This window comes from Lygodium microphyllum, chromosome 24 (genome assembly GCF_053477565.2).
Source record: "Lygodium microphyllum isolate KBCC chromosome 24, Lygodium_microphyllum_v1.1.10, whole genome shotgun sequence".
Taxonomy (NCBI): Eukaryota; Viridiplantae; Streptophyta; class Polypodiopsida; order Schizaeales; family Lygodiaceae; genus Lygodium; species Lygodium microphyllum.
In genome coordinates this window covers 95827842-95899930 of record NC_141158.1, presented here as the reverse complement: position 1 = coordinate 95899930, position 72089 = coordinate 95827842, and positions in this window count along the sequence as shown.

Genomic DNA, 72089 nt, shown 5'->3' with positions numbered 1-72089 from the left:
ACAGTGTGCATGGGACTGAGCTCGGCTCTCACAAAGTAATATAACCATGATCATGTGGTGATGTCCATAGTCCAAAATAATAGATGACACTTGCACTTTCTGTAGCCTTCTCAAAATACTGTTAACATTATTTACCCCTTATATGAGTGCCAGTCTCATGGCACTCATATCGTAGATAGCATGCTCTAGCTTGCACCGAAGACGCAGAATGATGGGAACAGTCAATGAAGGAGTATTGGTCCTCCTGATGGTGAATAAATGAATGCTGTGTTGATAAATATTATATTCTTTTTGTCGTGGTCAGTATCGGTCATATTATTGGTATTGGGATAGATGGTGACTGAGGTTGTTGCTGGTGACAAATCGTGTAAAAGTTGCGTGTAGAAGTTGATGTTGTTGAAGATAAGAGACTTTGGATCCTTGTGATGGAGATAGCTTGAATGGTCATTGGAGATGAATGGGAGATTGTATTGTATGGGTGATGTGGTGTTGATGTAGCAATGATGATGTTAGATCCTCATTAACTATTGTACCTACAAAGCAAAACCTCATGTGCAATCACTTCCTAGGGAAAAGTGCTAGTCTTTTTTTCTAGTGCACAAGACATATGAAGATGTTGGTTTGGGAGATGGGTCAAGCTTGAAGTGTTGTCCCACACTTGAGGACCCAAAACTGTGAATAGGTTATGGTGAAAATATATTGTGAGTGCATGTGCATACATAGTCTAATACATAGTTACAAGACTACTTCAACAGTGCATCTGATGATGCTGGCAGATGAAGTAAGGAACCTTGAAGTTGATAAGAATGGGAAGAATTTTCATTGCTAAGGGAAAAGTTTGATGTTGATGAAGATGAAGATGCGAGGAAGACACCAATGTGGGATGGAGAGGAGCTAGAAAATTCAGATTGTACTCCAATTTGGCAAAAGCATCCAAGTCAAGTGGTTTGGTAACCGGTCCACAAATGTAGGTAACGAGATCACCAAGCAAGGAGGGTCCTACAAAGTGACCAATATTGATCATAATCTTGTCAAGAAATGGGTGATATATTATTTTTTTGTGGCAAGGTGAGATTCTGAGCTAGGATGATGATAGAGCGCAATGAAGTGGTCTCATAGTAAGTTGGGACAGCTTGAACTGTAGTGACTATGTATGACGTTTCTCAGCTGTGGTCATAAGACAACTGCCATTGCAAGAAATCTCAATTCGATGAGAAAACCACTTCTACAAGAATGGACTTGAGGAATGACAATTCTGCTCAAGCTCATCAAGTACTGATTGGTCTTGGATTTTGGTCATAGAAGCATAAGAAGGAATAAATCGGCATGATAGCAAGTGCTCCTGAGGGAGAGTCCTAACATATTCCTCATGAATCAAGAGGATTTTATAGAAAATATGTTCATTGTCGTCCCAAGTAGAATGCCATGTAGAAGCAACTTGAACTGCCTCATCATGAGCAAAGCCTAGATCAATAATTGCAAACAACTTGACATAAGTAGTGCATATGGCCTCAAATTGGAGTAGGCATTTTGTTTTAGAGTAATTGAATTTCTTTGGCAATGAGGAGCCATGGTACTCAATGGTTGACATGCATAAAGTTTAGTAGGGCTAATCTAGAGGTGTCTCAGCAACCTCCTCTACAGCATCCCAGGGTTCAACATGCTCAATTGAGACTAACTGGTGGGGTGCATTAGTAGGGGCATTAGTGGCATTGGACCTAGGATCTAGAGTCACAAGCATACCTCTTCTAGCCATTGTATCTAGGTTAGTAGAAGGTTTATATACACCACTCTATGTCACAATATTTGATGAAGATTCAGTTATTGTAGTACTATAAGCAAAGGTAAGATTTGGTGTTGTGTCACACAGCGTTGGAATAAATCATTCATAGAAATTAGGATTGTATTCTAATGAAGCATGGTCATCAAGAAGTTGTGGGTCATGGGTGGGACAAAAGATATATCCAGTGACATCAATCATCATGTCTTGTTGTCCTAATCGACTTGCAATGTGTAAATCTTCCTTTGAAAGAAGTTTGTCACACAAGGGATCAAGTTAAGCCAATTTAGAAATGTTGACACCACGAACAAGTGCAAGCACTCAGAGAGATGTAGGAACAACATATGTAGGATCATGCATTGAAGTCCAATGTGCCTTTCTTTACTCAGTAACTATCATTAAGTGGCTACCATATTGTGCAGCTAACCCTCGACTGGAATACCATTTCTATTCAAAGTCACTTTGTCCTTTTTCTTTCTTGGCCAATGCTACAACATCTTCCCAACACTATGTCTGCTTCCCAATGTAGAACACAGGAATTAAGTGATTCTTCTCTTGCTCGACCTTTGTCATTTTCTTTATAACTTCCCCCACGATTCTTGGGCAAATCCAACAAATTTGTGATTGCTCTGACAATGTCAAAGGCTTTTCTAAGAGTTCCTGATACTCAACAGTTTGCATTTCAAGGTCGGCATGAACATATGTATGCACAAGTGAAGTCAAGAGTGTTTCATTTAGTTCCTGAGAACTCGTAGTTTTTTATTGATTTGTGTGTTGCTCCCTCTTTTCTAACATCTCCATGATCAATTGTTTAGTTGGTTTCAAGTGTATTAGAGCCTTTGTTCAAGAAGAACATGACTTGAGAATCAATGAGTTCATTATGCTCTTTGCACTAGATTCTATATCCTTGTGTGAGACTAAAGTACTAGAGGCTTTTTCTTCAATTGAAGTGATAGTCTTGGTCACGGCCAAGGGCTATGATTGTATGGGTTCCATCTCAAAATTGGAAATAGTAACTTTTGATTCAGTGGAGTGGTCAATCACGACAGTCAAAGATGACTGTGGACTTGGATACTCAAACTAAGTGGAAGTATTCAACGTCTTGGTATTTCTAGATTTGTTTATGAAAACACTAGTAGAGGGAGGTCATCGCTCTTTTGATGTTTTTGGACATGTCCCTTGTGGATCCTTTTTCTTAGATTGAGCAGCTACACTAGGATGATGCTACTAAATTTTCTATTTTGGTTTTGGTAACAAAGGTTCTTGGTTTTGAGGAGACTTTGGTTGTTTTGGAGAACCAACAACAACTTGGGGTTGTTGCTTATCAACACTTGAGGGCTTTATCCCATCTATCATTAGACTTTCCGTTTCAGCTTGAGCAGCCTCACATGGAAGTGGCTACTTTGGCTCTAGCTTTTCCTCCTTGCTCGATAACTTTTTAGAAACTACTAGTTCCTCTTATGGATGAGCAACATCTTCAAGTGGTTGATCTTTTGGAATTGTGGGCACAAGTGTCACAAAAACTAGCTCATCAGTCACTAACATATCTGGTGTTGTCTCCTCAAGTATCTTGGTCCATGACCTAGATCTATGTGTGGATCTCTATAGCTTTCTCTTGGATTTGGATGGGACTTGGTTTCTGGTCACTGGAGGTGTCTTTGTGGGTAGTTTTGGTTACCAAATTCTACAGTTTTCCACATAAAACCCTTGAGCACAGAGCAATGATTTGGGCACCCATCATCGCCTTGTGTTAGCTCTCTATCGATGCTTCTAATTACTTGCCCTAAATCTCTTTCCCCTTCTAAATGCAGTTCTATTCCCAATAGCTTGAGATGTTGTGGTAGTGTTTCTAGTAGCTCTAGTCTTTTCTTTAGTCCCAAGAGGCTTCATATTGAGGGGTTTTCTCTTATTCTCGTGTGCCTTGAGTAGTTCATTAAGAACTCTCTAGATGTTCTCTCTAGGCATTTGATCTGACTATGAGACATGCTTCTTGCCCTTCTCTAGAGAAGATACAAGGTCCCCTTTGTTGAAAATAGAGACTATTTCCATGTCTCGTAAGCTTAGGTGTATACAGTTTGCTTCTTAGTCCACAATACAGGTGGTTACACGCTTGAAAGGTCTTCCAAGCAAGACTTCCTTTCCCATATCTTCTCGATTTGGAAGTACATAAAACATTTTGGGCATGCTTTCAGTCTCAACAATCAAGAGAAGTCTGCATCATCCTAAGAGAGAATATTCTAGTCCTCCATATGGCTTGATAGCTGCATTAGTTGGGACAAGTTTAGGTTGTCTGATCTCAGATACCTCATAGGTCAAGATGTTGTAATACAAACCTTCATCTATGAGAGCATCAATGATGAGCTCTCACTTGACAGTTAGTTTGACCCTAAGATATGCAAGAGTGATTAGCTCTTCATCTTTTGGGTCAGTGTTTGTGGCTTGTACCTTTTGTATATTAGGCATGGTAGACCTAGTTAGGGTACTACATGAAACCTTGCTTGTTGGAAAGTCATGATACATGGGCGTAATGAAACACTCAATGCATTAAAGGTCAGCCCTTGGAAATTTATCTATCACCATCCGATCTGCTAGCTTTGGCCTAGGCTCTTGTGTTGTTAGCTTTGGCAACATGTGAATGGATATATATGGGAATATTCACTCATTTGTGTTGACTCATCAAGTTTTAGGACATTGAGACCTAAGGTCGAGTCCAATATGAGGTAGGTCAACACAGTGTGAGGCTCTTAATAGCCATATGAAATACTCTTCAACTCTCCTTGCAATGGTCTTGTGTGGTTCTTGGTGTGGTTGTTCTCTTTCAACTCTCTATGCTTGTTAGTTCTTCTTGGATTTTGTAACTTTGTTGCTTGGAGTTCTTATCCTTCAAATTTGTCTCTTGTTGATCAATTGGTCTTGTGATCTTGCACTAAGTGCAGGTGGTGAAATTATGGGCTCAGTGGTTGGCTTCTCCTCTCAATTGTTGGGGTCTTGGCACTTTCTTCGAATGGGGTTCAAAATGATTCAAAGGAGGCTTAGGACTTATGGTAGATTGGTTGACAATATTTTACTCATCGAGCCCTTGTAATGATTGGAAAGAAGCACATAATGATGGCACCTTGGTTGGACAACTTCCCCCCTAAATGACTTGCAGTGTGTCCTATATGTAGATGTGAAAGTGACTGTTGTGGTTGTGTAATATGATCCTAATTGACCTAAGGTAATGTCAGCCCAATGTGTGTTTCCAAGGTTGCCTAGGTGCTAAGGGCAATGTGTGCCAGGTCCTTGCAATATGATGAGGTGGGTACTTAGTTTAACAAGCTCATTGTCGAGTTATTAAGTCATTAAGATATTTACTTCAAATGCTTGACTTTAAAACCTACAAGTTATCAAGGCACTTTGCAACACTTTAATTCAAAAACTTGCAAGAGTGAGGTATGGAAAATCAGGCTTTTTTCCCTTCAAAATTCAAAGTGCACTTTTGTAAGCGATTCATAATTCAAAATGCACTTGTGCAAGCAATTCTACAAAGCCACACTTTCATGACAAAGAAGGAAAAATATCAAAACCAGCCTAATGTAAGAGGAAAAGACAAGATTCCTATAGGCAATTGTGCAAAGGTAGACAAAACAAGACGTCTAGATACGCCTAGATACAATGAGAAGGAATGGAGGTTGTGAGAGAGTAGACAAGTGTATGTATGGAATTGTGTGTATTTGGAGGAGCATTGTGCATGTGTGTGGAGGAGTGTGCAAGTAAACTCTGTGTGCGAGTGAACTCCTATGTGTGGGAGTGAACTAATGTGTGCGAGTGAACTATGTGTGTGAGTGATCTATGTGTGCAAGTGAACTAATGTGCACGAATGATCTATGTGTGAGAGTGATCTATGTGTGTGAGTGAACTATGTGTGCGAGTGATCTATGTGTGCAAGTGAACTTCTATGTGTGCGAGTGATCTATGTGTGTGAGTGAACTTATATGTGTAAGTGAACTATCTGTACAAGTGTGGTTTTAGGGTTTGATGTCTGGAAATGAGTGCTTGTGTGTGGGAGTGAGATGGATGGATGTGTGGAGTTAGGGTTTGGATGTGAAGGAAAAATAGGGGTGTGTGAGTTAGGTGGTGGGTGTGAGTGTCTGGGGTAGTGGGGATTGGGTGTGTTGAATGTGTGAATATGGTGTGCATGAGTGCTTGTGAATATGTGTTAGGTTTTTAAAAGATAATTTAAAATGTGTGTGTTTGTTGAGTTTAGGTTTTTGTGTTAGTGGTTTTATGCATTAATGCGTATGTGTGAGCGTGTTTCTATGTGTGTGTGTGTGTGTGTGCATGAAGAGTTGGGTGTTTTGTGTGGAAATAAATGGGTATAGGGGTTGTGTGTGGGTGTGTTAAGGTAAGTGACGTGTGAGAAGGGGGTGGGTAAAGAGGGTGATGGTTGTGTGTAGGGAAGATAGGGGTGTTTTGGGGGCTGGACGGAAAGTGCGTTAAAAGTGGGGTTTGTCAGGGGGTTGGGCATATAGAAAGTGGTATACAATAATGAGTGCAGGTGAGATAGAGGGTGTTTCTTGTGGGTGTTGTGTATGTAGGGGGGGTGTGTCTAGTGGTTGAAACACGACGCATGTGTGAGGTGAAGTGTGTTTATGTGGATGGGTAACAAGGCATTGTTGGGAGTATGTGGAGGAGACGCATTGGGTGGGTGAATAGTGGTCAATTGTGTGTATGATCTATGTATATGTGAAAGGAAGTGTGATTAAGTGTTAATGTGTGTGTATTGTGCGTGAATGTGCCTTAGTATGGATTAATGTGTATGAGAGAGAGAGAGAGAGAGAGAGAGAGAGAGAGAGAGAAACTCATGTGAGAAGCCAAGTGGAGAGGGAGAGAGAAGCGCCGCCGCAAGCTGCCGCCGCCACCAGCCTATGCCAATGTAGCCATCGCCAGGCTACTGCCAACCTCGTGCGCCAATGTAGTCGTCGGCAGGCTGCTGCTGCCACTATCTTGACTATGCCGACGCTAGGGTGAGTAGCCAGATGGAGAGGGAGAGAGAAATTCCCGTCGCCAGCCTCCTATGCTCTTGCGCCAACGTAGCCGTCGGTAGGCCGCCGCCCACCACCAGTCCTCTTGCACCGACGCAAAGAGAGAGAGAGAGAGAGAGAGAAATGCCAATGCATGTTTAAAAGTATATATATATATATATATAAAATCTCTGTGCCGACCCCCTCTTTTTTTAATTTTTAAAAAAATAAACTATTTAATTTTCTTCTTCTTGTCCTCTTTCACTTCTTCTTCTTCTTCATATCTTCTTCTTACTCTATCCCTTTGCCACTACTTTCTTCTCCTTAACATCTTCCTTCTTCCCCTTCACACTTTTTCTCCTCATTGACTTATCTTCTTCTTCCTCCTCTTTTCTTCTATCTCCTTATTCTTCTTCTTACCTTCCTTCTTCCTTCACTACCTCCTCTTGCCTCGGGTCTTGCCTACACCCTTTGTTCCTTCCCTCTTCTATGTTGCCTTCTTCGTTTGTCTCCTTTCTTTGCATATAGATGACACAAAAGCTTCAAGAGAGAACCCCAAGAGTGAGCTACGTGTTTGGTTAGTTGTTAATCATGAATACATATGTAACCGATCACAAGGGTAAGCAAAATAAACAATCATTCGCAATGTTGCCACATAGGTCGTCCAAGCAAGAAGGGTTTGAGTTTTTTGTTTTTTGTTTGAGATTTGAGTTTTAAGTTTTGTTGTGTTTTTGTTTTTTTTGTTTTTTTTTGTGCAGTTTGTATTTTGTGTTTCTTCCTACCCTAACAATGCCTATTTTCACAATCTCAATCCAACGAACAGGTTCCTTTTGATTCAGCCTTCCTAACCTAGCAGCATGGGTTTCGGAATGCTAGCCATAGCATGGACAATTTTGGAATCCCATCGATCCCATCCACACAAGCCTCCTATTTTTCCAAACAGTAGGAGTGTGAGAATCTCAGTGGTTGCACCATCCTACGTCCCGGCAACGAAACCAATATGTTGAGCCAAATGCACCAACAGTCCGGACTTTGGACAAACTTCTATTGTTTCACAAGTTGTAACTTGCTTCAATAGCAATATCTCACCTTGTCTCTTAACACTTCGCTCCAACTAACGAAGCATCCTCCTCTCCATCCTAAGAAATCAAGAACACAAGACTAGCTTTGAGTTGTAGCAAACTCACCTAACTTACCTTTCGAAGGCTCAAAGATGGTTCCACGACCACGATCAACACGATCCAATGTCGTCGCTATTTTGCATCCACTACCGAGCACACCAATGAGTCGAAGAGGTAGTAGAGACGATGAGAAAAGAAAGATAATGGAAACTAGCTTCATGTTCCCTCGGTCCCTCACTCAACACACCTCTCAGCACTCCCTCTCAGTCACTCTCAACACAATGGAAGCAAGATGATAGAATGGAAAGATAGAATAGAAAGCTTGAGTAGTCACATTGATAGAGCTTCCCCAGCATGGATGTGCCAAAAGGGTGAATACAACTGAGACCTCCCAACCTTATATAGACTAAGAACTAGGGTTAGGGTTAGGGTTTGCATTTTGCATTTAGGGTTTGCACCCCTTTTGCATTTTGTATTTAGGGTTTTCACAACTATGAATTAGGTTTTGCACTCTCTCTTGGGCATCCTACCCACATCCTACCCACTTAGTGGGCTTTAGGCCAGTCAATCCTTGAAGCATGCTTCAACCTTACCATAAATAGACCAAGTCTATGCTAATCTTATCACAAATCTATGTGTGCAACCCACGCAACATTTGTGAGTGTGACAAATACAACTACGGGAGATAAATGCAATGTGCACACCAACTCTCACAAAGTAATACAACCATGATAATGTGGTGATGTCCATAATCCAAAATAGTAGTTGACACTTGGACTTTCTATAGCCTTCTCCAAATATTGTTAACATCAACTCTTAGTCTCTTTTCTCTAGGTGTCTCAAATTAGTCTCTTTTTCTTATCTTTTCAATTCTTGACTTTTTCTGAAGAGTTATCCTTAGATCCTCCTCAAATATATCAAGTTCCTTGACTTTTAGTTTTGTGGTTACCTCTCCTTGAAGTTTATCCACAAAGTTTTTTACTTTCAATATAGTTGATACTCTCTCTCCATCTCTCAATGCACGTTTACAAGGATCCAAAGTCTCCCAAATTCAAAGAACTTGTGGTGTTTTAGTCTCTAGGATTTGATTAACAAAGAATTATTTAGTTGCTTCATATTCTAGTTGAACAAGAGGGCTTCTTTGATTTAGTTGTCTTTCCTAGGTCTTTATCTGGCTTCTATCCTCATCTAGGAGTTGACATTTCAAGATTTGAAGTTTGAACGTAGGTTCCATAATTATTAGATCATACAATCTATTTCAACATCTCAAGAAACATTGAAGGATTCGCTCACTTCTTTTAATGAAACTGGGGAATAGTGTTTCTTGTTTGACACTATAATCATCGTCAAACTCTTTACTGGGGCCAGGAGGAAGGATGACACACACTCAGTTGTTGCTAAGGAAATCCTTACTAGCATGCACTTCAAGGATACTAAGGAGTGCTAGTATGGTTTGGTGATTTAGTGATTAGCTCAACTATCTTGAGCTTGATATCAATTTCCTTGAGAGAAGTCTCACAATGAATTTAAAGGATCCAAGAGAAAGGACAAGCGTAGACTTAATACTAAGTTCCTTAGTTAGTCCTATCTTGCTCCTCTGATTGTCTTTCAGTGGTAGAGCTCTAATGATACTCCTTTTCTCTTATTAAGTTTCTTGATGGAAAGAGTATCTCTTGAAAAAAAGGCCATTCAAAACCTCAAGAGTGAAATCTTAGGCCTGTCTCTAGTATTTGTTAATAAATCTCTCCCTCTCTCTTTAGTGATGGTTTAGAGATTCCATGGTCATGGTTTTTGTACTAATGAAGGGAATGGATTGGAAACTCTAGGAGTCAACACAAGAACCACTACTCTAGGTTCTACCTAGAGTAGGCATATCACATTATTCACTTCTCTACCTTTTTCCAACCAAATCACAATTAACAAAACCCCAAAAGACTCCCCATTTTTCCTCTCAAATGATGTGTCCAATCCCCTCTATGCACAATAAGTATAATCCAATTTCTCTTTTTGGCTTGCTAATTTAAACTGAATGAGCTTAGGCTCTTGAAGACACTTTGCACCTCTCTCCAAAGTGTCAAGCTCATGGAGCTAATGAGGATACGCTTCCATATGTGAATTCTATTATAATTCACAAAGTTTACCACATGCGACTTGGAAAAACTATAAGCACCTTACTAAAATTCCAAAATGAAACAACCACATGCCACAAGGATGAGTTCTTTTGCTTGAAAATATACCTTCCAATAACTCTACGTAGGTTTTCTCTCTCTCTCATCCCATTCTCTATTAAGAAAGTAATCATGGTGATCACAAACAATGGCAATAGATAAGGTATCATCAAGAGCCTACAATAGAGTCAATTCCTAGCCACTCAAAAAGCGTAAAAAATTAAATGTGTCTAGAGAATCAATTGTGCCATCACATCAAAGTAGATCATCTTGTATATTGGTGAATTTACAAAGTGCAGTGAGCATATTCATATCGCACAATTGTAATTAAAGAGACCCAACTGTCCTAACTAAGGGAGAGAAGAGAGAGAAGGACTGCAAGAGAAGAGGGAGAGGAGAGAGAAAGACAGGAGGAAGCGAGAGAAAGAGGGGAAAGGGAAGAAGAAGAAGAGGAGGAAGAAGAAACCATGGAAGCTTGAGAAGGTGAAAAGAAAGTTTCTTGATAATTTCTATGATGCCTCAAAATACCCTCTTACACCTTATATAGCGTCAGTGTGACTGGTATGTTCCCATGCCATGTTCCCATGATCCCCGCTCATTACAAACCATCCCATGTCATAAAGTTTTTGTCCTAAAAGACAAGGGATGTGGTCTTGTCCTATAAGGGTGTGATGTAGGAAATCAGCCATAACTTTGTGTGAGAAACTCCGAATGGGACAATTGAGGTGTCATTACGGAGCCCATGAGATGTACTTTCAGCCCATGTGGGTGGGGCGGGGCTGCAATTAGGTCAGGACCAAAACTATTGCAAAATAGAGGGCTGTCTAGGAGTTACTAGTGTGCTGTCCCAGATGGTATGGTTGGAGAAAAACATCCATAACTTCCTCTAGGAAACTCCGATCGGGGGAAGTGAGGTGTTGGCGTGGAGCCCTCGAGGTTTACTTTCAGTCCATTTATTGGGAATGGGGCTAAAAATGGACCAGGACCAAAACTTGTACAAAACAAGTGGCTGTCCAAATGCAGACTGCAGCCCAAAACAGGTGTCATGGTTAAGTTCCAGCCGACACGGCCTCCTTGAGGTGTGGAAATTCATCCAAGATAGATGCTGGGCACCAAGAAGCTTCCTCTATTGGTAGGCCTCTGCATTTGATCAGGTATTCATGTATGGAATGGGTGCGGAGTTGCTTTTCACATTGCCCAATGTCCACTTTAGGAATATATTGGATAAGGCCTCCTCATCTATGGGGGGGTAGCTCCTCTACATGATCTTTGGGAGTGCCAATGAAAGGTTTCAATTGGCTCACATGGAAGACATTATGGATCTTAGTAGTGGGAGGGAGTTGGAGACGATAAGTCAAGTCCCTGACCTTCTTAATGATTGTGTAGGGCCCATAGCAACGGTGTGCCAACTTGTTGCAAGAACCGTCCTTTAGTGTAACATAACGGGACTTGGGGACATTGAGGAGTACCAATTCACCCTCTTGAAAGTCAAGGGGTCTTCTTTTTGCATCGTCATGGAGCTTCATGTGCTCTTGAGCCCTTTTGTTTACCTTGCATTCTTGAAGTAAAGCTTGCATGCAGTCCAACTCTTCTTTTCCAAGGGGGTTGAACTTTTCATTGAAGATCACGGTAGGAAGGGGCACTTGATAACCATACAATGCTTTGAAGGAAGAGACTCCAATGCTCGAATGAGTGGAGTTGTTGTAAGAAAATTTAGCCAAGTGCAGCTATACATCCCAAGAATTTTACACATCATGACAAAAATGTCGCAAATAAGTTTCAAGCCACTTATTGACTCGCTCGGTCTGCCTATCTGTTTGGGGATGATAGGGTGTAGACGGAGCCAAACTAGTCCCCATGGAGCTGAAAATTGTCTGCCAAAAGTGACTCATAAATTTGGTATCCCGGTCATCTACTATGACGTGGGGTAAGCCATGCAACTTAAAAACATGCTCCATAAACTGAGTGGCAACTTGAGATGCTGTAAACTGAGATTTTGTAGGGATGAAATGGGCTACTTTAGTGAGTTGGTCAACTACCATATAGATGATATCCCAACCCTTCTTGGTTGTAGGTAAATTCGTGATGAAATCCATGGTAATGTGGATCCATTTTCCTTCGGGGATAGGTAAGGGCTGCAACAATCCACCCGGTTTAAGAGTGCTATCTTTATTTTGCTGACAAGTCACACATCTAGACACAGAGTCTTTAACATCCGCCATAGGCCTTTCCAATGGAAGCTTTTTGAAACTTGATCATATGTTTTGAAGACCCCTAAGTGGCCAGCAATCTGTGAAGAATGCATCTCTTCAAGGATCCTTTGGGTGAAAGGAGAGGCATGGGGAATCACAATACGGCCATGGATCCAAATGAGGCCATTGTGGAGCTGATATTGAGAGTTGTTATCCAAGACACATTGTTGTAATTTTTGGAAAAGAGGGCTGAATTCAGCATCAAGCAAGTATGCCTCTTGGAGCTCTTCAATCCAATCATGGTGGAGTTCAGTGATGGATGAAACCTTGTATGCCCACATGCGAGAGAGTGCATCAGCCACTACATTGTCCTTGCCACGAGTGTGGGTAATCTCAAAGTCATAGTTTTGTAGGGTAGTCACCCATCTACATTGTTTGGGAGTGAGGTTGGGCTGAGTCAAGAAGTATTTGAGCACACGGTGGTCATTTTTCACCTTAAATCTACTGCCATACAAGTAATGATGCCACTTTTTGATAGCATGAATGACTGCCAACATCTCCTGATCATAGACATGCAACTCTCTCTCTTTATTGTCCAATTTTCGGCTCTTAAATGCTATTACCCTGTGTTCTTGCAGCAAGACTGCACTAATACCCCATCCACTAGCATCACACTGGATGGTAAAATCCTTTGAAAAGTTGGGGCATACGAGGATGGGGACTGAAGTGAGCAAGTCTTTCAGTTGTTGAAAATTGCGGTCAGCCAAATCATCCCATAGGAAAGCCTCATTTTTTAGCGTGTCTGTTAACGGGGCTACAATTGTGGCATAATGGCGAATAAATCTCCGATAAAAAGAGGAGAGGCCAAGAAAACCACGCAAGGAGGTAGTGGTAGTGGGGGTGGGCCACTCCCGGATGCATTGCACTTTCTTAGGATCAGCTTGGATGCCTTTTTCACTAACAATGTGTCCCAAGTACTCAGCCTCTGTTTGCATGTAGACACACGTGCTTTCTTTGGCAAATAACTCGTGCTCTCTTAGTACATCAAAATTTTGTCTGACATGCTTCAAATGCTCATGTAGTGACTTGTTGTAAATGAGTATATCATCAAAGAATACCAACAAAAACTGGAAAAGCCATGGTTGCAATATTTTGTTCATTAACTCTGAAACATGGCCGGTGCATTAGTGAGCCCAAATGGCATGACAAGGAAATGGTACAAACCACGGTCAGTCCGAAAAGCTGTTTTGACTTCATCACCCACCCTTATTCTGATTTGGTGGTAATCGGATCGCAAATCAATATTGGTGAAGTAGCGTGCTCCCTTGAGTTCATCAAGCAAGTCATCAATTCGAGGGATGGGGTATCTATTTTTTACGATGATCTTATTGAGATCACGGTAGTCAATGCACAACCAGAAGGACCCGTCCTTTTTCTTAACCAATAGAACCGGGGAGGCATAAGGGGAAGAGCTAGGCTCTATAAATCCCATTTCAGTGAGCTCCTTGACTTGCTTAGCTACTTCCTCTCTCTCACATGTAGAGAGTCGATATGGGGGTTTATTGATGGGCTTGGCATGGGGCTCCAAGTCAATCGGGTGATCCACTAATCTCTAAGGAGGGAGGGTGGTGGGGGGCTAAAACAGGTCCTCATATTCAGCCAAAAGTGCTTTTAGTGCTGCATTTTGCTTCCCCAAGGTGTGTTGGTCATCATTATCCTTATGCAAATGCAAGACAAAGATCTGGGAGCGTTTCTTGAATTCCTTTTTGAGTTGTCTTGCTGTTATAAGTTGAAAAACTTGATTTCCTCTAAATGTACAAGCTGCCCATGCATTACAAACTCCATATACAGCTGAGAGAAGTCCATAGAGATTTTTCCCAACTGCTGAAGCCAATCACATCCCAAAATAACATCCACGGGGCCCATATCAAGGGTAATTAAGTCCACCTTTGCTGTATAATTTTCGGCCAGCATAAGAGACACGTGTGTGCATACATGGGAGCTCACTTCCTCATTTCCATTGGCCACTTAAACCCTAAGAGGTTGCGGTAATTCAGTAGGAACACATGTCAAACGGGCAAGAGTGATTTATTCACAAAACTGTGCATGCTACCACTATCTATGAGGATGCATACACTCTTGCCATCAATGTTACCATGTACTCGTAGGGTGTTCGGGCTCCTAGAGCCGGTCCATGCATCCATGGAGATCGAGCAAGCTAATATAGTGGTGAATGAGGGGTGCCAAGGGTCATTCCCAAGCATGTCATCTATGGGGCAGCCACCACCGGGGTCAAAAGGGAACCCATCCGGTGAGTCATAAAACTGATCGATATTAAAATCCTCTTCATATTCAGCATTTTCAGCAAGTGTCATCATCGGAGAGTTGTCATGCAAGTCCTCTTCCAACTTGTCACTATCTTCTAGCACATACATGCTATTGAACTTGACAATGGCGTTCTTAAAGGGGCATTTGGATGCATGATCAGTCATGTACTTATCCCTGCATTTAAAGCACAGGCCTTTAGCCTTTTGATCCTTGACAACTTTGGGAGGAATGAAATTTTGACCATTAGGACTGAAGCCATTCCGTGTATTATTTTTAGCATACTTTGGGTCACTTTTGGAGGGGGTGCTGTCCCAAAACTGCCATATTTCCTTTCAGCATTAAAAGTGGGGTAAGTGGGGATTTTGGAGCTGCCATTCCTTGCATTGTTACTGCGATAATTACTAGCATATGGGGATTGCCTGATAAGGTATCTTTGCTGCCCTGCAATGGGCTGCATGTCCTCATTGCGATGGTATTTCCAACCATAGCGTTCAGCCAATTCTATGGCTGCAAACAGGGTGGCTGGCTTTTGAGCCATTACATCAGCTGAGAGATTCGCATCTAGCCCATAAATGTATTTATGCAATTTGGCCTCATCATTAACTACCTCAACATGCATGGATAGGTTCATAAACTAGTTGGTATACTCCCTCACGGTGAGATTTCGTTGATCAAACTGATACCATTGCCTAGCCAAGCGTTCTTTTTCTACCCCGGAGACAAAAACTTGGATCATATGCATCTTGAACTCTTCCCAATCACGAAATTGTTGCTTTTCTCTTTGAACGAATCTCCACTATGTGTGGGCAAAACCTTCTAAATGAAGGGAGGCCAAAATAATCTTCGCCTCATCGGTACGGGGATAGATGAGAAATTAGGCTTCCAATTTAGAGGTCCATTCTTCTAATTCAGCTGGGGATGAGGACTACCCATTAAATTTAGTAAACACAATCTCATTTGGGCCTTAATGTCCATGAATGCCATGTGCTACATGCTGCCCATACATGCCTTGTTGTCCAATCCCTGGCTGTCCAAAATTTCCATGGGGGCCATGCTGTCCATGCATTACATGAGGACCAAATTGCACATTAGGACCTTGCTGTCCAAAATGGCCATGCTGCCCAAAACTGTCATGTGCATGCTGGCCATTGTCATGTGCATGCTGCCCATTGCCATGTGCATGCTGCCCATTGCCATATGCATGTTGCCCATTTCCATGTGCATGCTACCCATATACTCCTTGCATTCCATGCTGCCCAAGATTTGCATTGGAGCCATTCCCCTGAGTGTGCAAATAGCTTCCGTTACGGGGGAGTTGTGGTGCCAAGGATGGGCTTGAAGGATTCGTAACGGGAGAGGGAAGGAGGGGTTTAACATGTCGGGTGGAAGGCTCACCCATTTCATAAGTGCTATGGAGAATGCTATGGGTACCACCAAGACCTTGTGGGCTACGCCTAGTCTCCAAGGAAGAAGGGCGGTTAGCCTGACGCAGAGGGACATACTCCTTGGGTCGATCCGAAGGGGGGCAATGGCGGGGATGAGGGCGCCCATGCGCTCTATGAGTAAGTCCATCTTGGCCATCATCTCAGAATGACGGTGATCTTGGTAGGTTACCATCTCCCTATGGTGTTGTTCCATCTCTCAATGTCATTCAGCATGACGGGTCTCATGTTGGCATAGGGTTTGGTTGAGCATAGATAAGCAGTCCATATCGGGGGCACCCTCTTCAAATATGTCTTCACGATCCTCCTTGGCTGAGCTGGATCATTCATTGAAGCACGGGAGTCCCTTATTTCACGCTGGAAGTCCTCCTAGGCCTTTGCTTTACCCTTGTGGCCTACCATCCCAAGTGTAGTCCACCAGACCCCTTGTTACAGAAATGACAATATCTTGAGCTAGGAAGCTCTGATTGCCCAAATTTTTGATTCAAATGAAAGCCCTTGATCCCCTCTACAAGGCTATGTAAAAATATATTTGACAATAAATGTTCAGGGCTTTGCTGTAATCACTTTTTGTGGGCTGACTGTGTAGGACTGCTGCTTGTCCCACAATACCTCTGAGCACAAAATTGAGCTTATCTCCCAAACCATAGGGCGGAATGGGGAGATTTTTGGTTCAGATCGAAGGGGGGAATGCCCTCTTGGAATCGAGCTATGGGGTCCGTACTCGATCACACAAGAAGGCTTTGCTGTAATAGACTTTTGTGGGCTGATTGTGTAGGACTGCTGTCCCACAGTACCTTTGAGCACAAAATTGAGCGTATCTCCCAAACCGTAGGGAGAAATGGGGAGGTTTTTAGTTCAGATCTAAGGGAGGGATGCCCTCTTTGAATCAAGCTATAGAGTTTGTGCTCAGTCACACAAAAAGGCTTTGCTATAATCAACTTTTGCGGGCTGACTATGTAAGATTGACTGTCTACAATACCCTGCAAAGACTCCCTCAAGGAGCATACCTTATCCCAATGGTGAGGAGCTTATTCCAGACATCCAGGGCCTCAACGATGTTTCTCAATGCTATATAGAGCCATACATCCTTTGCATCTGTAGTTCTATTATTGAGACCATTTCCATGATTGCATACCCTGCCCTTCTTGCATGCATCCACCATACATTTCCAAGTGATACATGACATTACCAATGCATGTAGAGGGCTGTAGACTCAAATGATCAGGGCTTGAGCTATTCCATCAAATTTACCTACACTTGCAATATTCTTTGGGCTCCAGATCACTGGGAGGTGGGAAAAGTTCCCCCTGGGCTGGGTTGTGCATCCCTTCAGGGTCTTTGATGGTAAGGGGGAGTCACCCCTCTTTTGTCTCACCACCTCGCCTGGCATCGGGATTTTCCTCACCCATAATATACATGGCAGGCATTTATTATTAAGCAACCAGCATGATATGCATTTACAAATTCAGGATTGGGCTTTTCATGATATGCATGATCAATAAGGAAATGGGATGGGGAAGGGGTTACCTCTGCAATTCAGTGACTCACTGATTGCATGACTTACCCTTCTTACAAAATTTTTTATCAATAGAAATCAAACAAGATCACGGTTAAGGATTAGAGTAAAATCTTGATCAATGGGAAAGATAAAGTTTATCCAGCTATGCATGCATTCCTAGGGTATGGGCTGAGGGTGGGAATCCCATTGGCAATCTCAATCCAAGCATTTCTTCCATCTCTCTCATCAAGTGGCTGAGCTCAAAAATTGGATGTAAAAGAGAGAGGAAGAACTGATTGACATACCTTGTTCAAGCTTGGGGAAGAGTTATTGGTTCCCTCCTTCAAGAGCTCTGTGGTTGCCCCTCTTCTTGCTGCACCTAGTTGTATGGGGGTCTTCAATGTCGTATATCTTCACTTGTTGAAGCTTGTGGCTGCTCCCAAGGCTCCCGAGAAGAGTAAATTAAAGGGGATTTAGAGTGTTATGAGCTGGGCTGAAGGTTTAATGGCTGCCATTGCTACTGCCCACAGTAGGGTTTGAGGTGCTACCAAGAACTGATGGGGGGGGTAATACCTGTGCTTAAGCTTGCCCAAGTGCCAAAGCTGATGATGAAGCAAGGGAGGGCTGAGAGTGATCTGGAGCAGAGGGAGTAGGCCAGGGAGACCAACGCAAAATGCACTGTGATTTTTGGGCTACTCCCTGGAGGCTCCAAACAAGGTAGGCTAGGCTCTATGCTGCTCTAGATATTGCCCAAGATGAAGGGGAAGCACTGGGACCAACCATTCCTACTGAGGAAGAGGAGGGAGCAAGATCTCTGAGGTTCTTGGGCTGAAGGTTCCATGGCAGCTTGGAGGAAGGAGGAGAGAGAAGGTCCTCTTGAAAAGTAACTATGCTTTTGGTCTTCTCTAACTATGCTACACTCCTTTCTGCCCAAAACCCTCAAGAAACTTACATAAAAATTAGTGACGACTTGTCAAATTTGTTTGCCCGCCTCCAGATGTGTCCATGGTTCTTGGGAAAGCTCCAAGAAAGGCTGCCATAGTCTTCAAGAGGGTTGACAGCCTGCCTGAGTACTCCTGTGTACCTGTGAGAGAGATGTAACTAGGGTTTTCTAACTGTGGGAGAACTGTGAGAGCCCTAAATTTATGGGAAAAGAGAAGGATCAAGGACAAAGCTCTGATACCACTTGTAATGAAAGAGACCTAACTGTCCTAACTAAGGGAGAGAAGAGAGAGAAGGACTGTAGGAGAAGAGGAAGAGGAGAGAGAAAGACAAGAGGAAGAGGAGAGAGAAAGACAAGAGGAAGAGAGAGAAGAGGGAAAAGGGAAGAAGAAGAAGAAGAGGAAGAAGAAGCCATGGAAGCTTGAGAAGGTGAAAAGAGAGTTTCTTGATAATTTCTGTGATGCCTCAAAATACCCTCTTACACCTTATATACCGTTAGTGTGATTGGTATGTTCCCATGCCATGTTCCCGTGATCCCCGCTCATTACAACAACCCATTAAATGATTACATTTGTAACAATGATAATAGAATGTCTAAAGCTCTTTCTCTCAATTCCACCTAAATTCCAAACTCAAAGAACTACCTTTCTTCTCCTTTCATTCTCAAACCCTAAAGCTCAATGTTCCCAATGCTTTGAAGACTCATCTCAATCTCAACAAAGCACTAGGCCTACCATCATTTCCTTTAAAACATTCAAAAGCACTAAGCACATGAGGTATTATAGAAACATAAAAACCCATACAAGTCCTTTCTATTTTGTCAATGCAACTAGGAAAAAACAATTTGTGGTATTGAATTCCATGAAGTTTTTTCAATTGAACATGTCAAAGGAGCCTCATGAACAAGGTTACCAGGAAACATCTACCTTTTTTAATAGAAAAGTGAAAGGACGTGTTTAGATTTCACGATATCAAGATAAGCCACATCTTATAGCATACTAATAATATCCTTAAGTCTACCACTTTGCTCTAGAAGCTGCTTATTGTTAGAAGTCAATCCTTCACAATTTGTCTGCCTTGGTCCCACAACCACTTTTAGGCAAATCACACTACTATTTCCAACTGATTCTGCATCATTTTGGGTGCTTCTTCATGCCTTTGGGGGTTTGCCTAAGGTTTGGGAGGTTGGTTGACCTGCTCTCTTACTCATTCCACATTAGCATCACCCTTCAAATTTTTGCTCCCCCTGTAGACTTATAGTCTACTCACATAAATAATGTTGCCACTTCCATCGTGCACTTAAAACTTTGAAACAAGCTAATACCAAATGAAGATCGTCCTATGATTGGAATAGTAGTGCCGTCTAGAGCTTTGAATAGATAGGCCTACAAATAGTATGGTTCATGTTGCCATCTAGGTTATTGCATTTAACTTCAACTGACAGCCTTATGAAGTTCAATTCTTAGACTTAAAACGTCTTCTAGTCCATACTGTTGATGCTGAAATAGTACAAGTGATCATTAGAGTTTTTGAATACTTAGGCCATGGGTCAACTAGCTAATCATGGAACACAATTTTGCCAATGGCATCACATGATTTGATATTGATAAAAGTAATAATTTTTAGAAATTAATAATTAAAAATCAAAGATCTATTCATATCTTTATTTTATCATAATAGACAAAGAGTTACATGTAATCCAATGGTTCTTGGTAGTTTTTATTGTTTTTTAAAAACCTTATTGAGTGAAAATCCTAATATACCACAAGATTTCAACCATGCATATACTCTATTCAATCATATAACTACTCTTGGATTGGTTGTCTCCTGCATGATTTCAAAACCATGAATCTACTCTAATCAATCCTATAACTATTCAATCTGCTCTCTCCACTATACATTTTGTAAGTGTTTGCCATAATGCAAATCCCACTAAGACTCTCTATCTTGATAATGCATGAGCCACTTTGCTCACCAAATGTGATCACCAAAGGTGAGGATGTTTAATGATAAAGAATTCACCATGTCCCTATAATGGAACAAAAAATGTAGATTGAAGGCATGTTTTTTTGGACTTATATCGATCTACACATATAAGATCATGCTCTCTCAGTATATTGATGCCTTATGGTCTCTCCCTTTGCAAACTACCCTCACCAAAACATTTTTCAAACCTAGCATAACATATTTTTACTCTGAAATTGATCTCGACTATCCAAATGGTCACACTCTCTCCAAGTAGGCTATTTTCTAGTTGATTACTCATAAAAGAACTCCAAAATAGAGTTGGATGGTGGAGGGAAGATAGGTACAATTAAATTGCACCCATGAGAATAATCTTTCCATTTAAATTTTCACCTTAAAAATGAGATGGAGGTTTTACACATAGGTAGAGTCATTTTCTCTTGCTAATTTGCATTGGGCACACTGTAATTAATACAACCATGGGGTCATTAACCTTTTCGACAAGTCTAATCAATTTGATTTCATCGACTAAAATACATGAGGCACTTTTGCAAGCACATAATTTTAACTTAAATTATAACTCACATAGGAGTGAGTTGGGTACTCCATAATGATACTACAATGAACATACAAGATATAGGCCTTATACTAACGTTAAAAGCGACGAAAATGTAAATAAATAAAAATTTTCCCATCGTCGCAAAAAGCGTTGTTATTAGCGACGCCATAGAACAGTCGGTATTAGCGTTGCTATTTGTGTCAGTATCAACATCGCATTTGTGACATTGATACCAACGCAAATAATGACGCTGATAACGACACTTTGTGACACTAATAACGATACCAATAATGACGCGTTCAGGTCAATTTGTGATGCTAATAGCGACGGTAATAGGAAAAAAAAAATTTGTGGTAGGGCAACAAGCTACCTTGCCACATATAGCACTATGTGCTTTATTTGGGCCATACAAAATAGTTTCTGCACTGTGTACAATGCTCGTGTAAATAAAGACAAAGTGTACTTAAATCATAACATTGATACATGAAATAAATACATGATTTCATAATGAAGGCAACTGGTACAATCATGGCAAGATATCACTACTACATAGAAAATGTCTACATAGATCATGTGACCAAAAAAGAAGGGTGTGTGAGCTCCAGGGATCCAAGGGCAAGCTATAAATCCTCGCCATCCGAAAGCTTGTCCCACCGCAAAGGAGCATCGAACAGACTCTGCAAAAAAAAAAACAACTACACATCAATCCACCATACAATAATGCATTCTAATTAAACATGGTAACTAAGGACAAGAAAGATGAGTGACTTACAGGGCCGTTGCGTCCATACAATCGGTCGATCAATGCAGTGAGACCGTGCCTCTTTGCATATCAAGTCTCAAGGCCGGTCGGATCGCGATTTGTAATGGAGTACTGCAAATGAAACAAAATACTAATTATTAGAAACACGATTGTCACTACAAAGGATATTGCAAAAAAATAAGCAAGCAAAACAAAAGAAAAACTTACAAAGTCCTCCAGATATGTCGTGTGACTGCCACTCCCAAGATGATGGATCACTCTGGCCTCTAGTCGTGCCCTTGCCACCTCGCGCTGCATGCTGACTCCAACATCCTGGAGAATCTGTAGCATCCTTTCTTAGTCGGCGCCAGTCGTGCGCGTCTAGCCACTCGAACTTTGTAGCCCCACTCTTAAGTGCCTTGCATGCATTCGATCGTCTGTGTGACATATATGCACACATGCACTCTATCATCGAGTCTGTAGAAAACCTATCTGCTGTGGCTGGTACTGGAAACTCCTCATGCAAGGATGCTACTATATAGTCCTTGCTCCCCTTCGGTACATTTTTCCAATGATCCAAGACGTGCCAAAAACTTGTTGGTACAACTCTCTCATGCGAGCCATCACCCTCCTCCCCTCATTATTCACGATGATGGCTCCTTATCTATCATCTACAAGGTAGGCATACCCCTCTGGGGTAAGCCTAAGATGGGTCCTCTTCCACTTGTGGCCATGCTCTTGGGCATATCCAGGAGACCCCTGTACATCTAGTGTACCGATTGGGGTAGTATCTATCGGAGTAGCACCCATAGGGGTGCCACCTACGGACGATTGGAGTAACTGGAGTAGACGTCCCCACAGGTGTGACAAATCCCAGAGGTGACGCAACTCCAGCAGAACGATGAGACGGAGACACCGCGTCTGTGCCTCCACAGCAACCACCTGAGCCACGCTCTCTAGAACAGCCACAAGAGCGAGGAGTAGCACCTGTATCACGAGCCGACCGTGGGCTCACTACATCCGTATTTTTGCAGCATCTCCCTAACCTTGAAGCACTCCCTCCGTCTGGCCCAAGTTTGGAGCGTCGACCTGATCTGCTCGAAGGTGAAGCATCTGATCGCACCGAAGTAGATCTAATAGAGCAGCCTAACGATGTTCAAGACTACCATGTCTCTAAATCTTGCCATCTGATCTGGAGACATGTGCATGAAGATATCCTGCAACTCGTCATTGCTCACCCCTGACTCATTCTGATGATCTAAGTATCCACAAAGGTCACTTGCAGCACAGACAAAAAATGATGTTAGCATAATCAATAAGTCATACAAAGCATGGTAATATAAATCTTAAAAAAATAATCTTACTTAAAATGCATATCTTATGTATCCTTATAAGTGATTAGTCAACGAATTGAGTAAGTGGATGCTCCAAGTATGAAGTATCCTATGGTCACATGTCAATCTCCTGACACAAATCAGCATAAACTAGAAGGTCGATAGGCATGTCACCACAAAAGGATGAGTCCACCTCGTTCTCAAAGAATTCTTGGACTCCTGTATTTCCATCATTATTACCTAATGATGGCTCCTCTACATGCTCCAAGATTTCGGTGGCCTCCACCCCTTGCAATATCGACCCCTCTATTTGCATATTGTCCTCATGTATGCTCGGAATATCGCTTTGATCATATACTCTCGTACCTCGGGGAGCTGAAGGTATAACATACCACCATCGAGGTTGTCGAGGGTTTGGATAGAAGATTACCTATTCACAAACACGTACAAGAGAGATTTAACTATTGTGACATGTACCATGTCGTAATACAATTAACAAACAAATGAGTTCATGCACCTGTTCACAATGGGCCAGCAACATAAAGGTGTCGCGTAAATCCATCCATTTTTTTCGGAATCTATTTCGAGAAATCCAGATGGACCTCATCGAACTGTTGCTCTAGCTCCTTCAAGTACCACTTTGAACCACTACACATCGAATAGTATCATAGAGAAGCTATGGTAATCCACCGTAATAATACTTTACAAGTTTCCAAAATACTCCATCTCATCTATAATTGTGTTTGGATCTGTTGCTCATCGTCAGCTCTTTTACTCAAACCTTGCCATGATACCACAGTTTGTTGTGGAGCGCATTTTGTCAATACACTCCACGCAAAAATGCCGTCCGCGCGACCACGCTGCACTATATATTTTGTACTGTACATTGAAACACTCAATTAGTTGTCACATATAAAATATAAATACGACAAATCCTAAACACGTCATCACCTTTGGACTACATCCCCTTAAGAATTTCCACTACTGGGTTGAGACCTCCACCCCTTCGCGAGACGCTGTGGTCAAATCTCCATGCAACCATCACGTTGACATAAACCGCGGTATCTCCTCCATGCCCTTGCAATATCGAATCGGTCGATGGCGCATACTACGTCGAAATTCAGATGGCGCTTCCTCTCGATCTTGCCTAGCTTGTTGGTACCTGGCGAGCCACGTCTCCATAGAGGCATTGTGCAACATACAAAAGCGATTCACTTTCTCCTCTATTGTAGCATCTATTCTTTTTTCTACCCCATTTCCAACCACCACATCTCCGGTCAGTCTATCATCGTCCTTCAGCGACCATAGCATACTGTTGTCTAGATCCACCGTTGCTAGCTATTATGAAATATATAGTAGTGCCTCAGACACCAACCAACCTTCAGCCATGCTACCTTCTCGCTGAGCTCGTTGTTGCACAAAGCCTTTCAGGATTTTCATGAAGCACTCCAAGAAGAACATCCATCACGTATGGACAGGTCCAGCAATCTCCACTTCGTCTACAAGATGTACAAGAAGGTGGATTTGTATCGTGAGCATGCTGATAGGCAGGTAGTTCCCAAAGAGACAGACAATCGCCATTGCTCCCCACCTCACAGGTTCAATAGAGGACATCTTAATCTCCTTCTGCGAGATCCATTGCACTAAAGTCGACAACCTGTAAATGACCCCACATATTTCTGGAGTAAGGCATTGAGGGCTGAAATGATGAACGGGTTGCATCTTACCCATCCAACCTCCAATCCTCACTAAGAGAACTAAAGAGGGGCACCACCTAGCCAAAGGGAGGATGGGCTAGGACATCCCTTTTCTCAAAGAGAATCAAGAGAACCAAGATACAAATTTACAAGAGAGAATATATGTACATGACACCATATTGGAATATAAGAGAGAGAGATGAGAGAAGAGGGAGACAAGAGGAGAAGAGGTAGAAGAAGCTTGCCATTATGCTACATGGAATGAGAAGATGAGAAGAGAGGGAGATAATAGGAGAAGAGGTAGAGGAAGCTTGCCATTATACTACATAATAAAAGAACTTGCTCATAGCTTACCTCAAAGAGATGAGGATATTCTAGAATGCTCTCATGGACTTGTCATTGTCATTCCTCCCCCTTCTTCATTCTCCATGGGCTCTTTATATAGCCTCCATGAGGGATTAGATTAAGCTAATCTTCTTGATTAACATAATCCTAGATGATGTATGGCAAATCCCCACCTTGGTCATCATGCAAGAAGCCAAGGGTGGTGGTAGACAAAATAGAGAAATGGAGCTAGATTACAAGAGGTGGGTGCCCAAAGCACATTATTATAATATATTTACAAGAAGGATAGAGTGGAAAGTTGGTGTAGTGAAAGAGAGAAGAAAATTGCATGTAGCCAGCAAATCTGCGCCTTCGTAACTTCAAATCCGTGAGGAATTTGAAAAAAGTTTCTTCTACAACTTTGTAGACCAAGTCAAAACCGATCAGACATCGTGAGAATTTTCTTGAAATTCGCTTTTTCTTGGGAGTTATTGAGATTATAAAAAACGGCTTCTAAAAGCTGCTTTGACTTTAGTCCCCCAATGTATATAAATACATATAAGCATGTGACAAAAGGGGTCCATGCTTGTAAGCTTTTGTGCAAGATCCAAATGACACCATGATGTGGATATTGACTTGTGTGCTAGGGTGAGGTGTCCTCTAATGATGGTGATAGATTCCAAATCTTAGTGATGCAGACGGGGCCCATGTGTAGTTGGAGGCTAGTCCTTTGAAAAATCTATACACTCACTCAACTTCTAGATGTAATCCATTTCCATCTTCACTAAGATAACCATCCCTTTTACCCTTTACATTGACATGCCTCCTAAGAACTTGTTCCCCCCATTTGCTAGAGTTATCATAATCGAGAAGCAATGTAGCATACCTAGTGCTTGAAGAGTAAACCCAAAGTGATATTGTAAGCTCTTGATAGGGGCTTTGGCCAAATTTTGTGGTAATAATCCGGGTTGTAAAAAACCCGGATCATTAGCCCTCCCCTTAGGCTAGAGGTATTCATGCCTCTAGCTTGATAATGATGGTCCAATAGAGCAAGGAGGACTGCACCCCCTCATTGGTGGCTCTTCATTGCATGACTGCTGCAAAATGTTCATATTTCTTTGAAAATAAGGCTTCAGCCGCCATCCATTTACCCTTGTCTTGTGAACCTTCCCATCCATGTCACCTAGCTTATAGCTTCCATTTGGATATCTCCTTATGACCATGAATGGCCCTTCCCACTTGAACACAAGTTTAGCATCCTTTCTATTATCAAAGCGGTTATCATAGCGTAGCACAAGTAATCCTTCCCTTATGTGTTTGCTAGCCAACTTCTTATTAAAGGTCTTCCTCCTCTCTTTAGCCTGCATAGAATAGTGTTGGACTGCTGCTTCTCTATCTAATTCCAGTCTCTCTAGATCCAAGATCCTTTCCTCTAACTTCTTATCTTGATTCTTCTCTTGACTGGCTACTAAAACACGCAAACTGGCTAGTTCCACCTCTATAGGAAGCAAAGCTTCTTGGCCATAGACGAGGTGAAATGGAGTATAGCCAAGTGAGGTTCTGAATGAAGTCCTGTAGGCCCAAAGAGCTACATTCAATTTTTTATCCTAGCGCTTGGGGTGCATGTGTACCTGCTTGGTAATTATCTTACAAATCAGCCCATTCACTTTTTCGACCAAACTATTACATTGTGGATAGTAGGGAGTAGAATGCCTGTGCTTGATTTTTAGCCTTTCCATTAGCTCCCCTACTAGGTTCGCCCTAAAACCAGGACCCCGATCAGAGATAATTTCCAAAGGTGTGCCAAACCTGCAACAAATATTTTCAAACACAAATTTTCCCACTTCTTGGGCTGTGATCCTACTAGTTGCTGAAGCCTCTGCCCACCTCGTCATGTAGTCCACTCCCATTATGATGTATTCCTTGCCAGATTGAGTTCGTGGGAGTGGCCCTATTGCATCAATCCCCCATTTCTCAAATGGGCCATATGTAGTTATGGGATTTTGTTCCTCATGCACTAGCTTCCTTGGTCCGGCCTTTTGGCAATTGTCACAAGTGCGGCACCAATGTTGCACATCTCGATGTAGACTGGGCCACACAAAACCGGCTTGAAGAATCTTCCTACTGGTTATTTCTTGAGCAAAATGTCCGCTACAAACCCCTTCATGGCAGCTCTTAATCACATCTATAATCTCCTTTGCTGTTGGCACCCTTCTAAGCACTGCATCCTTTCCTTTGCAATACAACACATCATTTATCAAGCGGTATTTAGTGGCCTTAGTAGCTAGCCACCTTTTCTCATTTTTACTCATATGTGTAGGTGCCTCACCTTGCTCAAGAAAATAAATCACATCTTGTAGTTGAAACTTACCCTGAAACAAGGGAAGCTTTACTGCAATGATGCCCACCATTGCCTCTTTCAATTTTTCAGCTGCTAGAGCATCTGCGTCGCCATTTGTGCGCCTTGGCACAAAATAGATTTGGGCTTTCTGTAGCTTTCTCATGAGAGTTTTAGCTTCTCTCATTTTCACTACTAAGTTATCATTTTTACAAGCCCAGATTCCTTTCATTTACTTAACAATTAGCATAGAATCACCAAAAACATTAAGTCGAGTGATACCATGTGAGAGATACCACCTCAAACCTAAAAGCAAGGCTTGATATTCTGCCTCATTGTTAGAATGGACATCCTCCAAGCTGATACCTTCTCCATAAAGTTTGTCACCTTCGAGACTGAACACCACTATTCCTGCTGCCGCTCTGTCTTTAATATGCTTGTAGGCCCCATCAAAGTAGAGGGCATGGACATTCTCCACCCGTGGCAGCTCCTCAAGAGGAGGTGTCTCCTCTTTTACCTTTCCCTTCTCCTTTTCCTTCTTTTGATGGCATCTATGGGTCAACAAATCAGCTAGGCAAGCTTGAGTAGAATCCTCCACCTTGAAGGTGTAGTCAAACTCTTAGAGTTGTATCACCCACTTAGCGATTCTAGCTAAAACATCCATGTGCTGTAAGGCATAGGGAAAATGCTCTTCTGTCATGATCACTGTGAATGGCCTAGGGTGAAGATAAGGACGAAAATTTATTATAGCAAACATTAGAGAAAAAACCATCACCTCAACCATCTTGTACCCTCGTTCTGATGCTGTCATTACTCTACTAGAAAAGTAAACCGGTCTCATTAGTCCAGTTTTAGCATCCTTTTGTATTAGTGCTGCCCTTAGAGCATCTTCCCCAAAACTCGGATTGACAAAAAATTCCTGATCCCAACAAGGCTGTAAAATTATAGGAAGGGTGCTAAGAGCCTTCTTCACCTTGTGAAAGCACCTTTCGCTTTTGTCACTCCAAAGGAGCTCCTCAGAGTGGGTTAACTGTTGCAGTGGAAATATTAATTGGGAGAGGAGATGAATGAATCGCCCCATATATCGCACCTTCCAAATGAAAGAGGTTAGTTGCTTCACAGAAGATGGTGGTGGCACCGCCAATAGGGCCTTAACTTTGTTTGGATTTGCTTCAATGCCCCTCTCACTTATGACATGCCCTAACAAAGTTACACTGCTTTCGCCAATGCGACACTTCTCATGGTTTAATTGCCCCCCCATTTGTGCGAGGCGGTTGAAAGCTTCATCCACCTTCCCTAGATGTAGAGCCTTAGAACTATAAATACAAAAATCATCAATAAAGACCCTAATGGATTTCCCAAAATATGGCTGGAAGACATAATTTATGAATCGTTGAAAGGTAGCTGGGGAATTTGTTAATCCAAATGGCATTACTTTGTAAGCAAAACAACCCCAAGGTGTAATGAAGGTGGTCTTTTGTTGATCCTTCTTGGCTATTCGGATTTGGAAATAACCTGAATACCCATCACAAACAGTGTATCTCTCATGCCCAGCCACCTCGTTGAGTATTTCATCCTGAAAGGGAAGAGGAAAGTGATCTCTCTTAGTTGCAGCATTTAGCGGCTTGTAATCCACACAAATCCTCCATTTTCCATTCTTCTTGGGTATCACCACCACAGGTGAAACCCACTCTGAGTCCCCTATTGGATAGATGAAGCCTGCCTTTAAAAGTCATTGCACCTCAGTGAGTAGGGCGTTTTGTTGAACTACTCCCAATCGTCATAGTCGCTGCACCATTAGCCGTGCTCCCTCTTTTAGATTAATGTGATGTTGTACTGCTGTTACACCTGTGATGTGTTCATAATCAGAAATAAAAAGTGCAGAGTGTTTTATCACCACTTCCATGTAGGCTGCCTTCTCCTCAATTGATAGATCCTTAGCCAATATTTTTTCTAACCCCTCCTTCTCGACCTTTGGAAGCTGCTGCGGAATTTCACTACTAGAAGGCCCTTTTAATGTAATCCCCATCACTTCTAGAGAGATTTCTTCCTCCTCATTAGAAGACTCTCCCTCTGTCATAGATGACCAACCCTCGCTGGAACTCCATTCATCAGCGATGGTCTCTAACACAAGATCCTCCTGTCGGCCCTCCTTCATGTTGTAGATAGTGCTCTTCCATTTTTTATGCAGCCCCTTTTGTGGCCTTAGCTCTAAAGCCCCTGTCTCCCAATCTTGTCTGGCTTTCATTCCCATTAGCCATGGTCACCCAAGAATGAGTGGATAGCCGTCCCCCTTCACTGGCATCACATACATGTCAAGCTCTAATTGTACTCCACACACCTTTACCTTGACTTTCTTTATAACTCCCAAACAATTTACTACTACATTGTTAGTCATTTTGGCCCCAAATTTAGTAGTTTCATTTATCTCTAATCCCAAACGATGCATCAACTTTTCCGTCATGACACAAATCTCTGCATCTCCATCCACATATGTCTTTGACACTCTTTGCCCATTGATTTCGGCTTCCACTAGAGGCACAATATCTTTCATCTTTCTAGCTTGGATTGCATTCACATGTCTATTCTTCACGGGTTTAATGCTTACCATCTTTGACCATTGTCGCCGCACTGTTGGAGATAGATGTAGTAATTGTGGCCATGAAATTTTTGGCCCTTGATTCCTCACATCAGAAGCAAATCATAAGCTCTAGTACCTTTACCCAAGGAAAAATCATCTGGCTCAATGTGTCGGCATGAGTGAGCTCTCCTCTTTTTACTGTTGCATGTCTTTGCAGCCATTGATGACTCTGCCTCCTCTTCCATATTTTCAACCTCCTTTGGTGGTGTAGGCTCCATTCTCTCAATTCTCCGGGCTTTCTTCACCGGCATTGCTTCAACCTCTACTACTTTGGCCTTCCCTTTGACATCACTCTCATCTAAACTAATTATCCTAACATCATGATTCTCTGGCGGTTGGACAGGCAAGGGCGGCACCTCTACAAGTGGTCGAGGATGCTGGAGAGCTTGAACCGGTGGTGGAGGCCCTAGATTCGGTGGAACAAACCTTTCCCTAGGTGGTGTCACTTGTTGTCCTCTCCTTCTTGGTTGGAACCCATTTCCTGGAAAACGCCTAGGATGAGGGCAAAAGTACATACCATGGCCAGTCTCCCCACAATTATAGCAAACATACTCTCTTTCTTGTCTCCTTGGACCTCGATTGCCTTCATTTATGAGGGGAGGGGGTCGTACTCCTTGCACCAAATTTAACGAAAGGCTTTCAAGTTGATTAGTAATGCGTTGTAAGAGCTCTTGTTGTGGTATCTCCGATTCAGGTGGGGCCTCTGCTATTTCTCTAGGCCTTGGCATGGTTGGTAAAACCTGCATGGGCTCAACTCCCCCCTTCAACTGGGATTGATACTTCAATTTTCTATCTTTCTCCCTCGCATAAGTGACTAATTCTTCATAGGATGTGGGAAACTTTCCTTTGACCTTCTCCCTTAGTAGAGGATGGAGTCCGGCTAGAAAACAATCTTTCTTAAGGCAATCAGGTACTCTTTCTCCCTCGGCTAAAGAGGCTGTCCATTTATCCCACAATTTTATAAACATGCCTTCATATGCTTGGTACTCCCCTGGTAAGGTTTGGCGAAGATCTAAGAGTTGTCTCCAAATATCTTCAGGTGGCTCTGTATCTTGGTACTTGTGCATGAATGCGGTCTTGAGATCCTCCCAATTACCCCTTGTAGCCTCCGGGAGAGCTTGATACCACACTCGAGCATCACCCTTTAGAACTAAAGAGAAGGCCCGTACTTTGGTTGCTTCATCATCCCGGCTTGTGACTAGGAAGGCCATTTCTAAGTCATCCAAAAAGTCTAGAGCTTTCTCCCCTTTGTGCCCAAAAAAACTTGGAAATGCCACGTTGCCTTAGTAGAGTATGAAGATGAAAACATCTAGACTTAAGTTGTATTTTATATGGGGAAGGATGAATGGGTTCACAGATGCATTGATTTCAGCAAGACATCTAGGCCCCAGTATGCTTCTAATAATACCTTGGAATCTAAGCTTTGTGCTAGCTACAATATGCACAGTTTGCATAGCAAGTGGACGGATAGATCCATACAACTCATTCTGATTCATGAGAAACTATTATAATAGGATAAAGACATGTACATTGAAGGATGCATTGTAGTCTAGCATTGGGAAGATTATAGGTTCTGGTGATATAAGAATCTCCCTTAATCTTTCAGCCCCAAAGTACATGACAAGACGCTGTTGGAAGAAAATCTTCCTACTGATGCATACATTAACTCGGATGTTTTGTACAGAGTGGAAGGTGTAGAAATTCGGGCCATTATTATTATTCATGAGTGGAAACTACTTAAGGGAGTAGAGGGAATGCACTTTCTTGAATTATGAAGGATTTTTCCTAGAGTGTTTCTTTTTGGAACCCACCAACTTTGCTATACAGAGAATTTGCTCACCAGTGATTGTTCTTGCCTTGGTGTGTCCATCCTCGGTGACATATATTTCATAAGGTGTGATGGCCACATTTTCAACCACACCCAACCTTCGAGCTAACAAGAGTTGAAGGTAGTCTCCATACTTTTCACTTCTACAAAACTTCACACCGTTCATGCATAGTTGTCCTCCTTTGATGTGGATTAGGCCAGAGAGAGAGAGAGGGATTTGATGATTTGGAGACGAGGGCCTCTTGGAAGGGCCTTCACTTTGTTTGCAAAACACTCACCACAATTATGAGAACCTATAAATTGATGGCAACATAATTTTTTCCGTTGTGAGATAATGGAATTTCTAAAGTGAACACCTTTTACCCGCATGCGTGCCGTCATCCGATAGGCATACTTTCTTTCTTGAGCTTCTTTAGGAGACAATTCTGGTAGTCGTGGACTTCGACCAGCTTCAAAAATAGTTGGTGAAGACGTTGAGGAGGAGCCACTTGGGGAACTTGTTGTAGAGGATGCACCACCATGTGTTGTATCATTCCACATAAGGAGGTAGAGAATTGTGGTTGAGAATGTCCTCACTCGGGGCACCAAAAATGAGGGCTGAAATAATGAACGGGTTGCCTCTTACCCATCCAACCTCCAATCCTCACTAAGAGAACTAAAGAGGGGCACCACCTAGCCAAAGGGAGGATGGGCTAGGACATCCCTTTTCTCAAAGAGAATCAAGAGAACCAAGATACAAATTTACAAGAGAGAATATATGTACTAGACACCATATTGGAATATAAGAGAGAGAGATGAGAGGAGAGGGAGACAAGAGGAGAAGAGGTAGAAGAAGCTTGCCATTATGCTACATGGAATGAGAAGATGAGAAGAGAGGGAGATAATAGGAGAAGAGGCAGAGGAAGCTTGCCATTATACTACATAATAAAAGAACTTGCTCATAGCTTACCTCAAAGAGATGAGGATATTCTAGAATGCTCTCATGGACTTGTCATTGTCATTCCTCCCCCTTCTTCATTCTCCATGGGCTCTTTATATAGCCTCCATGAGGGATTAGATTAAGCTAATCTTCTTGATTAACATAATCCTAGATGATGTATGGCATCTTTGAAAATATGGAGAATAGTGGATGGGACAAATCCCCACCTTGGTCATCATGCAAGAAGCCAAGGGTGGTGGTAGACAAAATAGAGAAATGGAGCTAGATTACAAGAGGTGGGTGCCCAAAGCACATTATTATAATATATTTACAAGAAGGATAGAGTGGAAAGTTGGTGTGGTGAAAGAGAGAAGAAAATTGCATGTAGCCAGCAATCTGCGCCTTCGTAACTTCAAATCCGTGAGGAATTTGAAAAAAGTTTCTTCTACAACTTTGTAGACCAGGTCAAAACCGATCAGGTATCGCGAGAATTTTCTTGAAATTCGCTTTTTCTTGGGAGTTATTGAGATTATAAAAAACGGCTTCTAAAAGCTACTTTGACTTTAGTCCCCCAATGTATATAAATACATATAAGCATGTGACAAAAGGGGTCCATGCTTGTAAGCTTTTGTGCAAGATCCAAATGACACCATGATGTGGATATTGACTTGTGTGCTAGGGTAAGGTTTCCTCTAATGATGGTGATAGATTCCAAATCTTAGTGATGCAGACGGGGCCCATGTGTAGTTGGAGGCTAGTCCTTTGAAAAATCTATGCACTCACTCAACTCCTAGATGTAATCCATTTCCATCTTCACTAAGATAACCATCCCTTTTACCCTTTACATTGACATGCCTCCTAAGAACTTGTTCCCCCCATTTGCTAGAGTTATCATAATCGAGAAGCAATATAGCATACCTAGTGCTTGAAGAGTAAACCCAAAGTGATATGGTAAGCTCTTGATAGGGGCTTTGGCTAAATTTTGTGGTAATAATCCGGGTTGTAAAAAACCCGGATCAGCATCTTGCAATCACGATCGATAGTACAAACTTCCACAAATGAGAAAGCATTATGAACAATGACTACACTCCAAATAGAAAAATGCATAGGCCACTTACAATCCATCCGTAGTACAAACCTAACATATCTTTACCAATCATGGGATTTTAGCTCTGATAAAATTGATCGTCTTTAGAAAACGCAGACCTGAGAGAACACATCATACTCGTTGGAGTGCGGATAGACTTGACTATTTGCTTCACAATGCCCTCTTCATTAATGGAAAAAACCCAAGGAGCACGAGGTAGCTACATGCGACCATCAGCACTTGACTGTGGCCAAAGTGCCTCCATCTTTCCTACCTCCTTCAAATCCATTCGTGTCCTTACAATGTCTCTCTTTCTTGTGATGTGGTCCCATAGCAAGCTACCCATGTTCTTGAAAATATGCATGGGATCCAATAAGTGGTTGATTTGTAAGTGGGTCCAATCTGACAACTCGTAGAAAACTGAGAATTATCGCATTCCGTTTGGATGTGACTCCGCGTGGACCATTTTCAGCTCGTACCAGCTTTGGGCATTCATACTTGTTGGAGGTTGTCCAAGAAAACCTTCCTTGGGTTCATGACCCAAGAAATCGGCGTATCCTTGATATACCATCTTCTTCATGGTTTGTGACCTTCGAGAATCTAACTGTGGCCCGCACAATGGATATGCATGATAACTTGAGGTAACCAGACCTGTCCCAATACCTCTATCCAGTGAATACAAACTTGAACGAGCTATGATAGATATTGCAAACGAGAATGAAAGCCTATTTACCTAAGCACTCTCTGAATCCCAGAAATTCATGCATCATCCACATGAGAATGACTCGAATATTGGTGGACCGTTGACCATATCGCTTGCTTATATCTTGCATAGTGACCCCCTCCTCCCAAGCTCATCGACTAATGGACAAAGATACATGTCCATACTTTTGACTTTGTAGTGGCCGGGGATGAGTAAGCTAAGGATGAGATATCCTTTTTTCATAGAAAGCCATGGAGGGATATTGTAGTTGACAAGGACTATATGCCACACACTGTAAGAAGTTGAGCACAGACCAAATGGGTTCACACCATCCATTGCAAGACTGAGCTGAAGATTCCTTGGCTCTTGGGCAAAGCCTGGGAGGTAGAGTCAATGTGGCTCCATGCGCACGAATCCGATGATATTCATTGAACACCATCTGTGGACCTATTCTGCGCATGCCATGTTGTCAAGATCGCCATGCCAAATGTATGAAACATGTGGTTTATGCAGGAGATAAGCAAAAAGTGTCCAAGAACTTTTTGAGGGATGGTTTGCCATTGCAAGTCCTGTCAATTCCTGTGAGAACCACACTTTGGACATGTCTCCATAGTCTCGTATTCTCCTCAAAACAGTATGCAATCATTGATACATGCATGGATGCTGTTGTAGTCCATGCCAAGCTTTCATAAAACATGTCGTGCATCGTCACAAGAATTAGGCATGGTATTTATAAGTGGTAATATATGATACTTCAGTAACGTGAAAAAATCATAAAATACCTTGAAAAAGCACAAATGTTTTTAATGATAGTGTCAAAAAGAAATCAACGAAGCATACGTACAAGGTACTTGACCAACTCGGTCACACTCGCATCACTCCACCCGTATTTTGCTTGCACACTTAGGAGTGCAAGCAATGTCTTCAGGCAAGATACTCGGTACCCATCATATAATGGTATGGATGTTTTCTCTCTAAGCGGATCATAAGTCTCGAGACATCCATGGGAATCAATGCATCAAACATTACCTCCATCTCAGGCTTCAAGATTGTAGGTAAGTCTCAAAGGCTATTTGTCTCCTCTGGTATTGATGGTATAGATTGGGTAGTGGCTTCCAAGTGGTGGATTGGCTCAGGCACTCCATCCATCGCATGCCCATGAACTCTTCTAATTGGCCACAAAGGGTGCACTCCTCCTTGGGATGAGATGTCACCTCCCTGAATAGAAAATTTGCCAGCCACACCAAATCTTTTTATATATGATATTCAATTAGCTTGCAAGTATAATACATGATTGATATTAACTTTTCTTACCGTTTGTTGAAAATCCAAGATCGCCTGATCAATGATCTTAGATTGAAACTCTTTGAAGTGTCATACATGTTCTATAGACAATCGACATTTTTATCAAATTGCCAGCTTACATTGAGAGCAAGGACATAGGACATGCTGATTAAGATATGCCTCATGATCTTGAACATGAAGACCTTCATCGTTTTTCATTTTGTCTATGTCATGACAAACAATTTGTTTTTGTTATCATTCTTTTTTTCTTTCTTAAATTGTTTGAGAAGGGATTTCTTCTCTTGTAACTCAGCAAAAATTAACGTATGTAAAGTCTCCACCCACCCACCCACAAATTAACGTATATCAGAGTGTTTCCTGTCTCGTGGTGTTGCACCAGACCTCACCAGACCTCGCCACCACTCTCTCTTTGTTTTTTATCCATTTATTATCTCCTCTCCTTCCATCTCTCTCTCTTTTTCTCTTTCTTTATTATGCTATATGTTTATTTCCTCTCTCTCATTCCTTCTTTTTTCTCTTCCTCCCCCTCTCTTATTTTCTTCAACAAAACATATCTCTCTCTCTACTACAACAACAACAACAACAACAACAACAACAACAACAACTACTACTACTACTACTACTACTACTACTGCTGCTGCTGCTGCTGCTGCTACTACTATTACTACTACAAACAAGAAAAGAAAAGAAAACTACGACTACGACGACGACGATGACGATGACGATGATGACGACTACGACTATGACTACGACCACGACCATGACCACGACTACCACTACCACTACCACTACCACTATAATAAATAAGAAAAGAAGAAAAAACAACAACAACTACGACTACTACTACTACTACTACTACTACTACAATAACCACGACCACCACTACCACTACCACTATAATAAACAAGAAAAGAAGAAAAAACAACAACAACAACAACAACTACTACTACTACTACAATAACCATGACCACGACTATCACTACCACTACTACTACTACTATTATAAATAAGAAAAGAAGAAAAAACTACTACTACTACTACTACAAAAAACAAGAAAACTAAACAACAATAAACAAGAAAAGAAAAAAAAACTACTACTACTACGAACAAGAAAACAAAAACCTCTCCCTCCCTCTCCCTCTCCCTCTCCCTCTCTTTCTCCCTTTCCCTATTATGTTTAATGTTTTCTCCCTCTCTCTCTCGTTCTTTCTTTCCTTTTCTCTCTTCCTCTCCCTCCCTTACCCTCTCCCTCTCCCTCTCTTTCTCTCTTTCCCTATTATGTTTAATGTTTTTTCTCTTATCTCCTCTCCCTGTCTCATTTCCTTTTCTCTCTTCCTCTCCCTCCCTTACCCTCACCTTCTCTTTCTCTCTTTCCCTATTATGTTTCTCTCTTTTTCTCTCCTCTCTCTCTCTCATTTCCTTTTCTCTCTTCCTCTTCCTCTCCCTCTCTTATTTCCTCTCCCTCCCTCATGCTCACCCTCTCTTTCTCCCTTTCCCTATTATGTTTAATGTTTTTTCTATCTCCTCTCCCTCTCTCATTTTCTTTTCTCTCTTCCTCTCCCTCTCTTTCTCTCTTTCCCTATTATGTTTAATGTTTTTTCTCTCTTCCTCTCTCTCTCTCTTTCCCTATTATGTTTAATGTTTTCCTCTCTTTCCTCTCCCTCCCTCTCCCTCTCCCTCTCTTTGTCTCTCATTTCCTCTCCCTCTCTCAATACACATGAATTTTAACAAAAACAAGTAAAAGAGAAAGAGAAAACACAAAAACAAAGCAAGAAGGAACAATGCACTCACCGTAAAGGCTCAAAGAAGGGTTCGGTGGCTCCTCTTCGCGATGGCGGCTTCTCACCACCCTCCGTACACTTCCTTCTCTTCTTCGCGAACGAATGGCGGGTTTCCGCATCCAGTATCTCTTCTGCGTCGATGAACTTGTCGGGAAGTAGTGGGCCTATCACTAGTGTCCTGTAAGGCTGATCCTGCACGAATGCGAGGGCGGCCGGTTCGAGTTCTAGCAGGGTGTTGAAGAGGACCGCCGCATTGTCGTACACAGCTCTGAAGTTCTCGATGAGATACGAGAAGATGAAATCAGATGGGTTGCAAGGCTGGAGGAACGTAGGAACCTCGTTGTGGCACGGGGCGGGCATCCAGGGATGCATGTCACGAGTTCATCTGTAGCAATAACGATTTGATAGACTGAGACTAAAGTAGACTAATATTACTATGCAGTATTAGCACAAGAAACTCTAAACCACTTACTATATAGGGAAAAAAAGAGAATTTGCTAGTTATATTTCCACATAACTAGAAAGAATCTAATATAGAAAAAATCAAACTTTACTAGATTGCCAATCTAGAAAGATAGTTTCCAATATAGAAAGATTTTTTTGGTTAGCTTACTATATAGGAAGTTTATTATCATAACTATCTATATAGTAACTTTCTTAAAATGTTACTATATAGTAACTTCATAAATAGAAATAATCTATATAGTAACTTCATCGAAAAAATTACCATATAAGAAATTATAACATATAACATCTATGTAGTAACTTTATCATACAACTTAGCATATAGGAGCCATATAATGATATAACAAAATCTCATAGAATGACATTTTTATATCTTTGATATAAATAACAATAGAAGAATACTTTATTTAAAAAGTGATTTTAATAAAGTAAAAGTGAATAATAGATTTTTTGTCAATGTTCACAATATAAAAGTGGCATATTAAAATGTGAAATCCAAATTGTCCCTATTCTACTACATTAACATCATCTAGGCTTAAACTTCCAACGACTGTATCTTTGATTATAACTCATTTTTGAACCACTAGCCACTGTACTATAGCCTTTCTCATGGCATCCACATTATGATCTGTACGATTTGTAGTGAAAGTGGGATCTCTCTTAATGATGTTAAAAGTGGATTTTAATGATGTATATAGCTCATCCACCGTAGCAATATCCAAGTATTTTAACAAGATTGTTTCTTCATCCACCTCACTCAACATACTCTGCAATTTCAAAAAAATGATTTTAGCAAAAACAATTTATATTTACATATTTAGCAATACACGCATATACTAAATAAACACAACACATATAACCTGAGAGGATTGGCATTTATCAAGTGTCTTAGCATGGCTCCTAGCTAGCCGCACATTTGAGTTTTCAATCCTCTATTAAGCATCATAAAAGGGTTAAATTACCAAAATAAAGACATCCATATTTATCTTAAGATACACTCAAAATACCTTGGATTTATTATGATTCTCTATATTATCCCTTGAAGCTTTTTTTTTCATTTCCTTCATGTTATCTTTCATCTTTTCACTCCACTATAAGATAAAAATAAATTGATTAAACAAAGATAATATTTAATACAAATTATAGAGATAAAAAGAATGAGAAATATCTTAGTACCTTTGGGATTTGCTTGCTTTTTCGATTTACAACTATAACATTATTTGCCAACATAGTGTTCTCCTCACTCTATAATTTTTTAAAAAATATTATTAAATTATAATATGATATATATTAATATTTAATTTTTACAAAGCATTGAAGATAACTAACGTGTGTAGCCTGCATAAGAAGGTCGGTAAATGATTTATAATTCTTGAGCATGCCATCATTAAAAGAAAATGAAACATGTTAGTAAAATTATCTTAAGTTTTTATTAAAAATAATTATGAATATCATGCTCACTGTATCAAAATTCTCATCATTTTTTTTGTGATTTGAATAATCTTGTGTATATGACGGTAGTTTTGGACGATAAACATCCTCTACCTCCATCTTGTTTGAAAGAAAACTCAGTAATCAAATTAAAAACATAAATATTCCAAAAAGTAATTATCAATGAGGTGCATTATAGTTTTATTGACAAACCTCTATTGTGCCACATGCATTATGATCCAAACCCTCATTTTCTTCATTGTTAAAAGCTTAGGATTGTTGCAATGTTTTTTTTTAAATATAACAAAAAAGTGCAATTTATGTTAGTATAGTTATGTAAACCAAATCATAATTTAAAAAATATATATTCTAAAATGGAAATAAAATTTTTGAAATAGACATGTTGAACTTCTTGATCATCTTTAGCATCTTCTCCAACTATAGAAGTAGTTGATTTCTATAAAAAGAAGTTGATTTGTAAGGAGCATAAAAAGTAAAGTAAGTTCTAATACATGTTAAAGAGTGTACCATAGAGGAGCTCTCTGATAAGTGTCTCATCTTTTGTTTCTTGAATTTTCTATTTGTTTGCATATTTCGAAGAAAATGTAGGTAGATGTCTTCTTTTCTCCAAATATAAGTTGCCCCTGGAAACTCAAGTGGCTAAATCTCATGATGCTTAGACTCAATGTAATCTTTTATCTCTTGTTGCAAGTCAAGCTTATGTCACAGATCTTTATACTTTTCTTCCACATATTTCACCCAACGTCTTACAGTAGCTTGATTTGCACAATAAATTTGGTTTTGCGTACTACGACAATATGCTATGAGATATTTTCTTCCATATTTCTTATTAGGATTGCGATTGTTTAATGGTGGAGGCAAAAATATGTGCTCATATGTTGGTGTATCTATAGCCATGACCTCATTAGAGGCCATCGTAAAATATAACCTGAAAAAAAAAACATACAAGTCAAATAAACATAATATTTAAGATAGTAATCATTCACAAAATGGTAAATATTAGCTGTAGAGATATATGAAACTTGGATTGATCTAATAAAATAAATGTTTTAAAAAATACTTACATTTATACGCATGTATATAGTCTATAAAGACATGTCTTTTTTGCATAAATTTAGGATATCCATGACACTGGAAAATCACATAATTATCAAGAGGGTAATATTGCTCTCCTGCTTTTCCTTATCAACCATCCATGTATTATTGTGATACAACAATTCCAGTCCCTCGTGCAGTTATCCTCCATAGAAACTTTCCATAAGTTATTTTGATTGTGATCTTTCTCCAACCATGCTAATTTGCATTCTTTTTTTTCTCTATCCACTTCACATACCACCGCATGTTTGGTTAAATTGTTATTCATATCCATGTATGCCAACACAATATCATTTGTCTCTAGCCATGGAGGAATACATCCAACTTCACCTACTTGAAGTAGTCTCATCCTTGGTGAGAGATCTTTTATTTCATAAGCAATAAGCTTATTAGTGAAAGGGAGAAGCATACACGTGCAATAATGAGCTTACAAGCCTTACACAATCCCAGTCAAATGGAAGATGTTCTCTCTGTAACACACTCATTCCTGTAGTTGGTTCAATAAGTAAGCACTCTTTATTATCTTTTATTGTGATACATTGTTTATAATACTCTGTCCCAAAGAAAAGCATGAACTCTCTATTACATTGAACTGAAAAAAATAATGTAATACGAGCCTTCCAATGACCCATGCTTTCAATAGTAATGCTAGGCTCATCAACTTTAACTACTACATCATCCCCAAGCTTATAAACATCCCCATTGAACAATAACTTTTTATACATTGTCACATGTTGGGATTGTAGAGAATTCTCTTCAAGAGACCAATAGTGCTCTACATACTTTTTTTCCTCCTGAATAAACGATCTAATTATTTCTCTCTTTTGTCGTATTGCTATACCTTTTTGTTTTATCATTCTCCAACATGCACTATCTTGATTTATTATTTCAAGCTCCCTTCATAGCTCCTTTGCCCTCTTGACTGATGGAACCTCCAAGATTCCTTGCTCGTGTGTTGCATGGCATGATGTGCTGTCATGACTTCTTATCTCAAAAAAAGAAGGAACTGACAAACACATATGAATACTTTTTAATGTCCTCTCATGTGGCAAAAGGTTATCCTTATCTTGTTGTAAGATTGAGAAAACCTCTGTAAATAGTATTCTTCTATAATAATGAATGTACGATATCACCATGTCTTTTTTTAAAATCTTGATACCAACATATGTTAGTACCTTACGTTCAAATTCATAACACCAATAGATATCATGCATTCCATGCCTGCAAACGTCATCAAGTATTTCTCCAAACCCCATAAATAAAATAAGTTAGTAGACATTATTAGAGGCTATGAGAAATTGATATATTGAATTAATAAAGATTCATACCTGCAACATGCTCAAGAGGAGAAGAATTTGCCCCCATAGACTCTTCCTTTCTTACTCTCCATGAAAGAAGCAAGGAACGCATCATTTCTATGATTTCCTTTGACCAACCTTTGTCGCGACTGTAATTATAAAACCCATGGGATATATCTACTAGAAGAATCCCCAAGTCATAGATTTCTCTATGTAAGTCAGAAATTCTTAGTAAAATATATGGTAAGCACCACTAGATGAACTTTTGATTCTCCTCTGCCTTAAAAATATCATGGTATTTACTTGGAGTGGATGGCCAACGACCATATCGAATGGATTGTGGAGTGAGGGAAAATAATTTTTCAACACAAGCATCTATTTCTGTCTTTTCTCATTGGATGCAGCTTGCATAAGAGCACTTATATATTTTTTGAATACATTCAATGCAAAAATATGCATTGAATCATAGACTAAATCCAATGATAAATTAAAACCATATAGATCATGCAATCTCCACATTATAGACTCTCCTGATAATCCTGCTTCCTTGAGTATACATTCTCATTCAATCTGTGTGAATGCTTTTTTGGATTGTAAAAGTGCTTATTTCATTCCTTCTATGGTACGTTTTTCTGGAGGATACCGAGCTTGATATCTATTTCCATCATAAATATAGCGACTTTGAAATGATGAGTTATTACTATCCAAGGTAGCTTGAGCTTTGTCCCTTCGACAAAAGGACTGTCCTCCATCTTTAAACATTCCAAGTTTGCATTGGGCTAGATGATCACCTGTGACCATCATTAACATTGCATGTATCTTGCAAAATTGTGTTTGTTGAGTGAAATTATCAAAGATGCGTTCAATTGGATAATTATAAAACACATTTACTCCCTCAATGAATAACTCTTCAAGCTCTTTTATTAATGGTCTCAAAATGATCCCGAATGCAAAGCTTGAATTGCGAATCAACTTCTTGCTACTTAGTGGCAAAAATAATACAGGAAGAATCCCAACCCTAGACCTTTTGCCACCATTTAAAATCATAATTTCTACTGCACCACAGTCTTTTTGAGTTGTTCGAGAAGCTTGGAATCCATCCCAATGTAGAAGTAGAGTGAAGTTTCGAGGCTCTCCCTACATAAAAATTTAATTTAGCACAAATACGCATAGAACAATAACTAGTATGATTCTATGTATTCACAACTAGATTGGGTATACATATTTTGAAAAGATAACTAGTGAAATATGTACCTTGCATAACTGCTGATGGTGTTTATTCAAAGTACGACACTTATTGCATATAAATATATACTCCTTGGTAGATTCACTCCATCAATACCGAAGTGTTTTTGATTTTCTTGGAAATATGGAAAACACAGTATTACACCTTGAGTTTTGGCAGATGACATGTAACTCGTACTCAACATTTGGATTCCAGAAATCTTGGACCTCACGACATTTTGATCCATCCCAAAATTCAAAGGATGAGTTTGGATGCATAGAAATAGCTTGTCCAAGCCATCTCTCCTTGTGGCGCCACATTTGTAAAAATCCATGGCAAAGGATTTGACTTTTTACTAAAGTTGTAGTTGATTCTTAATAGGTAAATAGTCAAATGAAAGCATATCCTTTCATGGCTTTTGACACCTTGGACACTTGGAAGAACAAATCAAGCAATCACGTTTCAAGATGCTTTGTCTTCTATTTCTTGGACAAGAACACTTTTCAACATTTCCCACATATAGATCTTCTCTACTCGGCTCAAAAAGCTCTATCTCATGAGGATTATCATGTGTACCTCCACAAATCTTATAACGTTGAGACTGAATCATTCCAAGTCCATTTTACATTGTAATCAATTGCTCCCAGCATGCAGGAATCCTTACTCCATCTAAGGCCCCATCCCATGTCTTAGGCAATTGAACCAAGAGCTTACTCAAGCTTGGTTTCAAAGGCTCATTATCTCCTTTTCCAACTCTCTGGCCACCCATATCACCAAACAAAAGTTGAAGCATTTCATCATGAGCTGTAATAGATATTCTATGTTTATCCCAAAGAGCTTGTAACTCAATTACCTTCTCAAGTATTTGGATGCATAGTAAGGACTCTGTACCATCCACATCTACACTACTTGGATCAAAGTCTTTATGTATATCCATATGTTCATCATGTTATTCCAAGTGATCAACATTGTTAGCATTATCCTCACAATGTTGATCTGGGTCACTATATGCATGATCTCCATGATCATGAACATCATTTATTATATCATCAAGATGATTTATCATACTTGGAGACCTGTCACCATAGGCATTGAAAGTACTATTGTTGTGATTGCATTGTGGTGTCAATCCTATCTCGAGTCCCAAGTCTCGATATTTCAACCTCAATTGTTGATGAATAGCAAAGGTAGAAGGAACCACATATCTTCCACCATGACAATATAAAATGCAATTGCACCAAACTTGTCTCTTCTCTGTGGGTCCATCTATAGTTTCAGTTCATTGTTCCTCATCTTGGGCCATAGTCAAGTTTGGATTTTGTAAACAAGTCCTCCTATGCATATTACCAAGTAAATCTTGGTGGATATGATGGTAGAAAGTACTTCTACTAACCATCTGCCATCCTTGATTAGTTTTTGAGCACTTGTATGAGCATGAGCATCTTCTCATATCACTTGAGGAACTTTCCATCTCTGCCACAACAATACCATTCAATTAAAACTTTATATAATCTCTTAACAATTTTAGTTTTCAAGCTTACTTTTCTAAGCATGGTTAAACATCTCCTCAAACAAGAGATCACAAAATCCTACTTAGATAGAACAAGTGATTAGACATATATTGATGATTAGACATCTCCTCAAACAGTTATCCTTTCCCAAAGCATGGTTAGACATCTCCTTAAACAAGCAAAGGAGATATTGCAAAACCTTGCTTGGATAGGAAGATCGTGTCCCTAGGGCCAAAAAGACCCATCACAAGAGTTATCCTTTCCTACGCATGGTTAGACATCTCCTCAAACAAGTCATTTAAGGATGATTATTATAGGAAAATCATGAGTATTCCTCATTCCAAAATATCATAGAATTTCATGCAACATAGAAGAGTTAGTGCTAGCTCCATTTTTACTTTTGGCTTTTGAAGGCATAATCCATTTAAGTAGAGTGCATTAACCTACCCTTAAACATGCTAAATAATCATATTATCAAGGTATTCAAAGCATCAAGACGAATATCTATTGTGAAATTTTCACAAAATTGAATGGAATCTATAAGTACTTATTGGTCCTAGTAGAGGTGTTTGTACAAAAAGGATGGTAGAGGTGTTTCCATAGAAAAGAGTTACAAAAAAAATATCAAGGACATACATTATACTTATTGGTCCTAGTAGAGGCGTTTGTACAAAAAGGATGGTCCTAGTAGAGGTGTTTCTACATTAAAGATTTACAAAAAAAATATCAAGGGCATACATTGGTGGGCTCATTTCCCAAGCAAGGACATACATTGATGATTAGCCATCTCCTCAAACAAGTGATATCGGGAGCTTGTTATAACAAACTTATGCTCAAGAAAACCTAGCGTAATAAGTAAACAAGAGAACCCTAAACCGTGTTTGGATAGGAAGATCGTGTCCCTAGGGCCAAAAAAGCCCATCTGAATAGTTATCCATTCCCAAAGCATGGTTAGACATCTCCTCAAACAAGCAAAGGAGATATTACAAAACCCTGCTTGGATAGGAAGATTGTGTCCCTAGGGCCAAAAACACCGATCACAACAGTTATCCTTTCCCGGGCATGGTTAGACATCTCCTCAAACAAGTCATTTTAGGATGATTACTATAGGAAAATCATGAGTATTCCTCATTCCAAAATATCATAGAATTTCATGCACCATTGAAGAGCTAGTGGTAGCTCCATTTTTACTTTTAGCTTCTGAAGGCATAATCCATTTAAGTAGAGTGCATTAAGATACCCTTAAACATGCTAAATAATCATATTATCAAGGTATTCAATGCATCAAGAAGAATATCTATTGTGAAATTTTCACAAAATTGAATGGAATCTATGAGTGGTTATTGGCTCTACTACTTTGTACAAAAAGCATGGTTCTAGTAGAGGTGTTTCCACAGAAAAGAGTTACAAAAAAAATATCAAGGACATATATTGTACTTATTGATCCTAGTAGAGGTGTTTGTACAAAAAGGATGGTCCTAGTAGAGGTGTTTCTACATCAAAGAGTTACAAAAAAAATATCAAGGGCATACATTGGTGGGCTCATTTCCCAAGCAAGGACATGTATTGATGATTAGACATCTCCTCAAACAAGTGACACCGAGAGCTTGCTATAACAAACTTATGCTCAAGAAAACCTAGCGTAAAAAGTAAACAAGAGAACCCTAAACCCTGTTTGGATAGGAAGATCGTCTCCCTAGGGCCCAAAAGAACCATCACAATAGTTATCTTTTACCAAAGCATGGTTAGACATCTCCTCAAACAAGCAAAGGAGATATTACAAAACCCTACTTGGATAGGAAGATCGTGTCCCTACGGCCAAAAAGACCCATCACAACAGTTACCCTTTCCCGGGCATGGTTAGACATCTCCTCAAACAAGTCATTTTAGGATGATTACTATAGGAAAATCACGAGTATTCCTCATTCCAAATATCATATAATTTCATGCAGCATAGAAGAGTTAGTGGTAGCTCCATTTTTAGTTTTAGCTTTTGAAGGCATAATCCATTTAAGTAGAGTGCATTAACATACCCTTAAACATGCTAAATAATCATATTATCAAGGTATTCAATGCATCAAGATGAATATCTATTGTGAAATTTTCACAAAATTGAATGGAATCTATGAGTACTTATTGGTCCTAGTAGAGGTGTTTGTACAAAAAGGATGGTTCTAGTAGAGGTGTTTCCACAGAAAAGAGTTACAAAAAAAATATCAAGGACATACATTGTACTTATTGATCCTAGTAGAGGTGTTTGTACAAAAAGGATAGTCCTAGTAGAGGTGTTTCTACATCAAAGAGTTACAAAAAAAATATCAAGGGCATACATTGGTGGGCTCATTTCCCAAGCAAGGACATACATTGATGATTAGACATCTCCTCAAACAAGTGATACTGAGAGCTTGCTATAACAAACTTATGCTCAAGAAAATCTAGCGTAAAAAGTAAACAAGAGAACCCTAAACCCTGTTTGGATAGGAAGATCGTCTCCCTAGGGCCCAAAAGAACCATCACAATAGTTATCTTTTCCCTAGGCATGGTTAGAAATCTCCTCAAACAAGCAAACGGGATATTACAAAACCCTACTTGGATAGGAAGATCGTGTCCCTACGGCCAAAAAGACCCATCACAACAGTTACCCTTTCCCGGGCATGGTTAGACATCTCCTCAAACAAGTCATTTTAGGATGATTACTACAGGAAAATCATGAGTATTCCTCATTCCAAAATATCATAGAATTTCATGCAACATAGAAGAGTTAGTGGTAGCTCCATTTTTACTTTTAGCTTTTGAAGGCATGATCCATTTAAGTAGAGTGCATTAACATACCCTTAAACATGCTAAATAATCATATTATCAAGCTATTCAAGGCATCAAGAGGAATATCTATTGTGAAATTTTCACAAAATTGAATGGAATCTATGAGTACTTATTGGTCCTAGTAGAGGTGTTTGTACAAAAAGGATGGTTCTAGTAGAGGTGTTTCCAGAGAAAAGAGTTACAAAAAAAATATCAAGGACATACATTGTACTTATTGGTCCTAGTAGAGGCGTTTGTACAAAAAGGATGGTCCTAGTAGAGGTGTTTCTACAGAAAAGATTTACAAAAAAAATATCAAGGACATACATTGGTGGGCGCATTTCCCAAGCAAGGACATACATTGATGATTAGACATCTCCTCAAACAAGTGATACCGGAAGCTTGCTATAACAAACTTATGCTCAAGAAAACTTATTGTAAAAAATAAACAAGAGAACCCTAAACACTGTTTGGATAGGAAGATCGTATCCCTAGGACCAAAAAGGCCCATCATAATAGTTATCCTTTCCCAAAGCATGGTTAGACATCACCGCAAACAAGCACAGGAGATATTACAAAACCCTGCCTGGATAGGGAGATCGTGTCCCTAGGGCCAAAAAGACCCATCACAACAGTTATCCTTTCCTTGGCATGGTTAGACATCTCCTCAAACAAGTCATTTCAGGATGATTACTAGTAAAGGTGTTTCCAGATAAGAGAGTTACAAAGAAAATATCAATGACATACATTGTACTTATTGGTCCTAGTAGAGTTGTTTGTACAAAAAGGATGGTCCTAGTAGAGGTCTTTCTACAGAAAGGAGTTACAATATCAAGGACATACATTGATGATTAGACATCTCCTCAAACAAGTGATACCGAGAGCTTGCTATAACAAACTTATGCTCAAGAAAACCTAGCGTAAAAAATAAACAATAGAACCCTAAACACTATTTGGATAGGAAGATCGTGTCCCTAGGGCCAAAAAGGCCCATCACAATAGTTATCCTTTCCCAAAGCATGGTTAGACATCACCGCAAACAAGCAGAGGAGATATTACAAAACCCTGCTTGGATAGGGAGATCGTGTCCCTAGGGCCAAAAAGACCCATCACAACAGTTATCCTTTCCTCGGCATGGTTAGACATCTCCTCAAACAAGTCATTTCAAGATGATTACTATAGGAAAATCATGAGTATTCCTCATTCCAAAATATCATAGAATTTCATGCAGCATAGAAGAGTTAGTGGTAGCTCCATTTTTACTTTTAGCTTTTGAAGGCATAATCCATTTAATTAGAGTGCATTAACATACCCTTAAACATGCTAAATAATCATATTATCAAGGTATTCAAAGCATCAAGACGAATATCTATTTTGAAATTTGCACAAAATTGAATGGAATCTATGAGTACTTATTGGTCCTAGTAGAGGTGTTTGTACAAAAAGGATGGTTCTAGTAGAGGTGTTTCCATAGAAAAGAGTTACCAAAAAAATATCAAGGAGATACATTGTACTTATTGGTCCTAGTAGAGGTGTTTGTACAAAAAGGATGGTCCTAGTAGAGGTGTTTCTATAGAAAAGAGTTACAAAAAAAATATCAAGGACATACATTGGTGGGCTCATTTCCCAAGCAAGGACATACATTGATGATTAGACATCTCCTCAAAAAAGTGATACCGGGAGCTTGCTATAACAAACTTATGCTTAAGAAAACCTAGCATAATAGGTAAACAAGAGAACCCTAAACCCTGTTTAGATAGGAAGATCGTGTCCCTAGGGCCAAAAACGCCCATCACAATAGTTATCCTTTCCCAAAGCATAGTTAGACATCTCCTCAAACAAGCAAAGGAGATATTACAAAACCCTGCTTAGATAGGAAGATCATGTCCCTAGGGCCAAAAAGGCGCATCACAGCAATTATCCTTTCCCACGCATGGTTAGACATCTCCTCAAACAAGTCATTTCAGAATGATTAGTATAGGAAAATCATGAGTATTCCTCATTCCAAAATATCATAGAATTTCATGCACTATAGAAGAGTTAGTGGTAGCTCCATTTTTACTTTTAGCTTTTGAAGGCATAATCCTTTTAAGTAGAGTGCATTAACATACCCTTAAACATGCTAAATAATCATATTATCAAGGTATTCAATAAATCAAGACGAATATCTATTGTGCAATTTTCACAAAATTGAATTGAATCTATGAGTACTTATTGGTCCTAGTAGAGGTGTTTGTACAAGAAGGATGGTTCTAGTAGAGGTGTTTCGACAGAAAAGAGTTACAAAAAAAATATCAAGGACATACATTGTACTTATTGGTCCTAGTAGAGGCGTTTGTGCAAAAAGGATGGTCCTAGTAGAGGTGTTTCTACAGAAAAGAGTTAAAAAACAAATATCAAGGACATACATTGGTGGGCTCATTTCCCAAGCAAGGACATACATTGACGATTAGACATCTCCTCAAACAAGTGATACCGGGAGCTTGCTATAACAAAATTATGCTCAAGAAAACCTAGCGTAAAAAAGAAACAAGAGAACCCTAAACCCTCTTTGGATAGGAAGATCGTTTCCCTAGGGCCCAAAAGGCCCATCACAATAGTTATCCTTTCCCAAGGCATGGTTAGACATCTCCTCAAACAAGCAAAGGAGATATTACAAAACCCTGCTTGGATAGGGATATCGTGTCTGTAGGGCCAAAAAGACCCATCACAACAGTTATGCTTTCCTCGGCATGGTTAGACATCTCCTCAAACAAGTCATTTCAGGATGATTACTATAGGAAAATCATGAGTATTCCTCATTCCAAAATATCATAGAATTTCATGCACCATAGAAGAGTTAGTGTTTGCTACATTTTTTCTTCTAGCTTTTGAAGGCATAATCCATTTAAGTAGAGTGCATTAACATTCCATGAACATACCCTTAAACACGCTAAATAATCACATTATCAACGTTTTCAATGCATCAAGACGAATATCTATTGTGAAATTTTCACAACATTGAATGGAATCTATGATTAACATATCAGTGATCTCAACATTATGGAAGGTGTTGGTTCGCGAGCTACTTATTGGTCCTAGTAGAGGTGTCTCTACGAAAAAGGAGTTACAAGAAAAATATCAAGGACATACATTGACGGGCTCATTTTCCAAGCAAGGACATACATTGGTGGCTAGACAGCTCCTCAAACAAGTGATACTTGGAAGATCGTGTCCCTAGGGCCAAAAAGACCCCTCACAACAGTTATCCTTTCCCACGCATGGTTAGACATCTCCTCAAACAAGTCATTTCAGGATGATTACTATAGGAAAATCATGAGTATTCCTCATTCCAAAATATCATAGAATTTCATGCAGCATAGAAGAGTTAGTGGTAGCTCCATTTTTACTTTTACCTTTTGAGGGCATAATCCATTTAAGTAGAGTGCATTAATATACCCTTAAACATTCTAAATAATCATATTATCAAGGTATTCAATGCATCAAGACGAATATCTATTGTGAAATTCTCACAAAATTGAATGGAATCTATGAGTACTTATTGGTCCTAGTAGAGGTGTTTGTACAAAAAGGATGGTTCTAGTAGAGGTGCTTCCATAGTAAAGAGTTACAAAAAAAAAAATCAAGGACATACATTGTACTTATTGGTCCTAGTAGAGGTGTTTGTAGAAAAAGGATGGTCCTAGTGGAGGAGTTTCTAAAGAAAAGAGTTACAAAAAAAATATCAAGGACATACATTGGTGGGCTCATTTCCCAAGCAAGGACATACATTGATGATTAGACATCTCCTCAAACAAGTGATATCGGGAGCTTGCTATAACAAACTTATGCTCAAGAAAACCTAGCGTTATAAGTAAACAAGAGAACCCTAAACCCAGTTTGTATAGGAAGATCGTGTCCCTAGGGCCAAAAAGGCCCATCACAACAGTTATCCTTTCCCGAAGCATGGTTAGACATCTCCTCAAACAAGCAAAGGAGATATTAGAAAACCCTGCTTGGATAGGAAGATCGTGTCCCTAGGGCCAAAAAGACCCATCACAATAGTTATCCTTTCCCGTGCATGGTTAGACATCTCCTCAAACAAGTCATTTCAGGATGATTACTATAGGAAAATCATGAGTATTCCTGATTCGAAAATATCATAGAATTTCATGCAGCATAGAAGAGTTAGTGGTAGCTCCATTTTTACTTTTAGCTTTTGAAGGCATAATCCATTTAAGTAGAGTGCATTAACATACCCTTAAACATGATAAATAATCATATTATCAAGGTATTCAATGCATCAAGACGAATATCTATTGTGAAATTTTCACAAAATTGAATGGAATCTATGAGTACTTATTGGTCCTAGTAGAGGTGTTTGTACAAAAAGGATGGTTCTAGTAGAGGTGTTTCCAGAGAAAAGAGCTACAAAAAAAATATCAAGGACATACATTGTACTTATTGGTCCTAGTAGAGGTGTTTGTACAAAAAGGATGGTCCTAGTAGAGGTGTTTCTACAGAAAAGATTTAGAAAAAAAATATCAAGGACATACATTGGTGGGCTCATTTCCCAAGCAACGACATACATTGATGATTAGACATCTCCTCAAACAAGTGATACTAGGAGCTTGCTATAACAAACTTATGCTCAAGAAAACCTAGCGTAAAAAGTAAACAAGAGAACCCTAAACCCTTTTTGGATAGGAAGATCGTTTCCCTAGGGCCAAAAAGGCCCATCACAACAGTTATCCTTTTCCAAAGCATGGTTAGACATCTCCTCAAACAAGCAAAGGAGATATTACAAAACCCTGCTTGGATAGGGATATCGTGTCTGTAGGGCCAAAAAGACCCATCACAACAGTTATGCTTTCCTCGGCATGGTTAGACATCTCCTCAAACAAGTCATTTCAGGATGATTACTATAGGAAAATCATGAGTATTCCTCATTCCAAAATATCATAGAATTTCATGCACCATAGAAGAGTTAGTGTTTGCTACATTTTTTCTTCTAGCTTTTGAAGGCATAATCCATTTAAGTAGAGTGCATTAACATACCCTTAAACATGATAAATAATCATATTATCAAGGTATTCAATGCATCAAGGAGAATATCTTTTGTGAAATCTTCACAAAATTGAATGTAATCTATGAGTACTTATTGGTCCTAGTAGAGGTATTTATACAAAAAGGATGGTTCTAGTAGAGGTGTTTCCACAGAAAAGAGTTACAAAAAAAATTATCAAGGACATACATTCTACTTAGTGATCCTAGTAGAGGTGTTTGTACAAAAAGGATGGTCCTAGTAGAGGTGTTTCTATAGAAAAGAGTTACAAAATAAAAAATGAAGGGCATACATTGGTGGGTTCATTTCCCAAGCAAGGACATACATTGATGATTAGACATCTCCTCAAACAAGTCATACCGGGAGCTTGCTATAACAAACTTATGCTCAAGAAAACCTAGCGTAAAAAATAAACAAGAGAACCGTAAACCCTTTTTGGATAGGAAGATCGTTTCGCTAGGGCCCAAAAGCCCCATAACGACAGTTATCGTTTCCCAAAGCATGGTTGACATCTCCTCAAACAGGCAAAGGAGATATTACAAAACCCTGCTTGGATAGGAAGATCGTGTCCCTAGGGCCAAAAAGACCCATCACAACAGTTATCCTTTCCCAAGCATGGTTAGACATCTCCTCAAACAAGTCATTTCAGGATGATTACTATAGGAAAATCATGAGTATTGCTCATTCCAAAATATCATAAAATTTCATGCAACATAGAAGAGTTAGTGGTAGTTCCATTTTTACTTTTAGCTTTTGAAGGCATAATCCATTTAAGTACAGTGCATTAACATACCCTTAAACATGCCAAATAATCATATTGACAAGGTATTCAATGTATCAAGAGGAATATCTATTGTGAAATTTTCACAAAATTGAATGGAATCTATGATTAACATAGCAGTGATCTCAACATTATTGAAGGTGTTGGTTCGCGAGCTACTTATTGGTCCTAGTAGAGGTGTTTCTACAAAAAATAAGTTACAAGAAAAATATCAAGGACATACATTGATGGGCTCATTTTCCAAGCAAGGACATACATTGGTGGTTAGAAATGTCCTCAAACAAGTGATACTTGGAGCTTTCTATAATAAACTTATGCTCAAGAAAACCTAGCATAAAAATCAAACAAGAGAACCCTAAACCCTACTTGGATAGGAAGATCGTGTTCATTGGGCCAAAAAGACCCATCACAACACTTATCCTTTCCCAAGCATGGTTAGACATCTCCTCAAACAAGTCATTTTAGGATGATTACTATAGGAAAATCATGAGTATTCCTCATTCCAAAATATCATAGAATTTCATGCACCATAGAAGACTTAGTGGTAGCTCCATTTTTACTTTTAGCTTTTGAAGGCATAATCCAGTTAAGTAGAGTGCATTAACATACCCTTAAACATGCTAAATAATCATATTATCAAGGTATTCAATGCATCAAGAAGAATATCTATTGTGAAATTTTCACAAAATTGAATGGAATCTATGAGTCCTTATTGGTCCTAGTAGAGGTGTTTGTACAAAAAGGACGGTTCTAGTAGAGGTGTTTCCACAAAGAAGAGTTACAAAAAAAATATCAAGGACATACATTGTACTTATTGATCCTAGTAGAGGTGTTTGTACAAAAAGGATGGTCCTAGTAGAGGTGTTTCTACAAAAAAGAGTTACAAAAAAAATATCAAGGGCATACATTGGTGGGCTCATTTCCCAAGCAAGGACATACATTGATGATTAGACATCTCCTCAAACAAGTGATAGCGGGAGCTTGCTATAACAAACTTATGCTCAAGAAAACCTAGCGTAAAAAGTAAAGACGAGAACCCTAAACCCTGTTTGGATAGGAAGATCGTTTCCCTAGGGCCCAAAAGGCCCATCACAACAGTTATCCTTTCCCAAAGCATGGTTAGACATCACCTCAAACAAGCAAAGGAGATATTACAAAACCCTGCTTGGATAGAAAGATCGTGTCCCTAGGGCCAAAAAGACCATTCACAACAGTTATCCTTTCCCGGGGATGGTTAGACATCTCCTCAAACAAGTCATTTTAGGATGATTACTGTAGGAAAATCATGAGTATTCCTCATTCCAAAATATCATAGAATTTCATGTAGCATCGGAGAGTTAGTGGTAGCTCCATTTTTTCTTTTGGCTTTTGAACGCATAATCCATTTAAGTAGAGTGCATTAACATACCCTTAAACATGCTAAATAATCATATTATCAAGGTATTCAATGCATCAAGATAAATATCTATTGTGAAATTTTCACAAAACTGAATGTAATCTATGAGTTCTTATTGGTCCTAGTAGAGGTGTTTGTACAAAAAGGATGGTTCTAGTAGAGATGTTTCCACAGAAAAGAGTTACAAAAAAAATATCAAGGACATACATTGTACTTATTGATCCTAGTAGATGTGTTTGTACAAAAAGGATGATCCTAGTAGAGGTGTTTCTACAGAAAAGAGTTACAAAAAAAATATCAAGGACATACATTGGTGGGCTCATTTCCCAAGCAAGGACATACAGTGATGATTAAACATCTCCTCAAACAAGTGATATCGGGAGCTTGCTATAACAATCTTATGTTCAAGAAAACCTAGTGTAAAAAGTAAACAAGATAACACTAAACCCTGTTTGGATAGGAAGATCGTGTCGCTCGGGCCAAAAAGGCCCATCACAATAGTTATTCTTTCCCAAAGCATGGTTAGACATCTCCTCAAACAAGCAAAGGATATATTAGAAAACCCTGCTTGGATAGGAAGATCCTGTCCCTCGGGCCAAAAAGACCCATCACAACAGTTATCCTTTCCCGCGCATGGTTAGACATCTCCTCAAACAAGTCATTTAGGTTCATTACTATAGGAAAATCATGAGTATTCCTCATTCCAAAATATCATAGAATTTCATGCAGCATAGAAGAGTTCGTGGTAGCTCCATTTTTACTTTTAGCCTTTAAAGGCATAATCCATTTAAGTAGAGTGCATTAACATATCGGTAAACATTCTAAATAATCATATTATCAAGGTATTCAATGCATCAAGACCAATATCTATTGTGAAATTTTCACAAAATTGAATGGAATCTATGAGTACTTATTGGTCCTAGTAGAGGTGTTTGTACAAAAAGGATGGTTCTAGTAGAGGTGTTTCCAGAGAAAAGAGTTACAAAAAAAATATCAAGGACATACATTGTACTTATTGGTCCTACTAGAGTTGTTTGTACAAAAAGGATAGTCCTAGTAGAGGTATTTCTACAGAAAGGAGTTACAAAAAAAATATCAAGGACATACATTAGTGGGCTCATTTCCCAAGCAAGCACATACATTGATGATTAGACATCTCCTCAAATAAGTGATATCGAGAGCTTGCTTTAACAAAATTATGCTCAAGAAAACCTAGCGTAAAAAGTAAACAAGAGAACCCTAAATCATGTTTGGATAGCAAGATCGTATCCCTAGGGCCCAAAAGGCCCATCACACTAGTTATCCTTTCCCAAAGCATGGTTAGACATCTCCTCAAACAAGCAAAGGAGATATTACAAAACCGTGCTTGGATAGGAAGATGGTGTCCCTAGGGCCAAAAACGCCTATCACAACAGTTATACTTTCCTCGGCATGGTTAGACATCTCCTCAAACAAGTCATTTTAGGATGATTACTATAGGAAAATCATGAGTATCCCTCATTCCAAAATATCATAGAATTTCATGCACTATAGAAGAGTTAGTGGTAGCTCCATTTTTACTTTTAGCTTTTGAAGGCATAATCCTTTTAAGTAGAGTGCATTAACATACCCTTAAACATGCTAAATAATCATATTATCAAGGTATTCAATAAATCAAGACGAATATCTATTGTGCAATTTTCACAAAATTGAATTGAATCTATGAGTACTTATTGGTCCTAGTAGAGGTGTTTGTACAAGAAGGATGGTTCTAGTAGAGGTGTTTCGACAGAAAAGAGTTACAAAAAAAATATCAAGGACATACATTGTACTTATTGGTCCTAGTAGAGGCGTTTGTGCAAAAAGGATGGTCCTAGTAGAGGTGTTTCTACAGAAAAGAGTTAAAAAACAAATATCAAGGACATACATTGGTGGGCTCATTTCCCAAGCAAGGACATACATTGACGATTAGACATCTCCTCAAACAAGTGATACCGGGAGCTTGCTATAACAAAATTATGCTCAAGAAAACCTAGCGTAAAAAAGAAACAAGAGAACCCTAAACCCTCTTTGGATAGGAAGATCGTTTCCCTAGGGCCCAAAAGGCCCATCACAATAGTTATCCTTTCCCAAGGCATGGTTAGACATCTCCTCAAACAAGCAAAGGAGATATTACAAAACCCTACTTGGATAGGAAGATCGTGTCCCTAGGGCCAAAAAGACCCATCACAACAGTTATCCTTTCCTCGGCATGGTTAGACATCTCCTCAAACAAGTCATTTCAGGATGATTACTATAGGAAAATCATGAGTATTCCTCATTCCAAAATATCATAGAATTTCATGCAGCATAGAAGAGTTAGTGGTAGGTCCATTTTTTCTTTTAGCTTTTGAAGGCATAATCCTTTTAAGTAGAGTGCATTAACATACCCTTAAACATGCTAAATAATCATATTATCAAGGTATTCAATGCATCAAGACGAATATCTATTGTGAAATTTTCACAAAATTGAATGGAATCTATGAGTACTTATTGGTCCTAGTAGAGGTGTTTGTACAAAAAGGATGGTTCTAGTAGAGGTGTTTCCAGAGAAAAGAGGTGTTTGTACAAAAAGGATGGTCCTAGTAGAGGTGTTTCCAGAGAAAAGAGTTACAAAAAAAATATCAAGGACATACATTGTACTCATTGGTCCTAGTAGAGGTGTTTGTACAAAAAGGATGGTCCTAGTAGAGGTGTTTCTACATAAAAGAGTTACAAAAAAAATATCAAGGACATACATTGTGGGCTCATTTCCCAAGCAAGGACATACATTGATGATTAGACATCTCCTCAAACAAGTGATATCGGTAGCTTGCTATAACAAACTTATGCTCAAGAAAACCTAGCGTAAAAAGTAAACAAGAGAACCCTAAACCTTGTTTGGATAGGAAGATCGTGTCCCTAGGGCCAAAAAGGCCCATCACAATAGTTATACTTTCCCAAAGCATGGTTAGACATCTCCTCAAACAAGCAAAGGAGATATTACAAAACCGTGCTTAGATAGGAAGATCGTGTCCCTAGTGCCAAAAAGACCCATCACAATAGTTATCCTTTCCTGGGCATGGTTAGACATCTCCTCAAACAAGTCATTTTAGGATGATTACTATAGGAAAATCATGAGTTTTCCTCATTCGAAAATATCATAGAATTTCATGCAGCATAGAAGAGTTAGTGGTAGCTCCATTTTCACTTTTAGCTTTTGAAGGCATAATCCATTTAAGTAGAGTACATTAACATACCCTTAAACATGCTAAATAATCATATTATCAAGGTATTCAATGCATCAAGAGGAATATCTATTGTGAAATTTTCACAAAATTGAATGGAATCTATGAGTACTTATTGGTCCTAGTAGAGGTGTTTGTAAAAAAAGGATGGTTTTAGTAGAGGTGTTTCCACAGAAAAGAGTTACAAAAAAAAAATCAAGGACATACATTGTACTTATTGGTCCTAGTAGAGTTGTTTGTACAAAAAGGATGGTCCTAGTAGAGGTGTTTCTACAGAAAGGAGTTACAAAGAAAATATCAAGGACATACATTGGTGGGCTCATTTCCCAAGCAAGGACATACATTGATGATTAGACATCTCCTCAAACAAGTGATACCGGAAGCTTGCTATAACAAACTTATGCTCAAGAAAACCTAGCGTAAAAAATAAACATGAGAACCCTAAACACTGTTTGGATAGGACGATCGTGTCCCTAGGGCCAAAAAGGCCCATCACAATAGTTATCCTTTCCCAAAGCATGGTTAGACATCTCCTTAAACAAGCAAGGGAGATATTACAAAACCCTGCTTGGATAGGGAGATTGTGTCCCTAGGGCCAAAGAGACCCATCACAACAGTTATCCTTTCCTCGGCATGGTTAGAAAGGGCTACTTGCTCTATGACCTAATCAAGATAGGAAAGTCAACATATGGCTACCTTATCCAACTTTCTACACTTTGATAGAGCTATCAAAAGTGACAAACAATTCGGAGCTCAAGTTGCTACTAAGGATGTGGACTATAGCACCCCTAATTTCTAAATATGTTTTCTTGCATTTAACCATCAAGGTTGCACCAATCAAAGCTTGACTACTGATGGTGTCATGTATGCTAACATCCTTGCCTGCTGCATGCTTGTGTGCCTTACCAAGTGGACTTTGGTGAGCCAAGGTTCATCATGCCATGTCAAAATTGGAACTTAATTTCTTGATGTGTTTGAGAGATTGGTGCAAAATCATCATTTTGAAAGACTCTTACACTATAATCATGGCGATGTAATATGGGGTATAGAGAGATTAGTGAAATTATTGTAAAAAGAATGCACTACATATATGGTGTCTTCTAACTTTTGTGCGATTAGTGTTACAATCATTTTACTGTGTGAGCCATAAAACCCAAAAATGATGTTTACGTGTGAACCCTCTAGCACTAGTTGTGCCTAGTATTATCATTACAGGCTTAGGTGTGTGGGTGTGGGTGTGTTATTTAGGTATACATGTATTTGTATTTTGAAATTGTACTTAATATAAAGATATATACACATGTGCATGTATGTCCATAATATGTTTGGATACATATGTGTATGTATGTGGATCGTTTGTATAGACATGTATGAGTGGCATTGTATGGATGTGTATGCATGTACCTGTAAACATGCATCTATACATGTGTATACATGCATGTGTAATCAAGTATACAAGCAAGGTTATGTTAGTAAAATAATCCATTGCCTAGTTGAAGATACAGCCATAACCAATGTAGCAAGTTCATAATCTTTTTTATTTACCAAATGTTATAGGAAAATAATTTTCTAGTCAAAGGGCAAGATAAGTTTCTAGTCAAAGGACATCAATTTACTAGTTATATCTAGGAAAATCCTATATTTTTAATTGACTAGAAAGATTATATGTAACTTGCTAGTTACAAAATAGTACTAGTTATAAGTACTGGAACATGAAATTTCCTAGTTATCTTGGTATTGTTACTAGTTTTACAACAAGTTACTATATAATATTACTAGGTAGGGCTCCAATTTTCTAGATAGTAACTAGAAAAAGGGACTTACTAGTTAGAAGAACCTCATGACGCCGAAAATCTCTAGTTATAACTAGGAAATGTTGCATCCTTACTAGTTTGGTTGAGGTTGTTACTAGTCATAATATGAATTTTCTATATAGGAAGTGATTTAGAGTTCCTTGTGTAGAGAGAGAGAGAGAGAGAGAGAGAGAGAGAGAGAGAGATGATCAATGTACTGTAGCAGTATAGCTTTTCAATGTAACAGCAGTCCACTGCGGTACTATACACTGCAACTAGAGTAGAACAATATACTAGGGTACTATGTATATATATATTATATAGAGAGAGAGACAGCGATCGATCTGAAGGAGGAGAGAGCGCGCGCGATTCTGCCAAGTAATTCTGTAGTTTTTCCATGTGACAGTTACCTGTGGGTGGCCTGTAGCCCCTTGGAAGATGGCGTGAGCCGCATAGCTAGCAGCGTTTTGCATCCAGAAGCCAACGTGAGGTATGCCAAGCTTCTTGGCAACACGAGGTGTGGAGAAAATAAAGACGTCGGCGATGATGCAGGAGACAGGAGGGCCCAGCAGCTCCTCCTCCACGAGGCGGCATAGCCGAGGCTCCATGTCGATGAGCGCTTGGCATGTTTTAGGCGCGTCACGATAGATTTCAAGTGGGGTTTTTTGTCCCACGTACAGCTCGGCGAGAGAAGGTAGCAGAGGCAGGACCCACAGGGTAAAACGAAGGGAGCACTCAGCTCAGTGAGAGAAGGTAGCAGAGGCAGGACCCACAGGGTAAAACGAAAGGAGCACCCACCATTCACGATGGGATGATGCGGATCATGGCTCTGCCATCACAATCACAAGCTTCAGTCTGGTGGGGTCTACGTCCCGATAGAGTTCGGCTGAAATTCAGGATGTTATGCTTTTAAATGAGCCTAAATATTAAATAATTAAAACCAAGCGTATTTAAAATCTACCAATCCAAAACTGAATAACTTAAATTCCTCACCGTTCTAATGAGAGGATTCGTTCTTCAAGGTTCTTCAAGCTCTTCCCCTCCTCCATCCACCAACATGCCTTGCTTCTCCATTCCTCTCCATTTCTTATGGAGTCCCTTTTTCAAGTTTTCCAAGCTCCTCCCCTTCTCCATTGAGCAACAAGCTCTTCCCCTCCCCATTTAACATTGCAAAGCTATCACTTCTACTATTTTTAAAGCAGTCCTTTCTTCAAGTTTCCTTTTTTGAAAGTCTTAGCAAAGTTTACCTTCACACCTAAAGCTATTTTTGCATGTGTTTACACAATTCTTCATGATTCCCATCACTATCACACATGCCACCCCTACTATCACAAATCCAAAAATTAATGTTCAAAACCCTCATCTGGTCCATTTAATGCCTCGAATCTTCAATGGGAGGCACGTACCAATCCATCATCAAAGTTTGATGTCCAAAACATTGCCTACATTCCATGGGATCAATTGGATGATTTCATATGTGGTGAATCTCAAAGAGAGGATGCACCTATTGGCTTTCCCAAGCAATGGACATCAAAGAATGCACCAGGTAAAGTATTACATCCAAGCAGAAAGTCACATGCAACTTATCAGGTAAATTCATACTTCCAAAGCACAATGTAAAATACACTAATTAAGCATTTTTTTCCAATGTGGAGTAATTTTCCCAATGTTATTGAATTTTCCATTATATTATATATATATATTAGTGCAACTTTGGCCCCGCTAATGTTCATGATAACCCACCAACAATGAAAGCCCAAAAGAAGGCAGGCAAACACAGAGTTAAGTCGCAAGCATATGCTGTAGGCTGTCAGTATCATTTTGTGGCTATGCAACTATACCTTTGGTCCACAATTTGCCGTTTGAATTATATTCAATATGAGCATGTTGATGCAAAAGGAAATGTGTGCCATGGTGCACTGTACACAAAACAAACTAGTGCAAGGATGGCCTTTGCACCATGGTTGTCGATGGGGGTGCGATCATGGATTTGTGACATGCTGCACAAAGGGTTCACACCGCAACAGGTATTGCAACATCACATACACACAGTACAAAGGGGTGCTAGAGATGGTAGCTTGAAGACCACAAGAGATACTTTTCTTACATTGCGGGATATTCTAAATATTTCAAGCAAGTTGGAAGCCATCACCTTGCAAATGGACCAAGACGATGCACGTAGCGTGCACAATTGGGCCGTCACAAATAAGAGCCAAAAATTTTTTAATCAAATCTTTGATGAAGCAAAAGGGCATACATTTGTGCTTGGTGTGAAAACCGATTAGCAACTAGAGATGGCAAAAACACATGGGGACAATGGGTTGCTAGCAATGGATGCCACCTTTGGCACCAATAAATATAAGGTATTATATTGTAATTATTGTGTGCATTGAAATTTTTTAAAGTAATGTTGACTAGAATGGTCTTTTGTAGTTTCAACTATACACAATCTTAGTGTTTGACTCTCATCGGAATGGCATCCCTATTGCTTGGATTATTACATCTTCTTGCGCCATGGTTGACATTTGATTATGGTTGGTGGCCTTTCGAAATTGATTGCTTGATGCCAAAAAATCATGGCAACCTAATGCATTTATGGTCGACGACGCCCTTGCAAAAATACAAGCCATTAGGTAAGCTATGCATAGATTAATTACTCTATATAATGTGTTATTTTATTGGACTTTATGTTGCACTGTGTATGGAATTAGATGTTTATTTGGGGACTCTTTGTATTTTGTTGGCAATAGGGAGGCCTTTGGTGTGCCAATATACCTTTGCATTTGGCATGTTCGACAGGCTTGGTTAAAGAATTTGATCAAGAAGGTTTCCAATGCCTCGAAAACGGGCAAACCTGTTCAAAGCACTAGGCCAAATAATGAATATGCGAAGCCAAGCTAGCACCAATCAGGTGAGTACTGAGCGAGAAGCTATGGACTTGGTGGATGATTTCTTGCATACGTATAAGGAAGAGGAGGACTTTGTCAAGTACTTTAAGGACCAGTGGATGGCATCAATAGGTAATGGTTTATAGTTTAGCTAATACTTTTGGCTCTCTTATTTGACTAACTTTTACTTTTTTTTCTTTACTTTTGGCAACCTACCACACTCAAATCAGGAGAAAAATGGTAGCATTGAGTCCTGTCATGGTATTCTAAAATCACGATTTCTTATTGGTCGTAAGACAATCCATGGTTGGAGAGTATATTGGCTCTTACAAAAGCTTTTGGGTCCTTGTCATTCCCATTATTGGTATGAAGACATGTTGAAGGAGGCTGGGTTCAATTTTTTTAAAAATATATCGGACCTTGTTGCAAGCTTCGTGCAACGTGCCCAAGAAATCTCTGATGACAATGTAAGGTTCTTAGATGTTGAGCATACGGTTGCCTTGGTCAATAGCCAAAGCAAGAGCGATCTATGGCACAAAGTGGAGAATGCAAATTGCGAGTGGGCATGTTGCTCTTGTGAATGGGCCATGCGTGGCAACCTTTGCAAACATCAAGCCAAGGTGATGATGATTAATGGCATACACTTTTCCCATGTCATCAAGGCATCAATGGACTTGTACAACTTGTCCAACAAAGATATACCATGTGAATAATTATATTGCTAGTACTACCTTGCTTTGGTTTGTAAGGTAAATAGAGAAGCAAGTATGCTTTGAAAATTTTTGCAGGTCATGGATTCTTATGCCAATTTGACCCTATTGATGTTGAGGAGCCACTTCCTATGTTTCCCCATGGGGTCACTGCAAGTATAGATGACTCCAAACCATAATTGTCAATTTATTACAAATTAACATTCATTTATGGAAAGTGGTTATTTACTAGGCACATCAACGATGTCACATGACGATAAGGCTACACAAGTATGCCAAATAGTAGTTGATGAGACACTTTCCCAATGTGGTAGGTATTGGATATGATCATTTTTGTCATTGATCTACAATGGATATTATTGGTAACTTGAAACAATGGGTGCTTGGCAAATGGTAATTTGGAGCTATTGGAGTTTGCTCGGCGTCTCGCTCTTCAAATGCAAATGTCTATCAAACAAGCAAAGGCATCAAAGTTGCAACTAGTGCATCCACTTAGTAGGTTGCACCCTATTGAGGATGGCTTTGGAAATTCTCCAGCAAGAGCGTAGCCATTCTTTGAGCTTGGTTACCGTAAGAAAGTTTTAAAGCGGAAAGAGCAATTAAGGGTTCTTCCCTCTTTCCCAAAGCCTCCTAAAAAAGTGAAGGAAACAATGCAAGACAAATTAGATAAGGCATGTGAGGATGAAGCAACAGGGCAAGCTTCAAGTTAATGGCTATTTTGCTTGCATCAACACATATGGACATATCTTTACATGGCATTGACTTTTGAGGATTTAAATTTGTTTGGTTTTCACAACCATTTGATGTCGAAATTTTCTAGTATTTTCATAATGTTTTACATTATCCTTGGAGTGACCCTCTCTCTCTCTCTCTATGTAATTACATCTATGTCTCATCATACACTTAGGTGTTGAAGTTAAACCCCATGTCTTCTCAATGTCTTTACTTGAGCATAAGTTTATAGCACTCATAGTAGCAATAGCACATTTTCATTAATAAAATAGGCACAATATGCCTAGTCCATGCTGGTTTTTTGCTTGCTCTATTGGTCCTAGATAAGCTCACATTAACAAGCTCTAATGCTCACTGCTCTTTGTAAGCCTCCACAAGCTCTTCCAGTGTAAGTCTTCAAATCTCTGACACAAATCAATCCAAGTATGGCTATGGTTTCAAATGAATCTTTGCAAGTCAGATGCAACTCCTATCTTCAGGCTCTAGCTCCTACAATACTAATACCATGTTCAAGATGCAAAGGGGGAGAGAGAGACATGGAAAGAGGCAATCTCATAGAGCATACAACTCTATATGAGATACAACTCTATATCTTCTTCATTATTCATTATACTCGACACACCAAAGCCAAAGTACACTAACCATTGTGTAAATACCTAACCTAGTAACTAATTCTAGTTAGGTCCTATTGACTCATGTATAAACATACATGAGGTACAACTAACCTACAATTGTAAGAGTTGGTTGAGCTTGATCTTGCAACATCCACCATTTCTTGAATCATTCTCTCTCCATCTCCTTGGAGTCAATGCCAATCACATCATTACTTGCAGATAGCTCATTATTATTCTATTGCCCTTGGTTTTCCAATAGAGAAGCTAGTTCGATCAACGTGTTTGAAAATGACAAAGCTAGAGAGAGTAGTTGCACCACACACACATATACAAAGATGATAGTTTGCACTTACCGTGCATATGCCAGCAACCCTATTGGCATAACACACACACATCCATTTGACCTTTTTATCATTGTTAGACCTTTGTTTTCCTATTTGACTCTATCTTTTAATGTATTTGTTTGATGTCATTGCTTTAACTACAATCTTTCTTTATAGGTCAATAAGACACACCTCCATTTTTTCGAGAGATTCTTCTGAAATGCTCTTCCATGCTTCTTTTTTGGGATTGTTTCAAGGGAGATACAATATTGTGATCCCTTGAAGGGTATTTGGAGGAAATATTCTTAAAGTTCAAATACTTCTACTAGGTTAATCCTTTCCATCATATTGAGTTGGCATTTACATGTCACTTTAGGGTGTTTATTTTTTAGGGGGAAAAGACACACTTTTTCCTCTTTAAACTTGTTTCTTATTTGAAGTTTTTCTATGTACATAAAATAAATGGATACACATCAAAACACATCTAGCCCATACTTATTTCCTTGAATGTTCCCCTCAATGTTCTAGTTCTTTGTCAAACTAGAGATATATACCATATTATGTTAAGACCAATTGATGGATAAATAACTTGCTCATTTGTACACCCATGTCCCATTTTGCATCTTGGAAGAACTTATAGTCTTTGCTTGCAGTTTGGCAACAAAATCTTTCATCGAAGGAAGCTCTATGATCAAATATCAACATTATCTTCCATATTGAAGACTATACTTGAGCATTGAGAGGAGATGACTTCATCTCCTTGCACTTCCTCATGTAAGATGCACTTCTTTGGAGCATTGCAATGATCAGACTTTGCTTTTGGATGAGGTAACAATGTCTTTTTCCTTTATTCTAAATGATGATAAAGGCTTTGATCACATTATTTATCAAAAGGCACAACTCATCCACATAGTTGAAGAGTAGCTTGATAGCAAGCTAAGAAATAATCGATTGAACATTTGAAAGCTAAGTCACATCAACAATATGTGTTTATGGACTCCAAGTATCATGGTTATCCGCTTGATGATGTTTGCATCATATGATTGCGAGGGAGTAGTGAGTTCATCTCTTCAATCATATGCATACTTTGAAGCATCCCACAACAACATTGAGTATATTTCATATGAAGAGATAAGAATCTGAACTTGTTTAAGATGAATATATGATTCAAAGATGCTTGGAATGATCACAGATCAGTAACTTCTATACACTTGTATGCATTGATGAAGCGATACAATTGCATAGTCAGAATATCCCACAGGCTACAGCTCTCCTTCGATTAAAATGAAGTAGGCGTGCTGTATTGACAGTATTCACATGCAACACAATTATAGTCTAGAGGCCTTGGCTGGACTAGTAGGATGCTTGCTGGGAGGCGAGATGGCTAGTGTCGAGGGCAGAGTCGCAGCCCAAGACTCTGCGTGGGGACGGCTGTGAGCTCTCCCACTGTGCCTAGCAAAGTGTTTGGGTGGAAGACGGGCAAGCCATGGTTGCCACCCTTGACAAAGACCTCGGTGAGGGCCTAATGGAAGGCCTCTGTGTGGTGGAAGGCCTAGAGACGAGATGAGTGCTAGAACTGTGAGACGGCAGCTTATTAAAAGTCCTCAACTGGGATAGTGCTAGCCAGGGGTGTCTCGTTCAGGACAAGAATCTGCAACTGCATACATTGGCTCAGGGATGTTAATATGAGGTTGCGTGTGATGAAGGATATTGCCTCAAGCTTGAGGTGGGTTAGGGTAGCGCAGAAGGGAAGGACGTTTGGGACATGTGGTGCCTGCATGGTGGGTTTCTCGCCACCGGTGGGAGAGCAGGTAGAGGGTGCGCAAGGCAGGGATGTGCCATATCTGCGGGGGGTAGGGGACCGGAGAAGGCGTTGTGGCTGAGGTCAAGAAGTGGAGGGAGGGGAGGTTAGAGAAGGCGGAGGAGGGGAGGCAGGTTGAGAGGAGGTTGGAGCTAAAGTCAAGCCTCCGGAGGGATCTGGAGCACCTAATCGTCCCCCTAATCCTGAGGAGAACGCTGTGCTGATCATCACGACTAGCAGTAGAGCGCGAGCCAACTAGGGTCTCTTTTCTCGATGAGAGGTCTCGAGATCAACTGCATGGACGGTGATTCTCCCACAGTAGGCATGCGACCCTGTTTTTGGTGAAGCTGTGAAGGCGCAGATCCAGTAGCACCTAGCGGAAAAGGATGATGATGATGATGCAGGCCACACAAATGTTAACGGGGCCATAACCGATTGTCACGAGCTTCAAGTGAAGGAATTAGGGATTACGGCAGAAGAAATAGAGACAGACCAAGGACTCACGATAGATTTCAAGTGGCGTTCATTCAGATGCCGTGGGCCTCGAAGAGAAGGGTGGGAGGGCCTCTACTTTCAGAGGAGCCGCACAGATCTCCTTCTCCATGCGCACAAGAGAGAGAGAGAGAGAGAGAGAGAGAGAGAGAGAGAGAGAGAGATGGGGGGGCGGCTCTGCTTCAGAGATGCAAAGCAGAGCTCCTTCTCCACTATGGGAGAGAGAGAGAGAGAGAGAGAGAGAGGGTTTGGGGGACCCCTCTCATGGAATGCATGGCCATGGGGCATGGATACACGCGGAGCCTCTTTTTACCATGATTATTTTTTACCAGCATGTCCCATGTCCACGTCGGCCTGTTGACTGCAAATGTGTACATAGGACAAAAAACCCCACTTGATATCTAGCCTGAGCCGTTTTAGGCACGTCCGTGTAGGTGTAGTCCTCTGGGGTGAGGCCATCCGGTATGCCCACTAGATTGATGCTCATGTCCTGCTGCTGCATTTTCAGTGTTCCTCGTTCGTACCTCTGATCGGGATCTTGAGTATTTCTGTAATTGAAATAATCGCGGCCGGAGAGGGGCACCTTCGCTTCTTCCTACGCGCACAGTAGCCGCTCGTGATTGTACTGCGTGTTCACGAACGTAACTTACAATAATTCAAATTTACAATTACAGTGTTGTGAGCATGTGAAGCTACAGTGTTGTGAGCATGTGAAGCGCCAATCGAAAATACAACAGTATATCTTTTGGTATAATTCAACATTTGCATTTAGCGTCAAAGCGTGCATGGAATGCTAGGCCTCTTTGCCGAAGCGGCAGGCAAAGTTGTGTTGCTATCATATAACTTCACTCAACAATCCATCTCTCATCTTTTTAAAAAAAAAAAATTATTTACTTTTTTTTTCTTTCCCTCCAAATTCCTTATGTTTAATTTTTTCTCCCTCTTCTTTTACTTTTTATTTTAGTTTATTTTTTCTCCTCTCTTGGTTCTCTCTATCTCTCTTTTTATTCTCCCCCCTCTCTCCTCTCTTTTCTTTCTCTCTCCCTTTCCTCCTTTTTCTTTTTTTTTCTTCTCCTTCTCTCTCTTCATTCTTTTTTTGAAATTTTTCTTCTCTCTCTCTCTCTCTCATTCTTCTTCTTCTTCTTCTTTCACTTTCTTTCCCCTCCCCCCTTAGTCTCTCTTAAAGTATGTAAATTTTATATTTTCCCTATGTATAATTCTCTCTTTATGTTTGTATTCTCTCTCTTCTTCTCCTTTTTCTCTCTTTCCTCTCTCTTTTTTTCTCTCTCTCTCTCTCTCCGTCCCCTTTTCTTCTATCCTCATCTCTCCTTTTTTTTTCATCTCTTTCTCTCTCTTTTTTAAATTTTATATATTCTCTCTCTCTCTCTCTCTCTCTCTCTCTCTCTCTCTCTCTCTCTCTTTTCCCTCTTTCCTTCTACTCTCTTCCTTCCTCTTTCTAAAAAAATATTTAAATTGAAAAAATGCTTCCCTTTTCGTTTTTTTTCCATCTCTCTTCCCCTTTTCCTCTTTCTTCTTCTTCTTCTTTTTCTTTCTCTCTCGCTCCTCTCTTTTCTTCTTTCTCCCCTCTCTCCTCTCTTTTCCTTCTCTCTTTATTTTTTTTCTTTTATCTTTCTTTTAAATTTTATTTCCTCTCTCTATAATTATCTCTCTATGTTTAAAATCTCTCTCTTCTTTTTCTTCTTTTCTCTCTCTCATTTTCTTCTCTCTATCTCTCTCCCCCTTTTCTTCTTCCCCCTCTCTCATCTCTTTTTCTCTCTCTATGTCTCTATGTCTCTGTCTCTGTCTCTCTCTCTCTTAAATTTTATATTTTCTCTCTATAATTCTCTTTCTCTATATTTCCCCTCTCTCACCCTCCCTCTCCTCTTCTTTCTTTTTTGCTATTTGTATATTTCTCTCTGTTTCTCTCTCTCTCTCTCTCCATGTATTTTTCTTTTTTCTCTCTTTCTCTTTTAAGTTTTTTTCTCTTGCTCTCTTTTCTCTCTATATATATATTTTTCTCTCTATTTTTCACTTTTCTCTCTTTTCCTTTCTCTCCCCCTATTTTCTCTCTCTTTCAAATTATATATTTCATCTCTATCTCTCTCTCTAAGTTGAAAACTATATGAAAAAAAGTTTAATAAAAAAACTATTCTATTTTCTCTTTCCATCCTCTCTTCGTCTTTTTCTTTTTCTTCTTTATCATTCTCCTTCTTCTTCCTCTTTTATCTCCCTCTCAAAGTGTATGAAAAACTATGTCCCAAAAACTTTAAATTAGAAAAATCTTATAAAAATTTTTAATTAAAATTTTTAAATTAAAAAAATTAATCTAAGAGAGAGAAAACCTAGGCCCTACACATGAGAGAGAGGAGGGAAGCGGGAGAAGGAAAATATTTAATTTAAAAAAGACTATTCTCTTTTCTCTTTCCATCCTCTCTTCGTCTTTTTCTATTTCTTCTTCTTTATCCTTCTCCTTCTTCTTCCTCTTTTATCTCCCTCTCAAAGTGTGTGAAAAACTATGTCCCAAAAACTTTAAATTAGAAAAAGCTTATAAAAATATTTAATTAAAATTTTTAAATAAAAAAATTTAATCTAAGAGAGAGAAAACCTAGGCCCTACACATGAGAGAGAGGAGGGAAGCAAGAGAAGGAAAATATTTAATTTCAAAAAAAAATCTCTTTCCTCTTTTCCCTCCTCTCTCCGTTTTCTTCTTCTTTTCTCTCTTTCTCTTCTTCTATCTCCCTCTCAAAGTGTGTAATTCTCTCTCTCTCTCTCTCTCTCTCTCTCTCTCTCTCTCTCTCTCTTTGCCTTCTATATTAGTTTATTTTTTCTCCTCTCCTGGTTCTCTCTATGTCTCCTTTTATTCTCCCCTCTCTCTCTTTTCTTTTCCTTCGCTCTCCCTCTCCTCCTTTTTCCCTTTTTTTCTTCTTCTTCTCTCTCTCTTCATTCTCTTTTTATATTTTTTCTTCTCTCTCTCTCTCTTTTCCTTCTATCTTTTTCCTCTATTTTTAATTCTCTCTCTCTTTCTTTTTAAATTTTATCTTTCCTCTCTCTATAATTCTCTCTACATGTTCCCTCTCTCTCTCTCTCTTCTTTCACTTTCTTTTTCCCCTCCTAGTCTCTCTTAAAGTATGTAAGTTTTATCTTTTTCCTATGTATAATTCTCTCTCTTCTTCTCTCTCTCTCCTTCTCTCTCTTTCTCTCTCTCTCTCTCCTTCTCTCTCTTTCTCTCTCTCTCTCTCTCTCTCTCTCTCTCTCTCTCTCCAACCCCTTTTCTTCTACTCCCCTTTCTCTTAATTTTTTTTCCATCTCTCCCTTTTTCTTTTAAATCTTATCTTTTTTCTCTCTCTCTCTCTCTTCCTACTCTTTCCTTCTACTTTGTCCCTTTCTCTCTCTCAAAAAAAATATTTAAATTTAAAAAAAAACTTTTCTCATTTTTATTTTTACCCATCTCTCTTCCTCTTTTCCTCTTTCTTCTTCTTCTTCTTTTTCTCTCTCATTCTTTCTCTCTCCCCCCACTTTTCTTCTTTCTTTCCCCTCTTCTCTCTTTTCCTTCTCTCTCCTCTTTTTTTCTTTTTCTCTCTTTAATTTTTTTCTGTGTGTTCAAATTCTCTCTCTTCTTCTTCTTCTTTTCTCTCTCTCCTTTCTTCTCCCTTTTCTTCTCCCCCTCTCTCCTATCTTTTCCTCTCTCTCTCTCTCTCTCTCTCTCTCTCTCTCTCTCTTAAATTTGATCTCCTCTCTCTCCCTCTCCTCTTCTTTGTTTTTTGCTCTTTATATATTTCTCTCTCTCTCTATTTTTCTTTTCCTCTCTCTTTCTCTTTTAAGTTTTTTTATCTTGCTCTCTTTTCTCTCTATATATTTTTTATTCTCTCTCTATTTTTCGCTTCTCTCTTTTCTTTTCTCTCCCCCTAATTTCTCTCTTTCAAATTATATATTTTCTCTCTGTCTCTCTCTAAGTCAAAAACTATATAAAAAAAAGGTTTAAGTAAAAGAAGACTATTCTCTTTTCTCTTTCCCCCTCTCTTCGCCTTTTTCTCTTTCTTCTTCTTCTTCTTCTTTTTCTTCCTCTTTTGTCTCCCTCTCAAAGTGTGTGAAAAACTATGTCCAAAAAACTTAAAAAAATCTTGTAAAAATATTTCATTAAAAAATTTTAATCTAAGAGAGAGAGAGAGAAAGAGAGAGAAAAAACCTAGGCCCTACACATGAGAGACAGGGGAGGGGGAGAAGAAAAATGTTTAATTTAAAAATATTATTCTCTTTCCTCTTTTCCCTCCTCCTCTCTCAGTCTTCTTTTTCTTTTCTCTCTCTCTTCTTCTATCTCCCTCTCAAAGTGTGTGAAAAACTATGTTAAAAAAACTTTAAATTAAAAAAACTTTTAAAAATATTTAATGAAAAAAGTTTAACCTAAGAGAAAGAGAGGAGAGAGAGAGAGAGAAACTTTTGATTTAAAAAGAAGTTTGATTTAATTAAAGGAGAGAAAGAGAGATAAAGATTATAAGTGAGAGAGAAGGGAGGGGGTTTTAATTTATAAAAGGGAGGTTGGGGGGGGGGGGGGGGGGGGGGGGGAGGGGGGCTTGTAGTGAAAAAAGGAGGGGGAAGAGAAAATGAAAGATTACAAGTGAGAAAGAGGGGAGAGGATGAGGTTTTGATTTAAAAAATGAAGTTTGGAAAAGGGGGTAGGTTCGGGACCGGTTCGGGAAGCCCTCTAGAGGTTTTGGGCCTTTC